Source organism: Electrophorus electricus, chromosome 24 (genome assembly GCF_041902795.1).
Source record: "Electrophorus electricus isolate QZ-2024a chromosome 24, ASM4190279v1, whole genome shotgun sequence".
Classification (NCBI taxonomy): domain Eukaryota; kingdom Metazoa; phylum Chordata; class Actinopteri; order Gymnotiformes; family Gymnotidae; genus Electrophorus; species Electrophorus electricus.
Genome location: NC_137520.1, coordinates 5,843,426 through 5,915,514, shown reverse-complemented (window position 1 = coordinate 5,915,514; position 72,089 = coordinate 5,843,426). Strand labels below are relative to the sequence as shown.

At 36.4% G+C, this 72,089-nt stretch overlaps 1 protein-coding gene across 2 annotated transcripts in view; it reads right to left on the bottom strand.

Annotated features, from left to right (window-relative positions):
• bmp7b (bone morphogenetic protein 7b) overlaps positions 1-593 on the bottom strand; it is a 26,454-nt gene extending 25,861 nt beyond the window's left edge. Inside the window, exon 1 of one of the 2 annotated variants that reach the window (XM_081707082.1) lies at positions 1-593. This exon is cut by the window's left edge and continues 350 nt beyond it. In XM_081707082.1, coding sequence (XP_081563208.1) covers positions 1-50 — 50 coding nt within the window. In that variant the 5' untranslated portion in view covers positions 51-593. The other variant, XM_027031967.3, reaches the window with a different exon arrangement.
• Between the last annotated feature and the right edge of the window lie 71,496 nt (positions 594-72,089).

Sequence of the window (72,089 nt, the reverse complement as noted above, 5' to 3'; positions counted from 1 at the left end):
CCCCACACTAGTAGTAGTGAAACAGCACTTAAATCCAGGAACGAGACCATATCTGGTCAGCTTCGCGCAATGGTCTATAATGGCTGAAATAAAAAAATGACAACGTCCATCAATTCCACAACTTAAATATCAGCCGTGAAAGCTTTTCGCTTCTAATCAGTTTTGTTCCCTCATTTCGGCAATGAGGGAACTGCTTCCCAAAGAGCACAAAGTCTGTCTTATCGAAGGATACTTGCTTCTCTGTCTCAAGACGTGATCCGATTCTCTGGAAGCTCCGTCCAAGCTTGTTGCACGGAACCTGGGGAGCTGTCAAGACGAGCCGAGCGCTGTGCCTGCTCCTGAGTTCAGACGATCAAGTTTTAGGAGGCGCTATCCGCAGGGAGGGGCAACAGGAGACGCGCACACCGTTAACAAAGCGCCTGCCGTTTCCAGGAGAAAAAAAGCAAAACCGGTGACTACAACGGCTCATCTTTCTACAGGTTGTCGGTTGTGTTTTTTTTAAGTAGTAATGGTCGAGGGATCTCAAGACGCAAACGTGCGCGTCCGCTAAGAATGCTTGTTACGCGACGTGTTCAGTTTACGATCGGTCTACCGTGACGTGCATTTATCAGATAAAACCTACTAAAAGCTATGTTAGCAACCATACGATGGCAGAGCAAAGTTTGTTTCTTATCAGCTCTGGTCTCAGTAAGCTCTGATGCAGCTAGTAAAACTCACTTTCTTCCAGCTTTTAATACACGTCAGGTGCACTAGTGCACTGTAGCAAAGAATTTCTGAGGGACAGTATCTTCACTCACTGCGCGCGCGCGCGCGCACACACACACACACACACACACACACACACACACACACACACACACACACACACACACACACACACAGAGCGAGAGAGAGAGAGAGAGACAGACAGACAGACAGACAGAGAGAGAGAGAGAGAGAGAGAGAGAGAGAGAGACAGAGAGAGAGAGGGTGTGGGGACTGTAAACAGCACATTCTGACTAAAAAGTACTTGGGCTCATTTGTCAGAAAGCTGTTGGGTGCAGCCATCTCCACCCACCGCTATGGCCTCAGCACCTCTTAAACACTTTAGTTAATTTCATACTACTTTTTTTTGGTTTTCACACTTGTCTCAACACCATGTCAACTTATTCAAAACTCTTCACACAGTATGCGTTTGAAACACCCCCATCTCAGCACATCAGTTAATCTTTAGTGCAAAATGCACTTCCATTTGTTTTCACAGTGCAATATACTGTAGGTCAGAAAAGATAAATATATAGAATCAATAACAAATACAGTAATACCAAATCAATATTTTCACTATATACAGTAATTCACACATTTGTCTGCCTATCATCAGTAGTCTTGAGTAAGCTTGGTCCATACATCCTGTCCATTGCATTTGGCTATAGATTTTCATCAACATCACACTGAATATATGGTAACAAGGCACAAACAAAAACACTTAGGTAGGTTGATGGCTGAAGTGACAGCCAGGAATTTAAGCAGGACATGTACTGCAGTAATAGAAAAAGTTCTTCAGTGACAACTATGTCTACATTTGTCTATATGCATGCACATTTCAATGCAAGTTTGACCTCTTTTATATTGATGGTACCATGGCTGCAAAAAAACCCAAAAACCCAACTGAGTAAATGGAATAAACTTTCTGCTAAAATCTGAATAATCTGTTTTATGTACTTCAAATGTATATTCTCACTTGTCTGTCAAAATGCAACATACTTCCATCCACAGTGATCAGAATTTTGTTGGGTTATGAACTGAAAGTTAACAGTTTTGAACAGTGTATCTAAATGTCTACAAAATGTGCTGTAGCTGTACAGTGACTGAGGTATTTATTAATTCTGGAAGAAATGATGATGGAATACCTTTTAAATTAAACCAATACAAACATATATACAGTTTAGTTCACAAAGTCTATTGATATGGTGAATGTGTTAAGTGTTTTTAAAAAAGCGGACATAGTATTGAGACTATGTGACGACGAATGTAAAAAACTATAATTCACTCTGAAGTTTCTGTTACCTAAAAAAGAAAAAGTAAAAAAAAAATGCATGCAAACCATTTATTTTTAATCTTTACTATTCTAATTTTTTACAGCATTTTCCATAAGGGTTTATGAGGGCAAAAGTTTGGCTTAAAGGTTTAGATGCTTTGGCAAATTTTTAAAAAAAAATCTAGTCACTTACCCCAAATGTAATTGATCCACCATACATGTTTGGGGTTTGATGTATGCTTTATTAATTTTGCACTCAGTCCTCAAAGGTAACCTAGCTAGTAAGCTATTTTGCTCCAAATCCTTCTCATAAATACATGCTTACATCCTCATACACCTGCCTTATATTGCATTCAATGTAACTTTTAAAAATGCATGCTTCATTGAGTCAGATAACCTAACTTTTTTAATGTAAAAATGAATAAACCTACACCATATGGAAGCTGACCACTGTAACATTGAAGACACTGTAACAAGAATCCATTTCTTGCTTTAAAGTGTAAGGGACGCTGTACTACAAACATGGAAGTTGACTATACAGTTCCACTATAAAAAAGTTTGTTAGTTCAAAATATTAATTGTAGTTTACAAAAGTATCAATATACATTATTTAAAATTTATTTTAAAATGATATTACATATGTTAACTGCATACTCTGATTTGTTAGATTGGGGTATGGCCTAGAAATCAAATTTAGAAATCTGATAAAGAAAGCTGGATTTTAGCTCAGTAATCTGATTTTGTCAGCATATGTATATCCTTACTCTGATTTCTTTCAGCTTTCTCAGTCTGCACACGCATGCAAACATAACCGGCACTGTACCAGAAGCAGCTAGCAGAATTAAATGCAGCACCCTCAAAATGCCTATAAAACACATTTGCGAAGACTCTGAAATGCAGTATATGTTCGAGGAGTTTAAGAATTTGAATTGTGCATTTTTAGTAACCAATAATAACCATAAAAAATCCATATTTGCCAGTAAAGTGGATTTGTGTTTACAAAAACCTGCGGCAGAAAGTTTGAAGTTTATGTCACATTATTCTGTGAGATTATTGGCTGTTTGCAAAGTAGAAGTCAGATTACTGACTCATGTAAACCCGGTGCTTTCTCATTATCTGAATACCCAAGTGCATGTAAACAAGTTGTTCATATTACTGGCAAAATCTGATTTTCTGCAGTTATCATATTATTGAGTACATGTAAGCACACTCAATGTTGTTTCCGTCACCACTGGTACAGAGGGGGGCCTGAGACGATGTTGGAGCCACTCTGTACACTACACCTTTTAATGTGGCCTTTTAAACAGACACATTGTGCAACAGTTTATTCTTCCAGTTACTCATTCTGTAATCCATTTGGTGCTGTAATGCTGTTAAATGCCTTTCATAGCCTGTAACATATAAACAGAGCTTTCCGGCTCCCCCCCGATAGAATCAGTGAATCGCCACAGGTGTTTATACTGAGGCGGCCTTTCTGATTGAGGACTTGAAAAGAAGGAACATGGTTTCAGTTAAAACTGTCCTCTATCCCTAGATGAGGGAGCCAGGGGCCCCACAGTCCTGCTCTCAGCCCAGCAGAGGGCTGCTATTCTGGGAAGGACAATAGGAACAGACCCCCCTTTGTTCCAGCTTTGGTGGCCCTTGTGAACTAGTGCAGTAAACACTGGGCACTGGCTGACAGGACTGGCCTGGATAGGCACACTGAGAAGCTTTTGACCAGGGGAACTTAAGCATAACAGGAGTCTGAGGTCCGACACTGATTTTTTTCCCTCCCTCCCAAAGACACACACAGGCACATTTGTAGACTTCAGTTAGGTTGCTGTACATACAGGCACACATAGACATATGCATGTAAGAACAGCAGGAGTGTGATTGCATTGGTTATTTGGTAGTAACTGAGTTTGGTGTGTTTAACAGGGCTGAGGCCACAATCATGGCCTCTCCTCATTTAGATCCACAGCTGTGAGAGGCCCTTTTACTGAATGGCCTTAACTGCTAAGGTTTCTGCTAGAACCAATTCTATGACTGCTCTTTAAAGAGAAACCAAGAGATTGCAGTTGTTTAGTGAAAATACTTTGATCAGTTTTGGTGCCAAATGCTTTCAGAAAACACAGCCAACAGTGTAATCAGTGTTTGAAATGGGGATAATCAAAGACCATTATCATTAACACTCTGGAAGACTTGAGTCACAATATAGCCAGATAGTTACAAAACAACAGTTTAAAGAAGTCCCAACTTCACTCTGACCACTTAATCTCAACCCACCCTTTTTCAAGTTGTCTGATAATGTGTGAGACAAAGCAGCCATCTTTTTCTTCTCCACAGAGTGAGGTTTTGTGCCTTCAGTTGTTACTCTTTTTTTTTCTCAAATCTACCTCCTACATGCATACACTGTTCTCTGATATCTGTCTCTTGATCCCTTCTACTCAGACACACATCACAGCAGCTGCAGGTTAGAGCATGACAGCAACTCAAAGGAGACGCAAGTTTCAGCACAAAACAGCCATTACCGACTTTCCCTGAACTATAGTGGACAGTCACATGCTCTGCCTCAGTCTACAGTTTTGCATAGCACACAAGAAGCCTCTTCCTTTCAAGGATTTTTTCAAAATTAAATTCCATCCCTTCCCCGATCTAGTCTTTCATCTCCTATTGTCATGATTTTGCGTTGCTCCACTTCACTTAAGCACAGCATTTGCTAGCTGGAGGCAGAGGTTAGGGTAATATTTATTTCGCATGTTGCCTGCTCTGTGCCAAGCAGGTGGCCCCTTTTGAAGCCACCGAGGTGGGAAACAGCAGGGCAGCTCCACTGAAGGATCCAGTAAAAACTGTCTTCTAAGGAGAAGAGACCCTCAGTCAAAACAGTAAAGGTTTGGAGTAGAAGTGGGGGGAGTGTTTCGGTGGAGAAACTGGGGGGGGGGGGGTCATTCTCCTCCACTCATCTCATCATGTCTAGATTGTTCAAGATGCTTTAAATGTGTATGCCCCTGCACCCCACTGGTTTCTTAAAGCACTGGCAGACCAGGTGGAGCTGAGCAAAAGCACATGTCCTCTCTGCGCTGAGCTGATACAGAAAGCAGCCGAACATTTGAGCACAAAATGAAATAGTCTTAGAACCATTTGATGTAGTAATGAGTACTACCACTGTTATGATACATATTTGTGAAAGCTGGACTGAAAAATACAATTGGGAATGCCTTATTTCTTCTAGTGTGCATACGTAGCATTCCCTTAGACGTTTGATTTGTTAACTTTCCAACTTTCTCATAGGTCACCATATGCCTGTTTTATACATGTGGCCTTAATCAGCCGTCTGACAAACAAGGTGAAGAACCAGCACCTTCCTGCTAAATAAATATAGGAAATTGACATCAAGGCTTGTCAGCAAGCAAGTTTAAATGCTTGTGTTTAAAACGCTTGTCACAAATAAAAATTCCCTCCCAAACTAATTTATCTTATCACTCTGAAAGGCTGAGTTGAGCAGTTGCTGTGTTGATTCATCAGTCATCACCTCTGCAGGAGAGAGAGAGAGAGAGAGAGAGAGAGAGAGAGAGAGAGAGAGAGAGAGAGAGAGAGAGAGAGAGAGAGAGAGAGAGAGAGAGAGAGAGAGAGAGAGAGAGAGAGAGAGAGAGAGAGAGAGAGAGAGAGAGTTCTGTTTTCTATTTGTGGGGATTATACTGACAGATCTGTATTTGGTTTCACAGTGGCCTCTGGCTTTAGCTAATCCTCTTCACCGGCAGAATGGTGGCCACTCTCATTCTCATTCCCTCCCAAATCACCTCCTTCCAACCCTTGCAATCCTGCCTCATGGCCCTACAGTCCAAACACTCACTGTGAGACACAAGCGTATGACTAGCCGAGACCCGTCAGCCTATCTTAAAGCCTTACACAAACAACATATTCTGAGCCCTTCAGCACATGACTGGAGAGACAGTGGAAGAGAGAAGGGTGATGATTGGGATAGTGAGAGTGGTAGACCTTCATTGTGATTTTTCAGTCTGGTGGAATTGAGTGTGGGGTGGGATTTGCATTGCTTCTGGAGAGATAGCAATTATCTAGAGATTAACTGAAGTGTTACGGAAGCTGCTTGTCAGTGTCACTCAAGATACAAGGGAAAGACGCCCAAATGCTCAGTAAAGAAAAGCATTAGATGAACTTTTAGGTCAGGTCTTATTTTAAGTTTCAGTGCTGTTTGACAGTTAGGACAATCTTAGCATAAAAAGCAGCACTGTAAGAGGCAAGTACATTTCTGATAACCTAAAATCATCCAGACTTCTTCAGATTCTTAAATCGAAAAGAACTTTAAATAAGAACAAAGGAACATGAAATATTAATCTAATTAAATAGATATTCAAACCATAATTATTCTACCGATGACCTGAAAGAGAAAATGATTTATACTTTCCTTTCTTCATCTTGAGGCTTCTGGGCAAAAAACATTTTTGAGGGTGAGAGTGTGAGGCTTTCTGAAGATGAAAGCCTTTCCAGCTGCTGCCCTGTGGTGTTGTCAGGCAAGCTGGAATTTCTGGGGCTTGAGAGTGGTTTACCTGCAGGGGTTCAGGGGAAGTGAACAGGGAAAAGATAAGTTGGAGGGATAAGAGGTGTCAGTAAAGGCCCCAAAAAGGGACTTTGCATATGCAGTTATCTTCATTGTTTTTGAATGACTTTCTGAACTATTTTGAACTTTGCTCTATTGTTTTCTATTTCGAGTACTAAATGCTCTGGCAATAAGGCCAGATTGGGAGACTTGTACAAGAATTTCAGCCTGGTATACAGTGCCTTGGCCAACACACCTCTAAAGTTTTCTGTTTCTTTTTTCTTCTTCTTCTTCTTTTTTGTTTTACTTTTCTACAGGCTATCAATATGTGTAACGTCTTACCAGCATACTTAACGTGTTTCTATGTCACTAAATTGTGCTACAGAATGTTTTTTTATAAGTTTAAATTATTTTCATGATATGATTTTATATTTTCTACATGTATGTTGTAGCCTATGTGCCACATGGTAAAGTTTAGTAATAGTCATATCTCAGAAATCAGCATGGAAAACAATTATTCTACCATTACTCTGATGCTGGCATGCTGATTGCGACTACTGCTAATTTTATTTGCTTTTCAGAATATCCCTAAACACATATCCATAATCCAAGTTTGCTTTTAAAAACTATAATATAAAAATTATTAGCTATAACAAATGTACTCATAAACACAAGGCACTGTCCAATGAATAAAACACATCTACTCAACTCATGTTTCAAATCCAACCCGGTCTTGCAGATTTCTCCTTTGTAGCACATGAAGGATTTGACCCTTTCTCTCAGAGGACCCTGCCCAGGAGCTTATGCAGTCTCTTGTAATCTCAAAACTAGACTACTGGAACTCACTACTTGCTGGTCTTCCTCTAAGAGCCATCAGACCTCTACAACTTATCCAAAATGCAGCAGCACGACTGGTCTTCAATCTTCTAAAGTTCACACATCACTCTACTGCTGCATTCCCTTCATTCTCTTCACTGGCTTCCAGTAGCTGCCCAGATCAGATTTAAAACCTTTATACTTGCCTACAAAGCCAAAAATTGACCAGGCCCTCCATACATGATGTCAGTGGTCAAAGCGCAATTCATACCTCGAATACTTTGAACCTCAAGTACGGCTCGGCTTGAAATACCATGCTTCAATCTCATGGAATATAAGCCTCAAGACTGTTCTCTGTCCTGGCTCCCAGATGGTAGAACAAACGTCCTCAGCAGAGTCTCTTGCAGTCTTCAAACGTAGACTGAAAACCCATCTATTTGTGGAATAATTAAATAACCGTTGATCCTGTATTATCCTGCATGTTGAGTAATTGAAACGCTAGTAAGATATTGCTTGTTACTGCACTTATTGTTGTCTGAGAGAGCTTATATGTGTTTTACATTTCTAGGCATCAGCATTGGTCACTGTGTTTAAACAGTATTCTAGTCCAATGGTATCCTGAACTGTTACCTACTCTAGGGGCTAGGATATATTCTATGAGTAAATTACAGAACTTTTGTAAATCGCTCTGGATAATAGCGTCTGCCAAATGCTGTAAATGTAAATCTGCATTAAAATGAATTGTGAACTCAAGATCATGAAGAACAATACTTGCATATACAAGGACAAATGCAGCAATGGCCAAAAAATGACAATAAATTTAGCAATATCACAAACAGTATGCAATGCTGGAGCAATTGGTAATGTAAGATTGTAAATTGAAAAATTGCCTTCTGGACGAAAAATGCTGCTCTCTTCACAGAGGGTCATCTCCGAGGGAGTCAACCAGCAGAATTGGCTAATTAGCATCTACAGGCCACCAGGACCCTACTCAGAATTTATTAATGAATTTGCATATTTCACTCTAGTAGAAAGAGCCATTATTGTTGGTAATTTCAATATTCACTTTGATAGTACACAAGACCCTCTGACATTGGCCTTTAGTTCTATATTAGAATCAACTGGTTTCACCCAATGTATAAGAGAACCCACACACTCTGGTGGACATACGCTTGACTTAGTCCTGACATACAGTGTAGACATAGAGAACATAGTTATATTACCCCAATCAGATGTCATCTCAGACCATTCCCTAATTTAATTTAAACTATGTATGAGCCACAATATAGTAACCTTGCCTTGCTACCATACCAGATGCACCATACCATACCAGATGCACAATCACGTCAGCTACTGTACGTAGATTTATTGAGAATCTACCAGACATTTTTGACTAGGATACCCTCAAACTCCACAGAACTTGATCAAATAACTGAATGCTTAGAATCAGTATTCCGCTGCTCACTCAATGATGTTGCTCCGCTTAAAAATGAAAAAGAGGGACAAAAAATTAGTACCTTGGTATCATGATCACATTCACAATTTAAAACAAAACAGTCGATAAATAGAACGTAAAAGGCGCCACACTAAGATTGTAATCTTCCAGCTTGCATGGAAGGAAAGCCTTCCCAATTATAGAAAAGCACTTATTACCACTCGAACAGCTTCTCTTGACCCTAATAGAAAATAACAAAAATAATCCTAGATTTATTTTTAGTCCAATTGCACATCTAACTAGCAATAAGACTGACACCAATTCTCAGATTACAATATCACATAGTAGTAATGAGTTCATGAATTTCTTCAATCAGAAAATTAAACACATTAAAAATAACAATAAGAGCATTAACATGACATCAGGCAGCTACTTAGGGATCAGAACAACGAAGCCAAAAATGACTGTAGAATTCTTTACACCAATCCAAGAACTTACATCTCTGATGTCACACTCAAAATCCTCCGTTTGCTTACTAGATTCACTGCCCACACACTTTCCTCAGAAAATCCTACCTGAAGAAATGTAACCTTTACTAAATTTAATAAACTCCTCCTTAAACCTTGGCTATGTTCATAAATCAACCCATGTCAGCTGTCAAACTACAGGTCGATCACAAACCTTCCATTTATTTCCAAGATCCTAGAAAAAGCTGTAGCTCAGCAGCTAAGCTCTTACCTGATTCGGAACCAGATACATGAAGACTTTCAGTCAGGGTTTATGCCCAATCACAATATGGAAACAACACTAATTAAAGTAGTTAATGACTTGTTGTTGGCTTCTGACCAGGGTTATGTCTCTTTGCTTATATTGCTTGATCTGAGTGCAGCATTTGACACTGTAGATCACAATATTTTACTAGACAGACTCAAAAATGTTGTTGGGATTAGGGGAACAGCCTTTTCAGTTTGTTTGATGTAAATGGAGACTTCTCAGCATACAACAAGGTTAGCTATGGTGTCCCACAAGGATCATTCTAGGGCCTTTGCTTTTTTTCTTTATATATGCTATCTCTAGGTGACATTATACGGAAACACTGCTAGTTTCCACTGCTATGCTGATGACACTCAGCTATATGTCTCAGCAAAACCCAAGGACATGTTTCAGTTTAGTATCATTGATGAATGCATAAAGGACATCAGACACTGGATGTTGAGGAACTTTCTCTCACATAATAGTGACAAAACAGAGGTGCTTCTATTAAACCCAGAGATAGCTAGGTCCTCACAGTGAACCTCAGTGGTCTCACAATCACGTCTTCCCTAACAGTTAAAGATCTTGGAGTTATTATGGCTCTCAGTCTCTCATTTGAAGCTCATGTAAATAATATTTCTAGGACCGCCTTTCCCCACCTTAGGAACATTTCAAAGATTAAGAACATGCTCTCCTCAAATGATGCAAGTACATGCCTTTATTACTTCAAGATTGGACCACTGTAATGCCCTACTATAAGGCTGTACTACTAAGTGCCTAAACAAGCTTCAGCTAGTTCAAAATGCAGCAGCCAGAGCGCTTACTAGAACTAGAAAACCTGATCACATCACTCCTATCTTAGCTACTTTACATTGGCTCCCAGTAAAATTTCATATTGATTATAAAATACTTTTAATTACCTACAAAGCACTGAATGGTCCTACCCCACAGTACCTTAGAGAACTCTTAGTGCATTATGGTCTGCTTTGATCAAAAGGTACAGGCTCTTTACTAGTACCAAGAATAAGAAAACCTACTGCAGGGGGCAGAGCCTTTTCCTATCAATCTCCCACACTATAGATAACCTTCCTGTAAATGTTCAAGATTCAGACACAGTCTCAATGTTTAAGGCTAGGCTGAAAACCTATCCATACAGTCAGGCATTTTATTAACTACTTCCCATCTTAGGTAAAGGTGTAGATCTGGGGGTCCATGAGCAATGAAAGTTATAGTAAACTGGGATGTTATGATGCTGACACATCACTTCTTTTGTCACTCAGGTTTGTTGACTGAGAGCGGCAGACTGTCGATGTTCCAGTGTGCCCTCGTGCCTGTGTTTCCTTCTGGCTTTTTTCCTTTTAGCTGTGCTGCCATAGCTAGATCTGCAGGAGTCCAACTTTGCACATCTTTGCTCCCCAATTTACACATCTTCATACCTGGACATTCCTAATAATCTACTCTCTCTTTCTGCCGATGTACCTGTGATGTCATGTTGTTACTGAGTCTCAACCCATCTCAGCTGCCATGGCTGCTCCCACCACCCCATGATGCCCTCCTGCTGTGGCCCACCACGCCTCCACCCCAGCCAACCACTTCTTCGCTGCTTCTTCGGACTCATGCATGCCGTAAAGACCAGACTAGGACTTCTAGAAAATGGAATTGACCTTGATTGCTTGTTTCGTTGTTCTTATTATTTTAATTTTTCTCTCTCACTACTTATTCTGCTACTTATTGTTTATATTGTTGCGATTGTAGTGTCATTTCTTAGCCATGAGATGACTGATGAAACAACAATAACAACAAAAAAGAGGTCAGATGCAACTCACATCTGTTGGAACATGGAAAAAAACATTATCTTTTCTTTGAAAGGAGGTGGAAGATTTTGAACCACTAGTCAAAGAGATTAGGGAGAGATGACTTGTGCTTTTTTATGAGGTTAGGTAAATGTCTAAATTTGAGGGGTTAAGTTCTCGTTGCATTAATGATACACTCAGTAATAAAACAATTGTCTTTTTACATGTGAAAATATAATCTCTATAAAGGATTTGTGGTGGTCATATGGGGTGGCCATATTTGTCCTCAAGAATTAACAGTAAAAAAAAACAGTAACAATGAAGACGTTTCTGATTTACCTTTTACTCTGAATCACACAGCGATTCTGGCTAGTTCACTAGTGTTTTTAAGAAATGGTGACCATCAGACATAACTGACAGCATGTTCAGATGGAAAATCCAGCCTGTTTACTGAAGACATGGTAAGTAACTACCATTTTATGTATCTCTGACCAGAATCTGATTAGTAGCTTTCCATGCTTCATTTCTTGGAATCATAATATAAATACTTAAATAAATAAATGCTCAATGGCTTACTTGTTCTTTTCTTTTTACTCTTTCTGTCTGGGCATAGACATTATGGAGTACTACTGTGTCCTTACTGTGGTAATCCTTACTTTACTAAATGATAACGTCGTCACTGTTGTTGCATCTCTGCAAAATATGACAAACACTGCAATAATCCTAGAAGAAGCCATTATTTAGGAAATTGCAGATTACCATTTACATTTGCACATTTGTCCTGCTGTAAGACATTAATATGGAATATCCACAAGAGCTCAAATGCACCTTTGAAGTGATACAGAAGATTTTAATGAATGCTGGCTGTTCTTGTTCTGCAAGGGTGCAGTATCTGAAAACTAAACTCTAGATGGACAAACACTCTATGTGTAACCCCTCACCTTCAAGTTATCTTACTCTTCTGTTTTACCCAATGGACTGTTCAATGGACTTCTTAGACTTGTGAAGCAATACTAGAGACTGGGATGGGCAATTATGGCAGAAATGTAACACCACATTAATGGGGAACATTTTCATTTTATGCATTGCATCATTATACTTTTTGTTCTTGGCTTTGTTTTTTTTTACAGGTTAGATGTACTAGTTGTCATGTGTGCCACAAGAGCACTGTCTTCCAAGGACTACATTACCCACAAATCCCCTGCTCTTTCACAGTCTGTGGATTATTGTATTGTACACTATGTATCTCATTACCCTTATGTATCTCTGTATATAAACCCTCTGTGTTCATTCAGTGCTTGTGAAGTCTTGTTTGTCTGTCTAACATTGCTGTATATTTTGGATTGTTACATGTTTTCTCTGATCCTTGCCTGTATTGTTGGATTAACCTTTTGGCCTGTTCCCCTTCAGATTAGTTTGCTTTGGTGGATGGGCATTGGTTATATACTGCTACCTGTTATTGACTACGACTTGGATTGCCCTTATCAGATTAAAGTACTCTGTTTTACTGCATTTGACTCCGTCTCTGTTCATATAACATTACACTAGCAAAAAACATCTTATAGACTATCAAACAAGATTTTTCAATTTGGGCAAATTTTTTTTCTCAAAGTTTACATAATATTGTTTTATGATAAATGCAATTGTTCAGTTTTCCATAAGTAAAATACTCAGAGCACTGTGATGTAATTCGTAAGAATATATTACATTGCCTATCCTTAGTATAATTTCTTTGGGTACATGCCAAAATGGTTCCTTCCACATTCTTCTTTTTCAGAGCTTTGGACTTCTTTCAGGAGTACATGTATATGTGTTTTGAGATTTTATTATAGTTGTAATTGTTGAGATTTGAGTTGCTAAAGATAATCTAAAAGCAATTGGAGATTTTTCTTTTCCATAAACATACAATACATTTTTTAAAATTAGTGCTTTTTATTACTGTCTAAAGGCACTCTGGCCAAGGTTTCTGTTTTGTGCAAGTTCAAAACACACCTCTCATCGAAGTAATAGAGAACTCAGGAGGTTTGCGAAAATGTGTTGTGTAATGCTTTGTCAGGGCTAAAGGTTTTATGTGCCATTGATGTGCACATAAATTGATGTCCGTTATGTGCATGATTGATGTTTTTCAGCAAACTGTAGTTCCCGTTGCTAATATCCATGCATAACTCCCAGCAAATGGTTAAAAGTTAGAGCATATATATTTCTGTTGTAACCCATTCTGTTTAATAAATATTCTATTATCACATTATTCATATTCTGATAAAGCTATCTGAAAGTTCAATTAACTATCAACTATTTGTTTCTACTAAGTTGATATTTTTAAAGTTGTCTGTTTTTTTTTTTGTGTGTGTGTGTGTGTAATTACATTTTCATGGGAATACAGAATGAACCAAAAGGAAACAAAACACATGATGACAGAAAAAGGGAAAAGCACACTACAAAAAGGAAACAACTTACACGAACAGAGGAAAAGACTCAGCAATAGAGGTTTGCACTGACAAATGACACCAATGACTACAGCACCATGGATTCACACACAGAGGCTGAGATTTATAATAATCAGCTAACACACAGCCAGAAGGACAGGGTTTACATACACAGGGTAACGAGGACTTAACAAGACACAGGTGCTAAAACGAAGGTTGGGGAAAAGGAAACCAAGACAACAAGGATGCTAGGAGGGGCCAAATGTGACAATCAGTGCATGTCATTAGTAGTCTTATGCAAGGTAATCTCAGTGTTAAACAAATTTTCAAACAGTAATTTAAAATTGACATGTGATCATTTACTTTTCACGAGACAAAAGTTTTGAATAAAGATAGGTTTACAGACATTTTTAATTCATCACTGTGCTTTGTCACATTTGCCACTGTGCTTTTGTCAGTCAAATATTTTTGGACTTGACAATTCAACCAAAAACATTTTAAATATTTTTAGTTCTCTCATTACCACTCCCCTATCCTGTTCGTTAATCATCCATTTCACCTGTCCCTTGTCACAGTCCTTGTTAATGTGATTTGTCTGTATTTGACCCTGTGTATGTGTACATGCAGTGCTTGTTGCTGGAGTGCTACATGCTTCACCTTTTTTAGTGTCCTTTAGTCTATTTTCATTTATTACTTTTACATTTACATTTACGGCATTTAGCAGACGCTCTTATCCAGAGCGATTTACAAAAGTGCTTTGTCATTTACTCATAGAATATATCCAAGTACAGTACAGTAGGTTAGAATTAAACATACCAATGAACTAGAATACTGTAGAATACAGGGATGAATGCTGATACCTAGAAGTGCAAAATACATAAGGTCTATCTTAAACAAAGATAGGTGCTATAAACAATAAATGCTAGAGTTTGTTAAACAACATAAACAATGCCCTACAATAAGTACTAAATTAGTCAGTCAATATGTGAGCAGTGTCAGTTGTCCTTTATATATTCTGCAAATAGATGGGTCTTCAGTCTGCGTTTGAAGACTGCAAGAGACTCTGCTGTCTGGACAGCAAGTGGGAGTTCATTCCACCATCTTGGAGCCAGGACAGAAAATAGTCTCGATGCTTGTCGTCCATGAGACCTGAAGCAAGGTATTTCAAGCTGAGCTGTACTTGAGGTTCGAAGTACTCGAGGTACAGATCGGGCTTTGACCACTGACCTCATGCATGAAGGGGCGGGTCCATTTTTGGCTTTGTAGGCTAGCATGCAGCTACAGGGAGCCAATGAAGGGAGTACAGCAGTAGGGTAACATGTGTGAACTTGACTGAACACCAGTCATGCTGCTGCATTCTGGACAAGTTGTAGAGGTTTGATGGCTCTTAGAGGAAGACCAGGAAGTAGCGAGTTGCAATAGTCTAGCTTTGAGATCACAAGAGACTGCACAAGCACCTGGGTAGCTTCCTGCGAAAGAAAAGGTTGAATCCTTCGTATGTTACAAAGGAGGAATCTGCAAGACCGGGTTAGATTAGAAACATGAGTTGAGAACGACAACTGGTTATCCAAAGTTACGCCCAGGCTACGGGCAGCTTCGGATGGTGATACCAAGGAGCTCTCAAAGGAAACAGTGAGGTCATGGTAAGGGTTGGGAGTACCTGGGATGAACAGAAGCTCAGTTTTACTGGGGTTGGGTAGTGGGCTGTCATCCATGACGCAATGTCAGTCAAGCATACCGAGATACATCTGAAGACCTGCATGTCAGAGGGTGGAAAAGAAAGAAATAATTGAGTATCATTGGCATAGCAGTGGTAGGAGAAACCATGAGAAGATATTACATCACCAAGAGAACGAATATACAAAGTGAAGAGAAGGGAGCCTAATACTGAGCCTTGTGGAACACCAGTGCAGAGTCTACATGGTTTGGATGTGGATCCTCTCCATGTCACCTGATAAGACCGTTCATCCAAATAGGACTGAAACCATCTCTAAGAAGAGCCAGTCACACCAAGCCTGGAAAGAACAGAGAGAATGTTGTGGTTCATTGTGTCAAAGGCTGCTGAAAGGTCTAGAAGAATCAAAACAGATGACTGTTTGGCAGCTTTAGCAGCATGAAGTTTCTCAGTCACTGCTATGAGGGCCGTCTCTGTAGAATGTGCCAGTTTGTAGCCAGACTGATTGGGATCATGCAGCTGGTTCTGGGTGAGAAAAAGAGACAATTGATTATAAACTGCTCATTCAAGGGTTTTTGAGAGGAAAGAGAGAAGTGATACCGGTCTGTAGTTGGTAATGCTGGAGCAAGTGTGGCCTTCTTGAGGATTGGTACCACCCTGGCGGTTTTGAATGCAGTAGACACGTGTCCAGAAGATAAGGAGTTGTTGATGACAGAGATGAAAGGAAGCAGATCTCTTGCGATTGGCTGGAACAGAGCAGAAGGAATTGGATCCAGTGGACATGTAGTTGGATTGCTGGAAGTCAGGAGCTGAAAAATTTCATTCGAGGAGAGAGGAGAAAAAGAAGTCAGAGAGATGGATGTTGGGGAATGCACACTGGTTTGAGGAGTGGGAACAGAGGAAAAGGACTGGCGGATTGCTGCAACAATCTCCTCAAAGAAGGTGATAAAATCCTCTGGAGTAAGAGATGCGGAAGGAGGGGGAGGGGGAGGATTAAGGAGAGAAGAAAAAAATAGTGAAGAGCTTGCATGGATCAGATGATGATTCGAATTTCTCTCTGTAGTAGGATGACTGCAGATGTTACTTCCAGTGAGAACTTGGAAAGGAGAGACTTGTATGAGCTGAGGTCTGAATCTATGTGAGATTTCCTCCACTGCCTCTCTGCAGTCCTTAGTTCTCTCCTGTGGCAGCAAATTGTTTCTGTTAGCCAGGGTGCAGGTGGGGAGGACTTAGCAGGTCTAGAGGAGAGAGGGCACAGAAGATTCATTGTTGAGGAGAGTGTAGAAATGAAAGTATTTGTAACTGTATCCAAAGAGAGAGAGGATAGAGAGTCAGGGTGAGGAAGGGTGGACAAAATAGTATAAGTAAGGGAAGAGGGAGTTATGGAGTGCAGATTGCGACAGAGGGAGCAGGAACACATTGGGGAGGACTGGATGGAAAGACAAGGAAGGGAGAGAGAGAAGGATAAAAAGTGATGGTCCTGAGAGGTGGAGGGCGGTGACTGCGATGTCCAATGTGGTGGTGGTACGGGTGAAGATCAGGTCCAGAACTTTGCCCGCTTTGTGAGTTGGAGGAGAGTGGTTGAGGGTGAGGTCAAATGCTGTCAACAGCAGAAGGAGGCAGGAGGAATGCAACTTGCCTGATGGAAGGTTGAGGTCACCAAGGAGAATGAGTGGATTTCCTTCAATGGGGAATTGACTCCAAAGGATGTCAAGCTCATCAATGAAGTGATCTAGGGAACCTGGAGGGCGGTAGATGACAGTGATAAGAAGTTTGGTGGGGAAAGACACTGTAATGGCATGAAATTCAAAAGAGGAGATGGAAAGTGTAGAGAAGGAAAGTGGAGTGAAACACCACTCTCGAGACATTAGTAAACCTGTGCCACCACCCCTGCCAAGACACCTTAGTGAATGGGTAAATGAAAAGGCAGAGGACAAGACAGCTAGAATCGCCGAGTTCTCAGGGGTGATCCATGTTTTTGTCAGAGCCAGGAAGTGTAGGAAGTGGAGGGATGCTAATGCTGAGATGAAGTCAGCCTTCTGGACAACAGATTGGCAGTTCCAGAGCCCTTCTGCCACCACGATATGTGATGGTGTGAAGCGTTGCAAGTCAGTGAGGTTGCTGAGATTGCGACGTCTATGATTGTGTCGAGGAGATCTGTGGGATATGTGGACAGGAATTGTGAAGCACATTTCAGATGCTTGATTTGTGGACGTATGAGATAAAAGACAGATAATATGAGAAGATATTTTATAGTTGTTCATGTTTTGATTTCGGTTTTGTGTTGGTGTTAATAAATGTCTGCAGTGTCTTGCTGCTTCGTCGTGTCATACCTCCATACTGGAAAGTGTCTGGTAATTCAAATTGGGGTCTTTAATGCTGACAGAAAGAAAAACAACAACACAACCATATTTAGATATTGGAAACAAAGTCTTCCCTGACTGACTTATTTGCAGTAATTCTTTTAAGATATACCTTTCCAACTTGCATTTAATATATTTTTTATTTACACTTTTATCTTTTTTATATGAGTACAGGGGGAATTTCCTAACCAGGTTGAATGTATGTAACACAAACAAGTTAACGTAGAAAGTCAATAATTTGTTTTAGTATAGAAAAAAAACTATTTAGTGTGCCTAAATCAACTGACCTCATTCAGAGTCTGGAGGTGTCAAATCCTGACAACTACCTTATTGAGTAACCAGGAAATGATTGAGTCTGTCCAGTGTGACATTACTGTAAATTAATTAGTGATTCTATGAAAATCAGAAATTCAACACTCCCATATAGCTGGAATGGAATGATCCTTGTTTCATAATTATATTTTCTGATTTACATTTATGGTATTTAGCAGACACTCTTATCCAGAGTGACTTACAAAAGTGCTTTGTCATTTACTCATATAATATCCTAGTACAGCACAGTAGGTGAGAGTCCAATATACTGTTGGAATACAGGGATTAATGCTGATGCCTAGAAGTGCAAAATAACATAAGTGCTCTCTCAGACAACAATAAGTGCAATAAACAGTAAGTACTAGAGTTTGTAGTCAACAAGGGAGCAGTCAACATCAGTGCAATAAACAATGCCATACAATAAGTAGTAGTTTCAGTTAGTCAACATAGGAGTAGGGTCAGTGGTCATTTCAATGACCACTTTCAGTGATGATTTAAGGAGACTATTCATGAGTCAGTCACCCCTACTGTATACATATCATGTCAAGATAGAGCCTAAGCAAGTGATTATTTCTACACTTGTTTGAGGATGGAGCTAAATAGTGTAATAGAACACAATAAAATGTTTGAACCTTTCTGCTCTCATCTGATTCAGTTTAGAAACTCAGGTTTCAGATATCCTAACTTCACACAAGCTAACGATGTTGGGGATGTATATGAATCATGCCATTAGCTATTTTGCAAAATGTTGATATAAAGAAAACACATCATTTTTGTGTTTTTTTTTAATTTTGTTATTTAATAGACATATTATTGTTACAACATCGATTTTTCCACCACAGAAATTAAAGCTTTTAAAAAATATATTTCTGATTTTCACAGATAACCTTTTACCTCAAGATGGATCACTAACTTTTCTTCATCATCCCTAATGCCCACTCTACCACAGACCTGGCCTTGGACAGGTGCCAGATGTGGCTAGCTTGCATTGGGTTCTGCAATGGCTCACTAAATGAGGCCATTAAGCAGACAGGTGAAGACAGGCAGGGACATCCTGTGTCCCTGATGCACCAGCATGGTGGGGGATACAACTGATGCACATAGAATGAGCTGCACTTCAGGACTTGTGCATCATGCATTCAACCAGGTAGACCTGTTCATACGTTCAGTAAGCACACTCAACTGGATAGACCTGTTCATATGTTCAGAAAACACACTTTTTTCTGAACTCTTCACAGATGACCTGCAGGTGTACAGAACGAAAGAGTTTGCTCTCCCCTGGTGGTTTAATTTGAATATGGCCACTGTGAAGGCTGCCAGCCACACGAGAGAAAGCAGAAAGCATGATAGAACGCAAACGCTGAGAAGAGCAAGATTTATTAGGAGCAAATCCATAATCAGACTTGTTAGAACAGTCATGTCAATGAGCCAACATGGACAGTCCAGGAATACATAGTAAAGAAAAGAGTCAAAAGACATACAATACCATAATAGGGAAACAGGCTACAATAAGGAACACAAACTACATGAACAGAGGACTAGGGTTAGGGTTAGTGTTAGGGTTAGAGGACTAACAGGCTTGTTCTAACATTAATAAACAGCGACACAAACAAGGCATGTATTCACAATGACCAGCAACAAGCCTGAACCAACTGGATATATATGCAAGTACAAATGAGAATGGAGAAGGAGAAACGAACAAAATGAAACAATGACACAAGACAGGGAAACCATGGAGACAGAGATGCTAGGGGGGGCTAATTGTTCCTTATAATTTGAGTCTCATTCTTGAATCCCTTAACGTTCATGCACATATAGAAATGTCTGAAGATGACTGAATAATTAATTTTATAGTAATTTTTACTATCATAAAATATATTATGTATTCGTCCCAGGCATCCTTCGTCGGTCGGTGTTTCTGCGACGAGGAGGTTAAGCAGGATGCAAGGACGAGTCACATAAACAAGAATACACATTTTATTTGTACATATAACACACATGACGTAGCACGCAGGCTATTGGGTTCAAACACGGACAACACAGACACGTAAACGATAGACATTTATACACGTATACTAATGACACAATGAGGAGCAGATATGACACACCGAGAGGGCCACATTGATGAGCACACCCACACATATATATATATATATATATATGGGAAACATGGAAGCATTTGTAAATAACACATTTTAACAAGTAAGATTAAAGCATTAAGGTAAACAAAAGATGAATACGAACAAAAAAAGTCTAGTATTTGTACAATATCCTTAACCATTTACAGACAATGCTTTCAATGACAAACAAAGGAATTGCAGGAGAATGACCTTCACATATAAAAGTGTGGCTGCTGGAGCATTGAACTAACTTCCTGCTTTTGCAAAAGAAAGACAAAGCTGTCAAAATAAAAGTGCTCAGCAGGGGGTTCTATTTTTCACAAAACAAAGCCCTAACAATACGGCTGGAAACTGTGAACAAGAACAGGAGAAAGCAGAGAATGAGACAGACCAAAAGGGAGATGAAAAAGGACAACCACTTACAGGTGAAATGGTAGGATTGTTAGACATAGAGAGAAGTGGAGACTGGCTTACAGTTCTACCCAAATAAGAAGCACCACAAAATGTTGACAGCATTGTTGAACAAGTTTCTGCAAATCATTCAGCATGAAGACAATACATACATGGACTTAGTCTTGGAATGCCTGACAAAACCAACAAAGAAGAATGCAGAAGCTACAAACCCAGCAGAGGATGAAGTTGATTCAAAAACTGGACAAGACAAAGAAACCAATAAAGAAGTGAAAGAAGAAGACGATGGGGAAGAAAGGTTAGCTGTTGTAAGGCATGCATCTGTGAATGGCGAAAATGAACTGAGCCTACTATTGCAGAACAAAGAATCCCAGGAAACTGTGAGATGCCTTGCCAGCCAGCTGTACAATGTTTTAAATGCCCTGAGGTGGCCCAGCACAGAGTCAGAACACCAACTTTGCCAAGATGGTTGCTAAGGCGTACCTTGCATTTGTTGACTTCACTGGAATGCGACTGGATGTGGCACTTCGATTATTCCTCAAAGCGTTTATGCTAGAGGGTTCCAATGAGAAGCAGGCACACATTTTGGCTCATTTCTATGAGCGGTACCACCATTGCAATCCAACAGCTGTAGCCTCTGTGGATGTGGTGCACTGCCTGACCTGTGTCATGATGGTGCTGAACACTGAGCTCCATGGTGAAAATGTGATCTTGAAAATGTCCTGTAAGGACTTTTTGAGAATTCTGAGGAGGGTGGATGGTGGTCATGTGTTTCCTGAGAAGCTGTCCAAACGAATGTATCATTCAGTCTAAAAAATGAACTGGAATGTGGCAAAGATGACGATGATGATCGTGAGACTCTGGTCAAAGCCTACACTTCTAGGCCCACATATTTCTACAGCAGCTCTAAACAGCACTTAGTCAATGTGAAAGCCATTTTAGGTCATCCTGAAAGGCATGGTCCTGTTTCTGCTGAAGAAACCCTACAACCCCAAGAAAGGCTTGTCCGAGAGGTATGGCAAGAATGTCCTGGGTCACGGCCGTTAACAGCATTATAACCCGTAACCCTGGCCAGACGCCCCCTGCTTCTGTGGCTAAGAAAAAAAACCCACTCACGAAATTGAGTGACAGAATTTTCTTTCTGCTCATTTGAAATTCCAAAGGTATGTGAGTCGTCTGAGGTATTTGGATAAGAAGTCCAAGGAGAAGATAATGATCTGCCATACCAACTATTTGGAGCTAATACAAGAGCTTGCTCTTCATGACCACAATGGACAAGGGTCAACAAACAAGAAGAGTAATACAACAATAGTTAACAAACAGAAGCTACATGACTTGAACAGAAGTAAAACATTTACAGGTATTATTAAAATTATAGTATAGTATAGTCAAAAATATTGCAAAAAACATCCGGAGTTAATGACATTTGTATTATTTCAATCTAGACAAACTAAACAAAGAAGAATGACTCCAACCAAACCAGTCTCTATGGAGCAAGCTGATGGAGTTTATTGAAGCAGCCTGTTTAATGTAGTGTTTTTGTTCAAAAATTAAGAAATGGTGACATCACATGTGTACTAAGCAACTGCGGAATGTTTGGTTTTGAATGTTTGGAGCTCAGTTTGAGTCTTGAAAAGCACAGATCTGGTCAAACCTTGATTTTGCTCTGCAATTTACTTTCAAGAAGCTGTCAATTTTTCATATTAACTATGAACACAGGACACGTTTATGCTTCCTCTGGGCACCCGTTTTGCGGTTTGCATTCAGGCCATGACCTGGAGAGGCAGAGGCACTTTGCCCGGGCCCATGCTAATTGGCAACTTCCAAGGCAGATGAATCCAGTCTACCTCCAGCCTGCGGGTGGGTTCTTCATCCATAACTGTCTATTTTCATAGATTGCAGAATGTATTTGAAACAATGTACATCAATTTCTGTAATTTTAGTTCAACTTTAATATTTTGTCTTCCTTATAATGTAAATTTGCTCTTTTAATTCATTTTTAACATTTCATTGTTTCATTTGTTTACTGTTTAAATCAAGCATATTTGACTTGAATTAATTGTTTTGTGTCGTCTCCCCCGCCCCCCCACGAGACAGTGATGTGTGTGGACTCCTATGGGCCGGCACCCTTCCCTTGCAGAATCGCTGTGGCACCCTCGCCTGTGGTCGGCCATATTAGTGGTGCTGTAGAGACACCGCCCATAAAGATCTTCCAGCATCCCACAGGTGTGCTCCTTACCAATTTGCTATGTATGATAAAGAGGGGAAAAAAGAAAAAGCTAATTAAATTTATGTTTTTAAGGTCTGATGGAGGTACACAGCCATCAGCCTTCTGCACATGTGCTGACTGCCAATCCATCCATACGTAAGATACTCTCCAGATTTTTAGTACTCTTTGTAGCTGGGGAAATCATAAACAAATCATTATCATCCCTGGTGTACAGTAATGGAAGCATCCAGTCTTCAGTTTCATGCCATATGTGTCCACAGCAGGTGCAAGCCACTGGCACTCTACGCCGATTCTCTTCTGTATGCGAAATGCCGGTCATTGTTCATTAAATATACTTTGTTTATTACCTTATTTAAAATATACATGCAACCCAATGACCTTGTTTGCAAAGTCTACATATATATTGTAGTCCCCTAGTTTTACATCAGGTTTTACTCTTTCTGTTTTTTATCTTCTTAAAAAAACGAACCACATGTCCTGTATTATGCAATTTTTGAATGTATTCCTTGCATAATTTGTACATTAAGAACTAATTCTTATTTGCACGTAAATGGCATAAATGTAAATGTAAGTACCAGAAGACCCTTGTAGAAAATGGGGAAAGGAAGAAAAAAAATCTTACAGTAATGGGCCATCGAATCCAAAATGTTTGACACCATTTTCAACAAATAGCATTCAGTCAGGCAAAAATCTCGACACCTCATTTGCCATGCATGGTCACTACAGAGAGGGGGAGGGCCACGCGGAACACATTAATGAGCCCTATTGCGCGCTTGCTGAGTTTGTGCTAGTTATTTGGTTTTTGGTCAGTTTACTTCATGATTTTATTTTTGCTTTGGTAAAACATTTTAGTGGATATCTTTATCACAACCATGGAAAGGAAATGAATTACACTGGCTGATGTTGATGAGAACTTGTTTAGATTTGAGGAAAGTGAGAGTGATGATGATTCCATGGTTGCAAGCATGGTATCAGAGGAAGAAGACACTTTTATCAGATTATACATTGTTTCAGTGTTAGAACATACTGTTTTTAACCAAAATATAATGCATGATAAGAACACACTTTGCAACTCATATTTCAAGAGAAAATAATTTATAAAAGTGAAAACATTACCAGTTTTAACACATTTACAATGTGCACATTGCAAGTAATTACAGCTTTACTCTTTCACTTCTACACGCTATGAAACAGCATTTCCAAGTATTATAATCGACGTTCGTGTTTTTTGTATTGGTTGCTTTTCCCTATTACAGGTAAACCAATAAGAAGCCTTGTGGGCTGAGATGGAGATGGGACAACTGCTTTAAAAGCAGATCTCCTGCAAAAGTGTGCAGTGCTTATTCGCGACATGCTTGAGTTATTACTTAGGGCATTTTGTGAAAGCATGCAGTGCTGATTTGGGCCATGCTTGAGAGTTATTACTTAAGCCATCTTGTGACAGTGTATGAACAATACTGTTTAGTTTACTTAAGAGACTGCTGTTATGTTTCCCCTATCTGTCAGTTTGGACAAGTCATGGTTACAGGTGATTTCAGTGTATAGGTGGTAGATTAGGGGCGGGTGCCACTTCGTTGCAGTGTTGATCAGGAAAGGCATGCTGTAGGCAGGGAAGCTGGTTTATTATTTTCATTTCTTTGTCACTGTCCACAATGTCCACCAGTACTCAACAGAATTGTTCTTATGCTTTGAACTACTATGTGCTCTCGCCATTGATTTTATTGGTACTGGTGTTGGTCTCATCCTTGGTGATTTTACACATGCCTCACACACACACACACACACACACACACACACACACACACACACACACACACACACACACACACACTCACTCCTCTTAGGACTATTACAGCCCTGTTGATTTTGCCACCAACTGGGTGTATGTAACATGATAAGTAAAAACAAGATGTTTTAACATGTTTGCAATGTGCACATTGCATGTTATTGCAACTCTGTTCCTTCACTTCTTCCCATTACGAAACATTGTTTCCAAGTTTTCTAATCAACTTATACATTGTATCAGTGCAAGATATACTGTTTTTAACCAACATGTAAAACATGATAAGAAAACACTTTAATCCCTTAACGCACCAGCAGTTTTAAGATCATTTTTGAACGATTTGTACTTGTTCACTTGTTCACACTGAAAGCTTACTGGGATTGAACACCTCCCTCTGCAACTGGATCATGGATTTCTTGACTGGTAGACCTCAGTCAGTCCGGATTGGGAGCAGCACTTCCAACACCACCACACTGAGTACTGGTGCTCCCCAAGGCAGCGTACTCAGCCCTTTGCTGTTCACACTGCTGACCCATGACTGTGCAGCGATGCACAGTTCGAATCACATCATCAAGTTTGCTGATGACACGACCATGGTGGGTCTCATCAACAAAGACAACAAGTCAGCATACAGAGGTGCGAGAACTGGTGAGCTGGTGTAAGGTCAATGACCTATATCTGAATGTTGACAAGACAAAAGAAATGGTTGTTGACTTCAGGAGAGCAAGGCGAGATCACTCCCCGCTTGCCATCAAACGCTCCTCAGTGGAGATCGTCAAGAACATCAAGTTCCTTGGTGTTCACACAGCGGAGAACCTCACCTGGACCCTAAACACCAGTTCCATCACCAAGAGGGCCCCGCAACGTCTTTACTTCCTTCGGAAGCTGAGGGAAGCCCATCTCCCATCATCCATCCTCACTACCTTCTACAGAGGTACTGTAGAGAGCATCCTGAGCAGCTGCATCATTACCTGGTTTGGGAACTGCACCGCCTTTGACCACAAGACCCTCCAGAGAATAGTGAGAACAGCTGAGAAGATCATTGGGGTCTCTCTTCCCTCCATCACGAACATCTACATAATGTGCTGCATCCGGAAAGCCACCAACATTGTGAAAGACCCCACACACCCCTCACATGAACTGTTCACCCTTTTGCCATCTGGAAGAAGGTACCGCAGCATCCAGTCCCGCACCTCCAGACTGTGCAACAGGAAGAAGCCATTAGACTCCTGAACTCTGGCTAACTCCAATTCCAATTCAGATTTCAAAATGGGCACTTTTATACATGCTATATACAGTCACACACACACACACACGCACACACATACGTACATACATACATATCTATACACACACTCACACATTGTTTTGCATCGGACTAGTGTTGAAGTCAAACCTCACACAAATAAACTTGCAGTCCTGTTGCAGTCTTGCACATTATCCTACTTGCTGCTAGAGTACTATAATAAACCAGCACTGTACTCTGAACTGTTCTGGCTTCTACTGGTGACTGCTATGTTCAGGGTAGCATTTCACTGATTCCTATGCACAACTCGCTTTACATATGCCCAGCACTGTGTACTGGACTAAATAATTGCACTGTCTACTCATTTTGTATTTTTCCTGTATTTATTATTGTTTATTTAATGTTTATTTAATGACATTTTTGCACTATATTGGACTGTTTGTACTTATGTAGCATGTTGTCTGTTGCACTGTTGTTTTGTGTTGCACCATGGTCCTGGAGGAACATTGTCTCGTTTTTGTTGTGTACTTGTATATAGCTGAAATGACAATAAAACTATCTTTGAACTTTGAACTTGAACTTTGAAATTGTACAGATAGCACAATGATCATTCAGGATTCAAACTGAAGTAGACACTTGGGACTAGACATCCATTCACATCCAGGCTTATTTGTCCATCATTTAGGTTCCATTTGAGCTCATCTAATACAGAAGAAAAAAACCCCATAAAACGCCTTTGATTTTTTTGGTGTGTAATGTGTCTATTGATGCTGGAGATTCATTTTCACCCATACTCTGCATTTTCTGATTCACCAGGGTCTTGTGTAATATATTGAACAGTTTTGAGCATATACATGAAGTGAGTAAATAGCTAGACAGTGTTTTCCACTAAGTGTCCTAGAGTTCTCCGAAGTGTCCAAAAATCTCTCCAAATGCACACAAAGTCATTAATCACTATACATCAAGTTTACATGTTTCTTTTTGCTAAAACATCACAGTAAGTTACTTTAGTAAGTTCCACAACAATATTAGCTTCATAGCATCATTGTTAACATCCTTAGGAGAAAATACTGTAGCTAATACTGTAAATGGTAGAGAAAATACTGTAAATGCTGTAATACTGTAAAGAAATAGTATACTTTCTCATTTATACTTATGATTTGTAGCAGGATTATGAATTCTTCCAGCAGTGCATGGAAACACCAGTGATTTGCTATGCAAACATCGAAGCTAGTCTATGCTAGCAGCCAAGCTAGTCCATGCTAGCAGCCAAGCTAGTCCATGCTAGCAGCACCCAAACAACTCCATATAAACTTCAGCTAAAATAAGCCTCTTCTTTTCCATGATGCCCAAAAGTATTGGCAATCAAATAATTCTTATGAGTTGCCAAACAGCATCAAATCCATGCGCTAGGCTACCTGCTAACAACACTGAAGCACTGACAGTACAAAATACACAGACCTATAACATTAAAGGGATGACTAAATAAGGCATGTGAGAGGTCTACGTTTATGTCTAAGCCTCCTCTATTTAATGAAACTGCTATCAATCATGCTGCTTGCCCGTTATCTGGGAAAACATTGACTATGGTAGATGCCACTGGACACACTACCCTAGAACATTATTCACACCCACTCCCTTGCCAAAGTGAACGGGGTCAAAATTTCACCCATGCATTCTTAATGTCCACAGTGTGTCCAGTAAATCTGTTGGGATAAGATTTGATGCGCAAGCTATGCATCATAATCGAGTCCAAACCAGAGGGCATAAAGGTAATTGAGCCAACAGCGCAACAGATATACTCTGATAAAATTGAACCAGTGTACCCATACCAGTGACTGATTGCACAGGAACCCACCAGAACTGACTATGTGTAGATGTCAGATATCCTCAAACAAAGTGAAAAAAAAGGGGTAGAAGTAATGAAACTAGAAAACCTGCACTGTACTTCATATGTGTCCGTAGGGCCTGATCATGAGTATGAAAAGGAATGGTTCGGAGCTCCCAGGAAAGGTAATTTGCCTTGATTATGTGTATTGGGGAAAGGGGAAGTGCACAACCTCAGTGATACTAGCTGAAGGCCTGCCTACTCACCAAAAGGAGCGTTTTGCCGTGGCACTCTCACATCCTCATGTGTCAATCACAAAACCGAGAGGCCTCGAATGGGAAAATTTAGGGCCTTGGGTAAGAGCAGAAAAGGAAGGTACATGGGAAATTAATGAGCAGGGAGAGGAGGTAAATAGTTGCACAGGAACAAGAAGACAAAAGGTGCAATTTACCCTCAAGGTTACAAGACATGTAGAGGTGGTAGGAGAACACAGGGGATGGCAGGAACAGGCTTCCATTCCTCTTCCTGAGTCACCCCTCCTAAAAAAGGTTCCCAATGTGTTGTGGGCATGAGGGAAGAATGATGTAGGGTTGATTTAAAGGGGTAACACCAGTAAAAAATCACTAAGTCAGATTACAGGCCCAAGCAACATCAGTTTGCCCTGAAACCAGAAGCCATATAAGGCATTAAACCAGTGTTCAAAGACCTCCTGGACGCAGGAGTGATAGTGCCATGCCCGGATTCACCTGTATGAACACCAATTTTCCCTGTTAAACAACCAGGTCGTAACGAATGGAGGTTTGTAGAGGACCTCCAAGCAGTCAATGCAGCAGTTAGATAAAGAGCCCCAAATGTCCCAAACCCACAAACAATCCTCTTATCTATACCAGACGATAGTAAATGGTTCACCGTCGTGGACCTAGCTAACACCTTCTTCAGTGTTCTGGTGCATAACTATAGCCAGTATTGGTTTACCTTTCAATTTGAGGGAAAACCTTATACAGTCACACGCATGTGTCAGGGGTATTGTGAATCTCCCCCTATTTATAATGATGCTTTCAGAGACAGCCTAGCGCCACTCCAGTTATCGGAGGGCAGTGTGCTATTGCAGTATGTTGATGATTTACATCTGGCCGCTGCCACGCAGGAACAGTATGAAAGAGATTCCTTGTGCTTACTCATGCACTTGGCCGAGACTAGCCACTGAGCCAGTAGGTCGAAGTTACAATTTGTACAGCCAGTAGTAAAATTCTTGGGTCACATGGTTTCTTGAGAAGGGAAGGCGTTGGCCACTGACTGTTCATCAGCCATTGCTTGCATTCCAAGGCCCACCACCAAACACCAGTTGCTTTCATTCCTAGGAACGTGCTCATACTACCGCACCTTCGTTCCTAATTACGCACAGTTGGAAGCCCCATTGAGAGTTATGGTCCCAACAGGGGGATCTCAACCCAAAGTGGAATGGACCCCAGAGGCAGTTTGTGGGGTTAAAACAGTCCCTCCAAACCACACCCACCTTAGGTATACCAAATCCAGACAAGCCGTTCACCCAAACAGTTGACGTACAAAATGGGTGTATGATGTCAGTTGTCCTGCAAAAGCATGGAGACAGAAATAGGCCAGTTGCTTACTATTCCTGTAAACTAGACCCGGTGGCTGCAGGCCTGCCACCAAGCCTGTGGCAGGACCAGGACAGGTCCTGCGCGATGTGAACTCCAAGGTGCCTGAAACTGTCTACTCTCTCCACTGTGGTTCCATTGATCCTCAAAGGTTGGTAGTGCCACTCCTGCTTCTTGCTGCAGTCCACAATCAGCTCCTTTTCTTGCTGACGTTTAGGAGGAGATTATTTCCCTGGCACCAGTTTTCCAGGTGTTTAATCTCCTCCAGGTAGGCCCTCTCATTGTTGTCTGAGATCAGGCCCATGACGACGGTATTGTCAGCAAACTTGACAATGATGGTGGAGCTGGAAGTGGCTGTGAAGTTGTAGGTGTACAGTGAGTAGAGCAGGGGGCTTAGGACACAACACTGAGTGCTGAGGGTGAGGGTGGATGAGACACAGTTGCCCACCCATACTGATTGTGGCCTGTCTGTTAGGAAGTTGGAGATCCAGCCGCACAGGGATGTATGCAGTCATAGATCTTCCAAATTAGTAGTGAGTAGGGAAGGAATGATAGTGTTAAATGCTGAACAATAGTCTACAAACAGCATTTTAACATAATTACCCCTCCCTTTGTCCAGGTGGGTCAGTGTGGTGTGGAGCAGAGGTGCAGTTGCATCGTCAGTGGAGCGGTTGTGGCAGTATGCAAACTGCAGTGGGTCCATGGAGGCTGGCAGTGAAGAGGTGGTGAAGTCTCTGACTAGCTTTTCAAAGCACTTCATCACGACTGATGTGAGGGCAACAGGGCGGTAATCATTGAGGCTGGAGGGTCGAGGTTTCTTTTGGACAGGGATGATGGTGGATCGCTTGAAGTTGGATGGGATGATACCAAAGTGTCAGGAAGAGATTGAAGATGTCGGTGAATACCGGGGCTAGCTGGTCTGCGCAGGCTTTGAGGACTCTCCCGCAGATACCATCTGGTCCCGCTGCCTTCCCGGTACTCACTCTTTTTAAGACTCTCCTTACGTCACTCTTCGTGATGATGAGAGGTAGCTGTTCTATGGTGGGCTCTGCGCATGTGCCATTGGCTGCACTGATAGCACCGTTCAGCCATGACTTGGTGAAGCAGAGGAGGTTGCAGTCCCGAATGTCCCTCTAGAACTTTATCCTGGTCCAGAGGTCATTGAGCTTGTTGTCCAGAGACTGGACATTAGCTAGCAGGATGCTGGGTAAGGGAGCTCAGTGTGCCCGAGCCCTCAGACGGTTCCTGATGCTGGCACGCTTTCCTCAAGGCCTTTTCCTTGCATCGCATCAATTGTTCTCCCTCGGGATCTCCGTCGGCCATCTTGGGTTCGGGGTTAGAGACGGCATGAGGTGAGTGCTATGTAGATTAAGAGAAATAAGAGCATCTCTGCTGTATGAGATGTGCATCATGGTGTAGAGAGAAGGGCTGTGGAGATAGCGGGAAGAGTGAAAAGAGTGAAGAAGATAGCGGGAAGAGTGAAAAGAGTGAAGAAGATAGCGAAAAGAGTAAAAAAAGTGCCAGGTGTGAATGGAGCACTGATGACGGCAGCCGACCTCCCCGGTGCCATCTTGGGGATGTGTAATATGTGATTAGAAAACACCCACTTCAAGGGAAAATAGTTTATGCAAATGAAAACAAGATGTTTTAAAACATGTGAATTGTGCACATTGCAAGTATGGCAACTCTATCTTTTCAGTTCTGCCCAGTAAGAAACAGTTTCCAATCGTTGAAATCGACCTATTCACTGTTTCATTTCAAGATATACTGTTTTTATCAACATGGAATTCATTATATGAAAGGACACACTTCAATTGAAAATAGTTCATGTTGTGAAAACAAGATGCAAACATTTGCAATGAGCACATTTCAAGTCTGTTCTTTCACTTCTACCAACTACGAAACACAGTTTCCAAGCATTGTAATCGACCTATTCACTGTTTCATTTCAAGACATGATGTTTTTATCAACATGTAATGCATTATAAGAAAGCACACACTTCAAATGAAAATAGTTACTGCTTGTGAAAATAAGATGTAAATCGTTTGCAATGAGCACATTGCAAGTCTGTTTTTTCACTTCTACCAACTATGAAACACAGTTTTCAAGCATTGTAATCAAATTATAGACCTATGATGTCTCCCAGAGAAGCTGTCAGACTTATCACCCTCAGCTAGGGATGACCTCCTTGCTCTGATTGAGAGATACCCATCATTATTCTCTGATACCCCTTCGTATAGTCCTGTTCAGCATGATATAGATGTAGGCTCACACCCTCCATTTAAACAACATCCCTATTGATTAAACCCTCATAAACATGCTTTGTTGGAACAGGAAACAACATATCTGCTTAATAATGGTTCAGCTATCCATAGTAACAGCCCTTGGTGTTCCCCCTGTTCTCTGGTCCCGAAACCTGATGGAGCCTTTTGCTTTTGTATAATCTGTGCAAATGATTAAGCGAATGATATTACAGTGCAGGGTTCATTCCCCATGCCTCGTATGGAGCACTGTGTTGACAGAATAGGATCTGCTAATTCCGTGAGTAAGCGCAACCTCCTAAAGGGTTATTGGCAAGTGCCACTTACTCCTCACGCCTCAAACATTTCAGCTTTTGCTACCCCTGATGAATTCCTGCTGTACGCGGTTATGCCTTTTGCTTTCAAAAATGCACCTTCAACCTTTCAGCGACTTATGAATATTGTGTTAGGTGATGTCCCGAATTGTGAAGCCTACCTGGATAATGTAGTTGTTTATACTCATACGTGGGAGCAATACCTACAAACATTAGAAATGGTTTTTGGAAAGTTCCAAGACGCTTCTCTTGTTTTGAATCTAGAGAAATGTGAATTTGGTAAGGGTGAAGTAGCATACTTGGGCAAACTAGTTGGCCATGGGATGGTTCATCCTCTGGATGCCAAAGTCCAGGCAATTCTGTCCTTTCCTGTCCCGGACAACAAACCGAGTCTCAGACATTTTCTGGGTATGGCTGGTTTTTACAGATTTTTTGTAGAACTTTTTCTGTAATTGTGACACCCTTAACAAACTTACTCCATGAGAAAGTTCCCTTTGAGTGGTCCCCTATGTGCCAGGATGCTTTTGATGCTATTAAAGCATTATGCCGCCATAAAACTCTTATGGCTGTGCCTGACTTCTCGCATCCCTTTATATTGGAGGTTGATGCTAGTGGTGTAGTTGCTGGTGCTGTCCTCATACAGGAGGATACCCAAGGCTTAGAACACCCTGTTTGTAATTTCTCAAATAATTTTGTAAAACATCAATTAGCATACAGCACTATAGAAAAAGAGGCACTTGCTCTTTTGTTAGTGCTGCAGCATTTTGAAGTTTATATTGGAGGCAGTTCTCAGCTAGTTACAGTATGTACTGATTATAATCCCTTGGTCTTTCTTAGCCGGATGGCAAACACCAACCAGCGTCTCATACGCTGGTCCCGCATTTTACAGGGTTCAACTTGAATATCCTACACAAAAAGGGAAGTGAGAATGTGGTAGCAGATGCCCTGTCCCGGGCTTAGATTCATTTGATGGTTGATGGTATTGATTTATTTCCTAACATAGAACTTCTGGGGCGAAGTTCACACTTAAGGGGGAGGGTGTTATGTCTGCCTGTATGTCTGCTTTTTGTGTTCCAGGTTTTGCCTCTTCTTCTCTGGTGTCTCCCATCCTGATCCCCACCAGGTTTTCCAGTGAGCAGAGCACAAAATAAAAGGACGAGGAAGAGACAAAGGGCTTAGTCTTGGAAAAGAGTTTGGTGGTGTTGGTTTGGACTTATTGCTATATTTTGAGCTTGCGTTTTCTAGAATTTATGTGTATGACTTTGGATTTGCCCCTTATTTGAATGCTGGATAATATGTTTCTTGTATGTATACTGTCCTGTATATAGTTACACACTGGTGGTAGGGAGTTGCTGCCATTTTGTTTGGGTGTGGGTTTATCTTTGTTTCTAACAGTGTAGTCAGTGTAGTCATTGTAAGTTTCTTTTGTTAGCTTAGTTTGTCATTGTTTTGGTTCTAGTGTGGTTTTGTTTGTTGTGTTTGCCTTGGTCGCTCCTGAAACGAGTGCACCAGTTTATTGTGTTTTAAACACCAGAAACTTTTAAATACACTAGATCTTTGCTGTCAACTTTGTTTGGTTATTCATTTAATTACTCATTTCTAATGTTGTAATACTCAAAACCCTATGTTGTGGCCTCCCAGCCTAGACAGGGTAGTAAAATAATTGGGGGCACGTCTTTAGTTTTTTTTCCTTTGCCCCTTTTGTGTGTTTTGGTGGTGGTGTCTTCTTCTTTTTTTTTTCTTTTCTTTTCTTTTTTTTTTTTTTTTTTTCCCCCTGTGCTGGTTGGTGGATTTCTCTTGTGGGTGGGGTGGCTGTGTGTTGTGTGCAGTTTGGTTTTTGCCATAGCATTTTTGCTAGGATGTGAAGTTTTGATTTGGCTGGTTTTACTCTTTGTCCTACCCTGGCAAGACCCTACCCTAGTGTTTTTGAACAAAATGTAATGCATAATTAGAAAACACCCACTTCAAGTGAAAATAGTATATGCAAGTGAAATCAAGATGCTTTAAAATAGTTGCAATGTGCACATTAGAATTGATTGCAACTCTGTTCTTTGAATTCTACCAACTACGAAACACTTGCCAAGTATTGTAATCAAATTATAGACTGTGTCAGTACAAGACATACTGTTTTAAACAAAATGCAATATGATTAGAAAACACCCATTTCAAGTGGAAATACTTTATGCATGTGAAAACAAGTTGTTTTAAAAGGTGTGCATTGTGCACATTGGAAGTATTGCAACTCCATTCTTTCACTTCTACCCACTATGAAAGACCGTTTCCAAGCATTGTATTCGACTTATAAGCTGTTTCAATGCAAGACGTACTGTTTTAAAGAAAATGTAATGCGTGATGAGAACTCAGTTCAAGTGGAAATAGATTATGCATGTGAAAACAAGTTGTTTTAAAACATGTGCATTTGGCACATTGCAATCATTGCAATGCTGTTGATTCAGTTCTGCCCAGCAAGCAATCGTTGTAATCCAACTATTCTGTTTCATTTCAAGATATGCTGTTTTCACCATGTAAAGTATTATAAGAAAACAAACAATTTAATTGAAAATAGTTAATGCTTGAGAAAACAAGTTGTTTTAAAATGTGTGCATTGTGCACATTGCAAGTATTGCAACATTGTTCTTTCAGTTCTACCTACTATGAAACAGTTTCAAAGCATTGTAATCGATTTATAGACTGTTTTAGTACAAAACATATATTTTGTTTAATACAGTGTGATTAGAAGACACTGTCTTCAAGTGGAAATAGTAGATTTATGTGAAGTTGTTTTAAAACATTTGAAATATGCACATGAGAAGTAATTGCAACTCTGTTCTTTTACTTATGCCAACTATGAAACACCATTTGCAAGCAGTGTATTCCACTTATAGACTGTTTCAGTGCAAGACATACTGTTTTAAAATAAATCTAATGTGATTAGAAAACACCCACTTCAAGTGGAACTAGTTTATGCATGTGAAAAGTTGTTTTAAAAACTCATATTTCAAGTGAAAATATTTTATCCATCTGCAAACAATCTGTTTACAATGTGCACATTGCAGATATTTGAAACTATGCTCTTTCACCTCTGCCCACTATGAATAAGCGTTTCAAAGCATTCTAACTGACTTGTACACTGTTTCAGAGCAAGGCAAACCGTTTTTGACCAAAATGTAATACACTTTGTAACATGTATTTCAAGAGAAAAGAGTTTATTCAGGGGAGAACAAGTTTATCTTGTTTGTAATGTGACCATTGAAAGTAATTGTAACTCTGTTTTCATACCTTTACCCACAACGAAACAGCATTTCCATTAATTGTAATCGGCTTTTACATTGTTTCAGAGCAAGACATATTGTCTTTTTAACCAAACTGTATAAGTTACAATATGCTAAGAAAACACAGTTCCACTGAAAAGAGTTTATACAGGGGAGAACAAGTTGTTTTAACATGTTTGTAATTTGACCTTCAAAAGTAATTGCAACTCTGGTTTTACACATTTAAACACAACGAAACAGCGTTTCCATGCATTGTAATCGACTTTTACACCGTTTCAGAGCAAGACCTATTGTTTTTATGCTGTTTCATAGTATGTAAAATGCAAAGAAAAGAGTTGCAATGTAGAGATTCCTCTTCATGCATTAAATATTAGTCTAAAATACAATCTCTTGCCCTGAAACAGTGTTTAAGGTCAATTCAATGCTTTGAAACGCTGTTTCAATGTGTTTAAAAGGCAAAAAACAGAGTTGCAATGTAAAGATTCTTATTATAATGCATGACATTTTCGTCTAACACAAAATCTCTTGCCCTGAAACATTGTTTAAGGTCAATACAATGCTTTGAAATGCTGTTTCAATGTGTTTAAAAGGTAAAGAACAGAGTTGCAATGGTAAGATTCTTCTTATAATGCATTACATTTTAGTCTAACACACAATATCTTGCCCTGAAAGTATTTAAGGTCAATACAATGCTTTGAAACGCTGTTTCAATGTGTTTAAAAGGTAAAGAACAGAGTTGCAATGGTAAGATTCTTCTTATAATGCATTACATTTTAGTCTAACATAAAATCTCTTGCCCTGAAACAGTGTTTAAGGTCAATACAATGCTTTGAAAAGCTGTTAAAAAAGTAAAGAACAGAGTTGCAATGTAAAGATTCTTCTTATAATGCATTACATATTAGTCTAACATACAATCTCTTGCCCTAAAACAGTGTTTAAGGTCAATACAATGCTTTGAAAAGCTGTTTAAAAAGTAAAGAACAGAGTTGCAATGTAAAGATTCTTCTTCATGCATTACATATTAGTCTAACATACAATCTCTTGGCCTGAAACAGTGTTTAAGGTCAATACAATGCTTTGAAACGCTGTTTCAATGTGTTTAAAAGGTAAAGAACAGAGTTGCAATGTTAAGATTCTTCTTATCATGCATTACATATTAGTCTAACATACAATCTCTTGGCCTGAAACAGTGTTTAAGGTCAATACAATGCTTTGAAACGCTGTTTCAATGTGTTTAAAAGGTAAAGAACAGAGTTGCAATATAAAGATTCTTCTTCATGCATTACATATTAGTCTAACATACAATCTCTTGCCCTGAAACAGTGTTTAAGGTCAACACAATGCTTTCAAAAGCTGTTTAAAAAGTAAAGAACAGAGTTGCAATGTAAAGATTCTTCTTCATGCATTACATATTAGTCTAACATACAATATCTTGCCCTGAAACAGTGTTTAAGGTCAATACAATGCTTTGAAACGCTGTTTCAATGTGTTTAAAAGGTAAAGAACAGGGTTCGAATGGTAAGATTCTTCTTATAATGCGTTACATTTTAGTCTAACACACAATCTCTTGCCTTGAAACAGTGTTTAAGGTCAATACAATGCTTTGAAACGCTGTTTCAATGTGTTTAAAAGGCAAAGAACAGAGTTGCAATGTAAAGATTCTTCTTCATGCATTACATATTAGTCTAAAATACAATCTCTTGCCCTGAAACAGTGTTTAAGGTCAATACAATGCTTTGAAACGCTGTTTCAATGTGTTTAAAAGGTAAAGAACAGAGTTTCAAAGTAAGGATTCTTCTTATAATGCATTCCCTTTTAGTCTAAAACACAATCACTTGCCCTGAATGTGTTTAAGGTGAATACAAAACTTTCATAGTGTGAAAAAGGTAAAGAACAGAGTTTCAAAGTAAAGATTCTTCTCATAATGCATTCCATTTTAGTCTAAAACACAATCTCTTGCCCTGCAACAGTATTTAAGGTGAATACCAAGCTGTTTCATAGTGTGAAAAAGGTAAAGAACAGAGTTTCAAAGTAAAGATTCTTCTTATAATGCATTCCCTTTTAGTCTAAAACACAATCTCTTGCCCTGAAACAGTGTTTAAGGTGAATACAAAGCTGTTTCATAGTGTGAAAAAGGTAAAGAACAGAGTTTCTAAGTAAAGATTCTTCTTATAATGCATTCCCTTTTAGTCTAAAACACAATCTCTTGCCCTGAAACAGTGTTTAAGGTGAATACAAAGCTGTTTCATAGTGTGAAAAAGGTAAAGAACAGAGTTTCAAAGTAAAGATTCTTCTTATAATGCTTTCCATTTTAGTCTAAAACACAATCTCTTGCCCTGCAACAGTGTTTAAGGTGAATAGAAAGCTGTTTCATAGTGTGAAAAAGGTAAAGAACAGAGTTTCAAAGTAAAGATTCTTCTTATAATGCATTCCCTTTTAGTCTAAAACACAATCTCTTGCCCTGAAACAGTGTTTAAGGTGAATACAAAGCTGTTTCATAGTGTGAAAAAGGTAAAGAACAAAGTTTCTAAGTAAAGATTCTTCTGATAATGCATTCCCTTTTAGTCTAAAACACAATCTCTTGCCCTGAAACAGTGTTTAAGGTGAATACAAAGCTGTTTCATAGTGTGAAAAAGGTAAAGAACAGAGTTTCAAAGTAAAGATTCTTCTTATAATGCAATCCCTTTTAGTCTAAAACACAATCTCTTGCCCTGAAACAGTGTTTAAGGTGAATACAAAGCTGTTTCATAGTGTGAAAAAGGTAAAGAACAGAGTTTCAAAGTAAAGATTCGTCTTATAATGCATTCCATTTTAGTCTAAAACACAATCTCTTGCCCTGCAACAGTATTTAAGGTGAATACCAAGCTGTTTCATAGTGTGAAAAATGTAAAGAACAGAGTTTCAAAGTAAAGATTCTTCTTATAATGCATTCCCTTTTAGTCTAAAACACAATCTCTTGCCCTGAAGCAGTGTTTAAGGTGAAAATAAAGCTGTTTCATAGTGTGAAAAAGGTAAAGAACAGAGTTTCAAAGTAAAGATTCTTCTTATAATGCATTCCCTCTTTGTCTAAAACACAATCTCTTGCCCTGAAACAGAGTTAAAGTTGAATACAAAGCTGTTTCATAGTGTGAAAAAGGTAAAGAACAGCGTTTCAAAGTAAAGATTCTTATAATGCATTCCCTTTTAGTCTAAAACACAATCTCTTGCCCTGAAACAGTGTTTAAGGTGAATACAAAGCTGTTTCATAGTGTGAAAAAGGTAAAGAACAAAGTTTCAAAGTAAAGATTCTTATAATGCATTCCCTTTTAGTCTAAAACACAATCTCTTGCCCTGAAACAGTGTTTAAGGTCAATACAATGCTTTGAAAAGCTGTTTAAAAAGTAAAGAACAGAGTTGCAATGTAAAGATTCTTCTTCATGCATTACATATTAGTCTAATATACAATCTCTTGCCCTGAAACAGTGTTTAAGGTCAATACAATGCTTTGAAACGCTGTTTCAATATGTTTAAAAGGTAAAGAACAGAGTTCCAATGTTAAGATTCTTCTTCATGCATTACATTTTAGTCTAACACACAATCTCTTGCCCTGAAACAGAGTTTAAGGTCAATACAATGCTTTGAAAAGCTGTTTAAAAAGTAAAGAACAGAGTTGCAATGTAAAGATTCTTCTTCATGCATTACATATTAGTCTAACATACAATATCTTGCCCTGAAACAGTGTTTAAGGTGAATACAAAGCTGTTTCATAGTGTGAAAAAGGTAAAGAACAGAGTTTCAAAGTAAAGATTCTTCTTATAATGCATTCCCTCTTAGTCTAAAACACAATCTCTTGCCCTGAAACAGAGTTAAAGTTGAATACAAAGCTGTTTCATAGTGTGAAAAAGGTAAAGAAACGAGATTCTAAGTAAAGATTCTTCTTATAATGCATTCCCATTTAGTCTAAAACACAATCTCTTGCCCTGAAAGTGTTTAAGGTGAATACAAAGCTGTTTCATAGTGTGAAAAAGGTAAAGAACAGAGTTTCAAAGTAAAGATTCTTCTTATATTGCATTCCCTTTTAGTCTAAAACACAATCTCTTGCCTTGAAACAGTGTTTAAGGTGAATACAAAGCTGTTTCATAGTGTGAAAAAGGTAAAGAACAGAGTTTCAAAGTAAAGATTCTTCATATAATGCTTTCCCTTTTAATCTAAAACACAATCTCTTGCCCTGAAACAGTGTTTAAGGTGAATACAAAGCTGTTTCATAGTGTGAAAAAGGTAAAGAACAGAGTTTCAAAGTAAAGATTCTTCTTATAATGCATTCCCTCTTAGTCTAAAACACAATCTCTTGCCCTGAAACAGAGTTAAAGTTGAATACAAAGCTGTTTCATAGTGTGAAAAAGGTAAAGAACAGAGTTTAAAGTAAAGATTCTTCTTATAATGCATTCCCTTTTAGTCTAAAACACAATATCTTGCCCTGAAACAGTGTTTAAGGTGAATACAAAGCTGTTTCATAGTGTGAAAAAGGTAAAGAACAGTTTCAAAGTAAAGATTCTTCTTATAATGCATTCCCTCTTAGTCTAAAACACAATCTCTTGCCCTGAAACAGAGTTAAAGTTGAATACAAAGCTGTTTCATAGTGTGAAAAAGGTAAAGAAACGAGATTCTAAGTAAAGATTCTTCTTATAATGCATTCCCTTTTAGTCTAAAACACAATATCTTACCCTGAAACAGTGTTTAAGGTGAATACAAAGCTGTTTCATAGTGTGAAAAAGGTAAAGAACAGAGTTTAAAGTAAAGATTCTTCTTATAATGCATTCCCTTTTAGTCTAAAACACAATATCTTGCCCTGAAACAGTGTTAAAGGTGAATACAAAGCTGTTTCATAGTGTGAAAAAGGTAAAGAACAGAGTTTCAAAGTAAAGATTCTTCTTATAATGCATTCCCTTTTAGTCTAAAACACAATCTCTTGCCCTGAAACAGTGTTTAAGGTGAATACAAAGCTGTTTCATAGTGTGAAAAAGGTAAAGAACAGAGTTTCAAAGTAAAGATTCTTCTTATAATGCATTCCCTTTTAGTCTAAAACACAATCTCTTGCCCTGAAACAGTGTTTAAGGTGAATACAAAGCTGTTTCATAGTGTGAAAAAGGTAATGAACAGAGTTTAAAGTAAAGATTCTTCTTATAATGCATTCCCTTTTAGTCTAAAACACAATCTCTTGCCCTGAAACAGAGTTAAAGTTGAATACAAAGCTGTTTCATAGTGTGAAAAAGGTAAAGAACAGAGTTTCAAAGTAAAGATTCTTCTTATAATGCATTCCCTTTTAGTCTAAAACACAATCTCTTGCCCTGAAACAGTGTTTAAGGTGAATACAAAGCTGTTTCATAGTGTGAAAAAGGTAAAGAACAGAGTTTAAAGTAAAGATTCTTCTTATAATGCATTCCCTTTTAGTCTAAAACACAATATCTTACCCTGAAACAGTGTTTAAGGTGAATACAAAGCTGTTTCATAGTGTGAAAAAGGTAAAGAACAGAGTTTCAAAGTAAAGATTCTTCTTATAATGCTTTCCCTTTTAGTCTAAGACACAATCTCTTGCCCTGAAACAGTGTTTAAGGTGAATACAAAGCTGTTTCATAGTGTGAAAAAGGTAAAAAACAGAGTTTCAAAGTAAAGATTCTTCTTATAATGCATTCCCTCTTAGTCTAAAACACAATCTCTTGCCCTGAAACAGAGTTAAAGTTGAATACAAAGCTGTTTCATAGTGTGAAAAAGGTAAAGAACAGAGTTTAAAGTAAAGATTCTTCTTATAATGCATTCCCTTTTAGTCTAAAACACAATATCTTGCCCTGAAACAGTGTTTAAGGTGAATACAAAGCTGTTTCATAGTGTGAAAAAGGTAAAGAACAGTTTCAAAGTAAAGATTCTTCTTATAATGCATTCCCTCTTAGTCTAAAACACAATCTCTTGCCCTGAAACATAGTTAAAGTTGAATACAAAGCTGTTTCATAGTGTGAAAAAGGTAAAGAAACGAGATTCTAAGTAAAGATTCTTCTTATAATGCATTCCCTTTTAGTCTAAAACACAATATCTTACCCTGAAACAGTGTTTAAGGTGAATACAAAGCTGTTTCATAGTGTGAAAAAGGTAAAGAACAGAGTTTAAAGTAAAGATTCTTCTTATAATGCATTCCCTTTTAGTCTAAAACACAATATCTTGCCCTGAAACAGTGTTTAAGGTGAATACAAAGCTGTTTCATAGTGTGAAAAAGGTAAAGAACAGAGTTTCAAAGTAAAGATTCTTCTTATAATGCATTCCCTTTTAGTCTAAAACACAATCTCTTGCCCTGAAACAGTGTTTAAGGTGAATACAAAGCTGTTTCATAGTGTGAAAAAGGTAAAGAACAGAGTTTCAAAGTAAAGATTCTTCTTATAATGCATTCCCTTTTAGTCTAAAACACAATCTCTTGCCCTGAAACAGTGTTTAAGGTGAATACAAAGCTGTTTCATAGTGTGAAAAAGGTAATGAACAGAGTTTAAAGTAAAGATTCTTCTTATAATGCATTCCCTTTTAGTCTAAAACACAATCTCTTGCCCTGAAACAGAGTTAAAGTTGAATACAAAGCTGTTTCATAGTGTGAAAAAGGTAAAGAACAGAGTTTCAAAGTAAAGATTCTTCTTATAATGCATTCCCTTTTAGTCTAAAACACAATCTCTTGCCCTGAAACAGTGTTTAAGGTGAATACAAAGCTGTTTCATAGTGTGAAAAAGGTAAAGAACAGAGTTTAAAGTAAAGATTCTTCTTATAATGCATTCCCTTTTAGTCTAAAACACAATATCTTACCCTGAAACAGTGTTTAAGGTGAATACAAAGCTGTTTCATAGTGTGAAAAAGGTAAAGAACAGAGTTTCAAAGTAAAGATTCTTCTTATAATGCTTTCCCTTTTAGTCTAAAACACAATCTCTTGCCCTGAAACAGTGTTTAAGGTGAATACAAAGCTGTTTCATAGTGTGAAAAAGGTAAAAAACAGAGTTTCAAAGTAAAGATTCTTCTTATAATGCATTCCCTCTTAGTCTAAAACACAATCTCTTGCCCTGAAACAGAGTTAAAGTTGAATACAAAGCTGTTTCATAGTGTGAAAAAGGTAAAGAACAGAGTTTAAAGTAAAGATTCTTCTTATAATGCATTCCCTTTTAGTCTAAAACACAATATCTTGCCCTGAAACAGTGTTTAAGGTGAATACAAAGCTGTTTCATAGTGTGAAAAAGGTAAAGAACAGTTTCAAAGTAAAGATTCTTCTTATAATGCATTCCCTCTTAGTCTAAAACACAATCTCTTGCCCTGAAACAGAGTTAAAGTTGAATACAAAGCTGTTTCATAGTGTGAAAAAGGTAAAGAAACGAGATTCTAAGTAAAGATTCTTCTTATAATGCATTCCCTTTTAGTCTAAAACACAATATCTTACCCTGAAACAGTGTTTAAGGTGAATACAAAGCTGTTTCATAGTGTGAAAAAGGTAAAGAACAGAGTTTCAAAGTAAAGATTCTTCTCATAATGCATTCCATTTTAGTCTAAAACACAATCTCTTGCCCTGCAACAGTATTTAACGTGAATACCAAGCTGTTTCATAGTGTGAAAAAGGTAAAGAACAGAGTTTCAAAGTAAAGATTCTTATAATGCATTCCCTTTTAGTCTAAAACACAATCTCTTGCCTTGAAGCAGTGTTTAAGGTGAAAATTAAGCTGTTTCATAGTGCGAAAAAGGTAAAGAACAGAGTTTCAAAGTAAAGATTCTTCTTATAATGCATTCCCTTTTAGTCTAAAACACAATCTCTTGCCCTGAAAGTGTTTAAGGTGAATACAAAGCTGTTTCATAGTGTGAAAAAGGTAAAGAACAGAGTTTCAAAGTAAAGATTCTTCTTATAATGCATTCCCTTTTAGTCTAAAACACAATCTCTTGCCCTGAAACAGTGTTTAAGGTGAATACAAAGCTGTTTCATAGTGTGAAAAAAGTAAAGAACAGTTTCAAAGTAAAGATTCTTCTTATAATGCTTTCCCTTTTAATCTAAAACACAATCTCTTGCGCTGAAACAGTGTTTAAGGTGAATACAAAGCTGTTTCATAGTGTGAAAAAGGTAAAGAACAGAGTTTCAAAGTAAAGATTCTTCTTATAATGCTTTCCCTTTTACTCTAAAACACAATCTCTTGCCCTGAAACAGTGTTTAAGGTGAATACAAAGCTGTTTCATAGTGTGAAAAAGGTAAAGAACAGAGTTTCAAAGTAAAGATTCTTCTTATAATGCATTCCCTTTTAGTCTAAAACACAATCTCTTGCCTTGAAGCAGTGTTTAAGGGGAAAATTAAGCTGTTTCATAGCGCGAAAAAGGTAAAGAACAGAGTTTCAAAGTAAAGATTCTTATAATGCATTCCCTTTTAGTCTAAAACACAATCTCTTGCCCTGAAACAGTGTTTAAGGTCAATACAATGCTTTGAAAAGCTGTTTAAAAAGTAAAGAACAGAGTTGCAATGTAAAGATTCTTCTTCATGCATTACATATTAGTCTAACATACAATCTCTTGCCCTGAAACAGTGTTTAAGGTCAATACAATGCTTTGAAACGCTGTTTCAATGTGTTTAAAAGGTAAAGAACAGAGTTCCAATGTTAAGATTCTTCTTCATGCATTACATATTAGTCTAACATACAATCTCTTGCCCTGAAACAGTGTTTAAGGTCAATACAATGCTTTGAAACGCTGTTTCAATGTGTTTAAAAGGTAAAGAACAGAGTTGCAATGGTAAGATTCTTCTTATAATGCATTACATTTTAGTCTAACACACAATCTCTAGCCCTGAAACAGAGTTTAAGGTCAATACAATGCTTTGAAAAGCTGTTTAAAAAGTAAAGAACAGAGTTTCAAAGTAAAGATTCTTCTTATAATGTATTCCCTTTTAGTCTAAAACACAATCTCTTGCCCTGAAACAGTGTTTAAGGTGAATACAAAGCTGTTTCATAGTGTGAAAAAGGTAAAGAACAGAGTTTCTAAGTAAAGATTCTTCTTATAATGCATTCCCTTTTAGTCTAAAACACAATCTCATGCCCTGAAACAGTGTTTTAGTTGAATACAAAGCTATTTCATAGTGTGAAAAAGGTAAAGAACAGAGTTTCAAAGTAAAGATTCTTCTTATAATGCATTCCCTTTTAGTCTAAAACACAATCTTTTGCCTTGAAGCAGTGTTTAAGGTGAAAATTAAGCTGTTTCATAGTGTGAAAAAGGTAAAGAACAGAGTTTCAAAGTAAAGATTCTTATAATGCATTCCCTTTTAGTCTAAAACACAATCTCTTGCCCTGAAGCAGTGTTTAAGGTCAATACAATGCTTTGAAAAGCTGTTTAAAAAGTAAAGAACAGAGTTGCAATGTAAAGATTCTTCTTCATGCATTACATATTAGTCTAACATACAATATCTTGCCCTGAAACAGTGTTTAAGGTCAATACAATGCTTTGAAACGCTGTTTCAATGTGTTTAAAAGGTAAAGAACAGGGTTCCAATGGTAAGATTCTTCTTATAATGCTTTACATTTTAGTCTAACACACAATCTCTTGCCTTGAAACAGTGTTTAAGGTCAATACAATGCTTTGAAACGCTGTTTCAATGTGTTTAAAAGGCAAAGAACAGAGTTGCAATGTAAAGATTCTTCTTCATGCATTACATATTAGTCTAACATACAATCTCTTGCCCTGAAACAGTGTTTAAGGTCAATACAATGCTTTGAAACGCTTTTTCAATGTGTTTAAAAGGCAAAGAACAGAGTTGCAATGTAAAGATTCTTCTTCATGCATTACATATTAGTCTAACATACAATCTCTTGCCCTGAAACAGTGTTTAAGGTCAATACAATGCTTTGCAATGCTGTTTCAATGTGTTTAAAAGGTAAAGAACAGAGTTTCAAAGTAAAGATTCTTATAATGCATTCCCTTTTAGTCTAAAACACAATCTCTTGCCCTGAAACAGTGTTTAAGGTGAATACAAAGCTGTTTCATAGTGTGAAAAAGGTAAAGAACAGAGTTTCAAAGTAAAGATTCTTATAATGCATTCCCTTTTAGTCTAAAACACAATCTCTTGCCTTGAAACAGTGTTTAAGGTCAATACAATGCTGTGAAAAGCTGTTTAAAAAGTAAAGAACAGAGTTGCAATGTAAAGATTCTTCTTCATGCATTACATATTAGTCTAACATACAATATCTTGCCCTGAAACAGTGTTTAAGGTCAATACAATGCTTTGAAACGCTGTTTCAATGTGTTTAAAAGGTAAAGAACAGGGTTCCAATGGTAAGATTCTTCTTATAATGCTTTACATTTTAGTCTAACACACAATCTCTTGCCTTGAAACAGTGTTTAAGGTCAATACAATGCTTTGAAACGCTGTTTCAATGTGTTTAAACGGCAAAGAACAGAGTTGCAATGTAAAGATTCTTCTTCATGCATTACATATTAGTCTAACATACAATCTCTTGCCCTGAAACAGTGTTTAAGGTCAATACAATGCTTTGAAACGCTGTTTCAATGTGTTTAAAAGGCAAAGAACAGAGTTGCAATGTAAAGATTCTTCTTCATGCATTACATATTAGTCTAACATACAATCTCTTGCCCTGAAACAGTGTTTAAGGTCAATACAATGCTTTGCAATGCTGTTTCAATGTGTTTAAAAGGTAAAGAACAGAGTTTCAAAGTAAAGATTCTTCTTATAATGCATTCCCTTTTAGTCTAAAACACAATCTCTTGCCCTGAATGTGTTTAAGGTGAATACAAAACTTTCATAGTGTGAAAAAGGTAAAGAACAGAGTTTCAAAGTAAAGATTCTTCTCATAATGCATTCCCTTTTAGTCTAAAACACAATCTCTTGCCCTGAAACAGTGTTTATGGTGAATACAAAGCTGTTTCATAGTGTGAAAAAGGTAAAGAACAGAGTTTAAAGTAAAGATTCTTCTTATAATGCATTCCCATTTAGTCTAAAACACAATCTCTTGCCCTGAAAGTGTTTAAGGTGAATACAAAGCTGTTTCATAGTGTGAAAAAGGTAAAGAACAGAGTTCCAATGTTAAGATTCTTCTTCATGCATTACATATTAGTCTAACATACAATCTCTTGCCCTGAAACAGTGTTTAAGGTCAATACAATGCTTTGAAACGCTGTTTCAATGTGTTTAAAAGGTAAAGAACAAAGTTGCAATGGTAAGATTCTTCTTATAATGCATTACATTTTAGTCTAACACACAATCTCTTGCCCTTAAACAGAGTTTAAGGTCAATACAATGCTTTGAAAAGCTGTTTAAAAAGTAAAGAACAGAGTTGCAAAGTAAAGATTCTTCTTCATGCGTTACATATTAGTCTAACATACAATCTCTTGCCCTGAAACAGTGTTTAAGGTGAATACAAAGCTGTTTCATAGTGTGAAAAAGGTAAAGAACAGAGTTTCTAAGTAAAGATTCTTCTTATAATGCATTCCCTTTTAGTCTAAAACACAATCTCTTGCCCTGAAACAGTGTTTAAGGTCAATACAATGCTTTGAAAAGCTGTTTAAAAAGTAAAGAACAGAGTTGCAATGTAAAGATTCTTCTTCATGCATTACATATTAGTCTAACATACAATCTCTTGCCCTGAAACAGTGTTTAAGGTCAATACAATGCTTTGAAACGCTGTTTCAATGTGTTTAAAAGGTAAAGAACAGAGTTGCAATGGTAAGATTCTTCTTATAATGCATTACATTTTAGTCTAACACACAATCTCTAGCCCTGAAACAGAGTTTAAGGTCAATACAATGCTTTGAAAAGCTGTTTAAAAAGTAAAGAACAGAGTTTCAAAGTAAAGATTCTTCTTATAATGTATTCCCTTTTAGTCTAAAACACAATCTCTTGCCCTGAAACAGTGTTTAAGCTGAATACAAAGCTGTTTCATAGTGTGAAAAAGGTAAAGAACAGAGTTTCTAAGTAAAGATTCTTCTTATAATGCATTCCCTTTTAGTCTAAAACACAATCTCATGCCCTGAAACAGTGTTTTAGTTGAATACAAAGCTATTTCATAGTGTGAAAAAGGTAAAGAACAGAGTTTCAAAGTAAAGATTCTTCTTATAATGCATTCCCTTTTAGTCTAAAACACAATCTTTTGCCTTGAAGCAGTGTTTAAGGTGAAAATTAAGCTGTTTCATAGTGTGAAAAAGGTAAAGAACAGAGTTTCAAAGTAAAGATTCTTATAATGCATTCCCTTTTAGTCTAAAACACAATCTCTTGCCCTGAAACAGTGTTTAAGGTGAATACAAAGCTGTTTCATAGTGTGAAAAAGGTAAAGAACAGAGTTTCAAAGTAAAGATTCTTATAATGCATTCCCTTTTAGTCTAAAACACAATCTCTTGCCCTGAAGCAGTGTTTAAGGTCAATACAATGCTTTGAAAAGCTGTTTAAAAAGTAAAGAACAGAGTTGCAATGTAAAGATTCTTCTTCATGCATTACATATTAGTCTAACATACAATATCTTGCCCTGAAACAGTGTTTAAGGTCAATACAATGCTTTGAAACGCTGTTTCAATGTGTTTAAAAGGTAAAGAACAGGGTTCCAATGGTAAGATTCTTCTTATAATGCTTTACATTTTAGTCTAACACACAATCTCTTGCCTTGAAACAGTGTTTAAGGTCAATACAATGCTTTGAAACGCTGTTTCAATGTGTTTAAACGGCAAAGAACAGAGTTGCAATGTAAAGATTCTTCTTCATGCATTACATATTAGTCTAACATACAATCTCTTGCCCTGAAACAGTGTTTAAGGTCAATACAATGCTTTGAAACGCTGTTTCAATGTGTTTAAAAGGCAAAGAACAGAGTTGCAATGTAAAGATTCTTCTTCATGCATTACATATTAGTCTAACATACAATCTCTTGCCCTGAAACAGTGTTTAAGGTCAATACAATGCTTTGCAATGCTGTTTCAATGTGTTTAAAAGGTAAAGAACAGAGTTTCAAAGTAAAGATTCTTCTTATAATGCATTCCCTTTTAGTCTAAAACACAATCTCTTGCCCTGAATGTGTTTAAGGTGAATACAAAACTTTCATAGTGTGAAAAAGGTAAAGAACAGAGTTTCAAAGTAAAGATTCTTCTCATAATGCATTCCCTTTTAGTCTAAAACACAATCTCTTGCCCTGAAACAGTGTTTATGGTGAATACAAAGCTGTTTCATAGTGTGAAAAAGGTAAAGAACAGAGTTTAAAGTAAAGATTCTTCTTATAATGCATTCCCATTTAGTCTAAAACACAATCTCTTGCCCTGAAAGTGTTTAAGGTGAATACAAAGCTGTTTCATAGTGTGAAAAAGGTAAAGAACAGAGTTCCAATGTTAAGATTCTTCTTCATGCATTACATATTAGTCTAACATACAATCTCTTGCCCTGAAACAGTGTTTAAGGTCAATACAATGCTTTGAAACGCTGTTTCAATGTGTTTAAAAGGTAAAGAACAGAGTTGCAATGGTAAGATTCTTCTTATAATGCATTACATTTTAGTCTAACACACAATCTCTTGCCCTGAAACAGAGTTTAAGGTCAATACAATGCTTTGAAAAGCTGTTTAAAAAGTAAAGAACAGAGTTGCAAAGTAAAGATTCTTCTTCATGCGTTACATATTAGTCTAACATACAATCTCTTGCCCTGAAACAGTGTTTAAGGTGAATACAAAGCTGTTTCATAGTGTGAAAAAGGTAAAGAACAGAGTTTCTAAGTAAAGATTCTTCTTATAATGCATTCCCTTTTAGTCTAAAACACAATCTCTTGCCCTGAAACAGTGTTTAAGGTCAATACAATGCTTTGAAAAGCTGTTTAAAAAGTAAAGAACAGAGTTGCAATGTAAAGATTCTTCTTCATGCATTACATATTAGTCTAACATACAATCTCTTGCCCTGAAACAGTGTTTAAGGTCAATACAATGCTTTGAAACGCTGTTTCAATGTGTTTAAAAGGTAAAGAACAGAGTTGCAATGGTAAGATTCTTCTTATAATGCATTACATTTTAGTCTAACACACAATCTCTAGCCCTGAAACAGAGTTTAAGGTCAATACAATGCTTTGAAAAGCTGTTTAAAAAGTAAAGAACAGAGTTTCAAAGTAAAGATTCTTCTTATAATGTATTCCCTTTTAGTCTAAAACACAATCTCTTGCCCTGAAACAGTGTTTAAGCTGAATACAAAGCTGTTTCATAGTGTGAAAAAGGTAAAGAACAGAGTTTCTAAGTAAAGATTCTTCTTATAATGCATTCCCTTTTAGTCTAAAACACAATCTCATGCCCTGAAACAGTGTTTTAGTTGAATACAAAGCTATTTCATAGTGTGAAAAAGGTAAAGAACAGAGTTTCAAAGTAAAGATTCTTCTTATAATGCATTCCCTTTTAGTCTAAAACACAATCTTTTGCCTTGAAGCAGTGTTTAAGGTGAAAATTAAGCTGTTTCATAGTGTGAAAAAGGTAAAGAACAGAGTTTCAAAGTAAAGATTCTTCTCATAATGCATTCCCTTTTAGTCTAAAACACAATCTCTTGCCCTGAAACAGTGTTTATGGTGAATACAAAGCTGTTTCATAGTGTGAAAAAGGTAAAGAACAGAGTTTAAAGTAAAGATTCTTCTTATAATGCATTCCCATTTAGTCTAAAACACAATCTCTTGCCCTGAAAGTGTTTAAGGTGAATACAAAGCTGTTTCATAGTGTGAAAAAGGTAAAGAACAGAGTTCCAATGTTAAGATTCTTCTTCATGCATTACATATTAGTCTAACATACAATCTCTTGCCCTGAAACAGTGTTTAAGGTCAATACAATGCTTTGAAACGCTGTTTCAATGTGTTTAAAAGGTAAAGAACAGAGTTGCAATGGTAAGATTCTTCTTATAATGCATTACATTTTAGTCTAACACACAATCTCTTGCCCTGAAACAGAGTTTAAGGTCAATACAATGCTTTGAAAAGCTGTTTAAAAAGTAAAGAACAGAGTTGCAAAGTAAAGATTCTTCTTCATGCGTTACATATTAGTCTAACATACAATCTCTTGCCCTGAAACAGTGTTTAAGGTGAATACAAAGCTGTTTCATAGTGTGAAAAAGGTAAAGAACAGAGTTTCTAAGTAAAGATTCTTCTTATAATGCATTCCCTTTTAGTCTAAAACACAATCTCTTGCCCTGAAACAGTGTTTAAGGTCAATACAATGCTTTGAAAAGCTGTTTAAAAAGTAAAGAACAGAGTTGCAATGTAAAGATTCTTCTTCATGCATTACATATTAGTCTAACATACAATCTCTTGCCCTGAAACAGTGTTTAAGGTCAATACAATGCTTTGAAACGCTGTTTCAATGTGTTTAAAAGGTAAAGAACAGAGTTCCAATGTTAAGATTCTTCTTCATGCATTACATATTAGTCTAACATACAATCTCTTGCCCTGAAACAGTGTTTAAGGTCAATACAATGCTTTGAAACGCTGTTTCTATGTGTTTAAAAGGCAAAGAACAGAGTTGCAATGTAAAGATTCTTCTTCATGCATTACATATTAGTCTAACATACAATCTCTTGCCCTGAAACAGTGTTTAAGGTCAATACAATGCTTTGAAACGCTGTTTCAATGTGTTTAAAAGGCAAAGAACAGAGTTGCAATGTAAAGATTCTTCTTCATGCATTACATATTAGTCTAACATACAATCTCTTGCCCTGAAACAGTGTTTAAGGTCAATACAATGCTTTGCAATGCTGTTTCAATGTGTTTAAAAGGTAAAGAACAGAGTTTCAAAGTAAAGATTCTTATAATGCATTCCCTTTTAGTCTAAAACACAATCTCTTGCCCTGAAACAGTGTTTAAGGTGAATACAAAGCTGTTTCATAGTGTGAAAAAGGTAAAGAACAGAGTTTCAAAGTAAAGATTCTTATAATGCATTCCCTTTTAGTCTAAAACACAATCTCTTGCCCTGAAACAGTGTTTAAGGTCAATACAATGCTTTGAAAAGCTGTTTAAAAAGTAAAGAACAGAGTTGCAATGTAAAGATTCTTCTTCATGCATTACATATTAGTCTAACATACAATATCTTGCCCTGAAACAGTGTTTAAGGTCAATACAATGCTTTGAAACGCTGTTTCAATGTGTTTAAAAGGTAAAGAACAGGGTTCCAATGGTAAGATTCTTCTTATAATGCTTTACATTTTAGTCTAACACACAATCTCTTGCCTTGAAACAGTGTTTAAGGTCAATACAATGCTTTGAAACGCTGTTTCAATGTGTTTAAAAGGCAAAGAACAGAGTTGCAATGTAAAGATTCTTCTTCATGCATTACATATTAGTCTAACATACAATCTCTTGCCCTGAAACAGTGTTTAAGGTCAATACAATGCTTTGAAACGCTTTTTCAATGTGTTTAAAAGGCAAAGAACAGAGTTGCAATGTAAAGATTCTTCTTCATGCATTACATATTAGTCTAACATACAATCTCTTGCCCTGAAACAGTGTTTAAGGTCAATACAATGCTTTGCAATGCTGTTTCAATGTGTTTAAAAGGTAAAGAACAGAGTTTCAAAGTAAAGATTCTTATAATGCATTCCCTTTTAGTCTAAAACACAATCTCTTGCCCTGAAACAGTGTTTAAGGTGAATACAAAGCTGTTTCATAGTGTGAAAAAGGTAAAGAACAGAGTTTCAAAGTAAAGATTCTTATAATGCATTCCCTTTTAGTCTAAAACACAATCTCTTGCCTTGAAACAGTGTTTAAGGTCAATACAATGCTGTGAAAAGCTGTTTAAAAAGTAAAGAACAGAGTTGCAATGTAAAGATTCTTCTTCATGCATTACATATTAGTCTAACATACAATATCTTGCCCTGAAACAGTGTTTAAGGTCAATACAATGCTTTGAAACGCTGTTTCAATGTGTTTAAAAGGTAAAGAACAGGGTTCCAATGGTAAGATTCTTCTTATAATGCTTTACATTTTAGTCTAACACACAATCTCTTGCCTTGAAACAGTGTTTAAGGTCAATACAATGCTTTGAAACGCTGTTTCAATGTGTTTAAACGGCAAAGAACAGAGTTGCAATGTAAAGATTCTTCTTCATGCATTACATATTAGTCTAACATACAATCTCTTGCCCTGAAACAGTGTTTAAGGTCAATACAATGCTTTGAAACGCTGTTTCAATGTGTTTAAAAGGCAAAGAACAGAGTTGCAATGTAAAGATTCTTCTTCATGCATTACATATTAGTCTAACATACAATCTCTTGCCCTGAAACAGTGTTTAAGGTCAATACAATGCTTTGCAATGCTGTTTCAATGTGTTTAAAAGGTAAAGAACAGAGTTTCAAAGTAAAGATTCTTCTTATAATGCATTCCCTTTTAGTCTAAAACACAATCTCTTGCCCTGAATGTGTTTAAGGTGAATACAAAACTTTCATAGTGTGAAAAAGGTAAAGAACAGAGTTTCAAAGTAAAGATTCTTCTCATAATGCATTCCCTTTTAGTCTAAAACACAATCTCTTGCCCTGAAACAGTGTTTATGGTGAATACAAAGCTGTTTCATAGTGTGAAAAAGGTAAAGAACAGAGTTTAAAGTAAAGATTCTTCTTATAATGCATTCCCATTTAGTCTAAAACACAATCTCTTGCCCTGAAAGTGTTTAAGGTGAATACAAAGCTGTTTCATAGTGTGAAAAAGGTAAAGAACAGAGTTCCAATGTTAAGATTCTTCTTCATGCATTACATATTAGTCTAACATACAATCTCTTGCCCTGAAACAGTGTTTAAGGTCAATACAATGCTTTGAAACGCTGTTTCAATGTGTTTAAAAGGTAAAGAACAGAGTTGCAATGGTAAGATTCTTCTTATAATGCATTACATTTTAGTCTAACACACAATCTCTTGCCCTGAAACAGAGTTTAAGGTCAATACAATGCTTTGAAAAGCTGTTTAAAAAGTAAAGAACAGAGTTGCAAAGTAAAGATTCTTCTTCATGCGTTACATATTAGTCTAACATACAATCTCTTGCCCTGAAACAGTGTTTAAGGTGAATACAAAGCTGTTTCATAGTGTGAAAAAGGTAAAGAACAGAGTTTCTAAGTAAAGATTCTTCTTATAATGCATTCCCTTTTAGTCTAAAACACAATCTCTTGCCCTGAAACAGTGTTTAAGGTCAATACAATGCTTTGAAAAGCTGTTTAAAAAGTAAAGAACAGAGTTGCAATGTAAAGATTCTTCTTCATGCATTACATATTAGTCTAACATACAATCTCTTGCCCTGAAACAGTGTTTAAGGTCAATACAATGCTTTGAAACGCTGTTTCAATGTGTTTAAAAGGTAAAGAACAGAGTTGCAATGGTAAGATTCTTCTTATAATGCATTACATTTTAGTCTAACACACAATCTCTAGCCCTGAAACAGAGTTTAAGGTCAATACAATGCTTTGAAAAGCTGTTTAAAAAGTAAAGAACAGAGTTTCAAAGTAAAGATTCTTCTTATAATGTATTCCCTTTTAGTCTAAAACACAATCTCTTGCCCTGAAACAGTGTTTAAGCTGAATACAAAGCTGTTTCATAGTGTGAAAAAGGTAAAGAACAGAGTTTCTAAGTAAAGATTCTTCTTATAATGCATTCCCTTTTAGTCTAAAACACAATCTCATGCCCTGAAACAGTGTTTTAGTTGAATACAAAGCTATTTCATAGTGTGAAAAAGGTAAAGAACAGAGTTTCAAAGTAAAGATTCTTCTTATAATGCATTCCCTTTTAGTCTAAAACACAATCTTTTGCCTTGAAGCAGTGTTTAAGGTGAAAATTAAGCTGTTTCATAGTGTGAAAAAGGTAAAGAACAGAGTTTCAAAGTAAAGATTCTTATAATGCATTCCCTTTTAGTCTAAAACACAATCTCTTGCCCTGAAACAGTGTTTAAGGTGAATACAAAGCTGTTTCATAGTGTGAAAAAGGTAAAGAACAGAGTTTCAAAGTAAAGATTCTTATAATGCATTCCCTTTTAGTCTAAAACACAATCTCTTGCCCTGAAGCAGTGTTTAAGGTCAATACAATGCTTTGAAAAGCTGTTTAAAAAGTAAAGAACAGAGTTGCAATGTAAAGATTCTTCTTCATGCATTACATATTAGTCTAACATACAATATCTTGCCCTGAAACAGTGTTTAAGGTCAATACAATGCTTTGAAACGCTGTTTCAATGTGTTTAAAAGGTAAAGAACAGGGTTCCAATGGTAAGATTCTTCTTATAATGCTTTACATTTTAGTCTAACACACAATCTCTTGCCTTGAAACAGTGTTTAAGGTCAATACAATGCTTTGAAACGCTGTTTCAATGTGTTTAAAAGGCAAAGAACAGAGTTGCAATGTAAAGATTCTTCTTCATGCATTACATATTAGTCTAACATACAATCTCTTGCCCTGAAACAGTGTTTAAGGTCAATACAATGCTTTGAAACGCTGTTTCAATGTGTTTAAAAGGCAAAGAACAGAGTTGCAATGTAAAGATTCTTCTTCATGCATTACATATTAGTCTAACATACAATCTCTTGCCCTGAAACAGTGTTTAAGGTCAATACAATGCTTTGCAATGCTGTTTCAATGTGTTTAAAAGGTAAAGAACAGAGTTTCAAAGTAAAGATTCTTATAATGCATTCCCTTTTAGTCTAAAACACAATCTCTTGCCCTGAAACAGTGTTTAAGGTGAATACAAAGCTGTTTCATAGTGTGAAAAAGGTAAAGAACAGAGTTTCAAAGTAAAGATTCTTATAATGCATTCCCTTTTAGTCTAAAACACAATCTCTTGCCCTGAAACAGTGTTTAAGGTCAATACAATGCTTTGAAAAGCTGTTTAAAAAGTAAAGAACAGAGTTGCAATGTAAAGATTCTTCTTCATGCATTACATATTAGTCTAACATACAATATCTTGCCCTGAAACAGTGTTTAAGGTCAATACAATGCTTTGAAACGCTGTTTCAATGTATTTAAAAGGTAAAGAACAGGGTTCCAATGGTAAGATTCTTCTTATAATGCTTTACATTTTAGTCTAACACACAATCTCTTGCCTTGAAACAGTGTTTAAGGTCAATACAATGCTTTGAAACGCTGTTTCAATGTGTTTAAACGGCAAAGAACAGAGTTGCAATGTAAAGATTCTTCTTCATGCATTACATATTAGTCTAACATACAATCTCTTGCCCTGAAACAGTGTTTAAGGTCAATACAATGCTTTGAAACGCTGTTTCAATGTGTTTAAAAGGCAAAGAACAGAGTTGCAATGTAAAGATTCTTCTTCATGCATTACATATTAGTCTAACATACAATCTCTTGCCCTGAAACAGTGTTTAAGGTCAATACAATGCTTTGCAATGCTGTTTCAATGTGTTTAAAAGGTAAAGAACAGAGTTTCAAAGTAAAGATTCTTCTTATAATGCATTCCCTTTTAGTCTAAAACACAATCTCTTGCCCTGAATGTGTTTAAGGTGAATACAAAACTTTCATAGTGTGAAAAAGGTAAAGAACAGAGTTTCAAAGTAAAGATTCTTCTCATAATGCATTCCCTTTTAGTCTAAAACACAATCTCTTGCCCTGAAACAGTGTTTATGGTGAATACAAAGCTGTTTCATAGTGTGAAAAAGGTAAAGAACAGAGTTTAAAGTAAAGATTCTTCTTATAATGCATTCCCATTTAGTCTAAAACACAATCTCTTCCCCTGAAAGTGTTTAAGGTGAATACAAAGCTGTTTCATAGTGTGAAAAAGGTAAAGAACAGAGTTCCAATGTTAAGATTCTTCTTCATGCATTACATATTAGTCTAACATACAATCTCTTGCCCTGAAACAGTGTTTAAGGTCAATACAATGCTTTGAAACGCTGTTTCAATGTGTTTAAAAGGTAAAGAACAGAGTTGCAATGGTAAGATTCTTCTTATAATGCATTACATTTTAGTCTAACACACAATCTCTTGCCCTGAAACAGAGTTTAAGGTCAATACAATGCTTTGAAAAGCTGTTTAAAAAGTAAAGAACAGAGTTGCAAAGTAAAGATTCTTCTTCATGCGTTACATATTAGTCTAACATACAATCTCTTGCCCTGAAACAGTGTTTAAGGTGAATACAAAGCTGTTTCATAGTGTGAAAAAGGTAAAGAACAGAGTTTCTAAGTAAAGATTCTTCTTATAATGCATTCCCTTTTAGTCTAAAACACAATCTCTTGCCCTGAAACAGTGTTTAAGGTCAATACAATGCTTTGAAAAGCTGTTTAAAAAGTAAAGAACAGAGTTGCAATGTAAAGATTCTTCTTCATGCATTACATATTAGTCTAACATACAATCTCTTGCCCTGAAACAGTGTTTAAGGTCAATACAATGCTTTGAAACGCTGTTTCAATGTGTTTAAAAGGTAAAGAACAGAGTTCCAATGTTAAGATTCTTCTTCATGCATTACATATTAGTCTAACATACAATCTCTTGCCCTGAAACAGTGTTTAAGGTCAATACAATGCTTTGAAACGCTGTTTCTATGTGTTTAAAAGGCAAAGAACAGAGTTGCAATGTAAAGATTCTTCTTCATGCATTACATATTAGTCTAACATACAATCTCTTGCCCTGAAACAGTGTTTAAGGTCAATACAATGCTTTGAAACGCTGTTTCAATGTGTTTAAAAGGCAAAGAACAGAGTTGCAATGTAAAGATTCTTCTTCATGCATTACATATTAGTCTAACATACAATCTCTTGCCCTGAAACAGTGTTTAAGGTCAATACAATGCTTTGCAATGCTGTTTCAATGTGTTTAAAAGGTAAAGAACAGAGTTTCAAAGTAAAGATTCTTATAATGCATTCCCTTTTAGTCTAAAACACAATCTCTTGCCCTGAAACAGTGTTTAAGGTGAATACAAAGCTGTTTCATAGTGTGAAAAAGGTAAAGAACAGAGTTTCAAAGTAAAGATTCTTATAATGCATTCCCTTTTAGTCTAAAACACAATCTCTTGCCCTGAAACAGTGTTTAAGGTCAATACAATGCTTTGAAAAGCTGTTTAAAAAGTAAAGAACAGAGTTGCAATGTAAAGATTCTTCTTCATGCATTACATATTAGTCTAACATACAATCTCTTGCCCTGAAACAGTGTTTAAGGTCAACACAATGCATTCAAAAGCTGTTTAAAGAGTAAAGAACAGAGATGCAATGTAAAGATTCTTCTTCATGCATTACATATTAGTCTAACATTCAATATCTTGCCCTGAAACAGTGTTTAAGGTCAATACAATGCTTTGAAACGCTGTTTCAATGTGTTTAAAAGGTAAAGAACAGGGTTCCAATGGTAGGATTCTTCTTATAATGCTTTACATTTTATTGTAACACACAATCTCTTGCCTTGAAACAGTGTTTAAGGTCAATACAATGCTTTGAAACGCTGTTTCAATGTGTTTAAAAGGTAAAGAACAGAGTTGCAATGGTAAGATTCTTCTTATAATGCATTACATTTTAGTCTAAAACACAATCTCTTGCCCTGAAACAGAGTTTAAGGTCAATTCAATGCTTTGAAAAGCTATTTAAAAAGTAAAGAACAGAGTTGCAATGTAAAGATTCTTCTTCATGCATTACATATTAGTCTAACATACAATCTCTTGCCCTGAAACAGTGTTTAAGGTCAATACAATGCTTTGAAAATTTGTTTAAAAAGTAAAGAACAGAGTTGCAATGTAAAGATTCTTCTTCATGCATTACATATTAGTCTAACATACAATATCTTGCCCTGAAACAGTGTTTAAGGTCAATACAATGCTTTGAAACGCTGTTTCAATGTGTTTAAAAGGTAAAGAACAGGGTTCCAATGGTAAGATTCTTCTTATAATGCTTTACATTTTAGTCTAACACACAATCTCTTGCCTTGAAACAGTGTTTAAGGTCAATACAATGCTTTGAAACGCTGTTTCAATGTGTTTAAACGGCAAAGAACAGAGTTGCAATGTAAAGATTCTTCTTCATGCATTACATATTAGTCTAACATACAATCTCTTGCCCTGAAACAGTGTTTAAGGTCAATACAATGCTTTGAAACGCTGTTTCAATGTGTTTAAAAGGCAAAGAACAGAGTTGCAATGTAAAGATTCTTCTTCATGCATTACATATTAGTCTAACATACAATCTCTTGCCCTGAAACAGTGTTTAAGGTCAATACAATGCTTTGCAATGCTGTTTCAATGTGTTTAAAAGGTAAAGAACAGAATTTCAAAGTAAAGATTCTTATAATGCATTCCCTTTTAGTCTAAAACACAATCTCTTGCCCTGAAACAGTGTTTAAGGCGAAAACAAAGCTGTTTCATAGCGTGAAAAAGGTAAAGAACAGAGTTTCAAAGTAAAGATTCTTCTTCATGCATTACATATTAGTCTAACATACAATCTCTTGCCCTGAAACAGTGTTTAAGGTCAATACAATGCTTTGAAACGCTGTTTCAATGTGTTTAAAAGGTAAAGAACAGAGTTGCAATGGTAAGATTCTTCTTATAATGCATTACATTTTAGTCTAACACACAATCTCTTGCCCTGAAACAGAGTTTAAGGTCAATACAATGCTTTGAAAAGCTGTTTAAAAAGTAAAGAACAGAGTTGCAAAGTAAAGATTCTTCTTCATGCGTTACATATTAGTCTAACATACAATCTCTTGCCCTGAAACAGTGTTTAAGGTGAATACAAAGCTGTTTCATAGTGTGAAAAAGGTAAAGAACAGAGTTTCTAAGTAAAGATTCTTCTTATAATGCATTCCCTTTTAGTCTAAAACACAATCTCTTGCCCTGAAACAGTGTTTAAGTTGAATACAAAGCTGTTTCATAGTGTGAAAAAGGTAAAGAACAGAGTTTCAAAGTAAAGATTCTTCTTATAATGCATTCCCTTTTAGTCTAAAACACAATCTCTTGCCCTGAAACAGTGTTTAAGGTGAATACAAAGCTTTTTCATAGTGTGAAAAAGGTAAAGAACAGAGTTTCAAAGTAAAGATTCTTCTTATAATGCATTCCCTTTTAGTCTAAAACACAATCTCTTGCCCTGAAACAGAGTTTAAGGTCAATTCAATGCTTTGAAAAGCTATTTAAAAAGTAAAGAACAGAGTTGCAATGTAAAGATTCTTCTTCATGCATTACATATTAGTCTAACATACAATCTCTTGCCCTGAAACAGTGTTTAAGGTCAACACAATGCATTCAAAAGCTGTTTAAAGAGTAAAGAACAGAGATGCAATGTAAAGATTCTTCTTCATGCATTACATATTAGTCTAACATTCAATATCTTGCCCTGAAACAGTGTTTAAGGTCAATACAATGCTTTGAAACGCTGTTTCAATGTGTTTAAAAGGTAAAGAACAGGGTTCCAATGGTAGGATTCTTCTTATAATGCTTTACATTTTATTGTAACACACAATCTCTTGCCTTGAAACAGTGTTTAAGGTCAATACAATGCTTTGAAACGCTGTTTCAATGTGTTTAAAAGGTAAAGAACAGAGTTGCAATGGTAAGATTCTTCTTATAATGCATTACATTTTAGTCTAAAACACAATCTCTTGCCCTGAAACAGAGTTTAAGGTCAATTCAATGCTTTGAAAAGCTATTTAAAAAGTAAAGAACAGAGTTGCAATGTAAAGATTCTTCTTCATGCATTACATATTAGTCTAACATACAATCTCTTGCCCTGAAACAGTGTTTAAGGTCAATACAATGCTTTGAAAAGCTGTTTAAAAAGTAAAGAACAGAGTTGCAATGTAAAGATTCTTCTTCATGCATTACATATTAGTCTAACATACAATATCTTGCCCTGAAACAGTGTTTAAGCTGAATACAAAGCTGTTTCATAGTGTGAAAAAGGTAAAGAACAGAGTTTCTAAGTAAAGATTCTTCTTATAATGCATTCCCTTTTAGTCTAAAACACAATCTCATGCCCTGAAACAGTGTTTTAGTTGAATACAAAGCTATTTCATAGTGTGAAAAAGGTAAAGAACAGAGTTTCAAAGTAAAGATTCTTCTTATAATGCATTCCCTTTTAGTCTAAAACACAATCTTTTGCCTTGAAGCAGTGTTTAAGGTGAAAATTAAGCTGTTTCATAGTGTGAAAAAGGTAAAGAACAGAGTTTCAAAGTAAAGATTCTTATAATGCATTCCCTTTTAGTCTAAAACACAATCTCTTGCCCTGAAACAGTGTTTAAGGTGAATACAAAGCTGTTTCATAGTGTGAAAAAGGTAAAGAACAGAGTTTCAAAGTAAAGATTCTTATAATGCATTCCCTTTTAGTCTAAAACACAATCTCTTGCCCTGAAGCAGTGTTTAAGGTCAATACAATGCTTTGAAAAGCTGTTTAAAAAGTAAAGAACAGAGTTGCAATGTAAAGATTCTTCTTCATGCATTACATATTAGTCTAACATACAATATCTTGCCCTGAAACAGTGTTTAAGGTCAATACAATGCTTTGAAACGCTGTTTCAATGTGTTTAAAAGGTAAAGAACAGGGTTCCAATGGTAAGATTCTTCTTATAATGCTTTACATTTTAGTCTAACACACAATCTCTTGCCTTGAAACAGTGTTTAAGGTCAATACAATGCTTTGAAACGCTGTTTCAATGTGTTTAAAAGGCAAAGAACAGAGTTGCAATGTAAAGATTCTTCTTCATGCATTACATATTAGTCTAACATACAATCTCTTGCCCTGAAACAGTGTTTAAGGTCAATACAATGCTTTGAAACGCTGTTTCAATGTGTTTAAAAGGCAAAGAACAGAGTTGCAATGTAAAGATTCTTCTTCATGCATTACATATTAGTCTAACATACAATCTCTTGCCCTGAAACAGTGTTTAAGGTCAATACAATGCTTTGCAATGCTGTTTCAATGTGTTTAAAAGGTAAAGAACAGAGTTTCAAAGTAAAGATTCTTATAATGCATTCCCTTTTAGTCTAAAACACAATCTCTTGCCCTGAAACAGTGTTTAAGGTGAATACAAAGCTGTTTCATAGTGTGAAAAAGGTAAAGAACAGAGTTTCAAAGTAAAGATTCTTATAATGCATTCCCTTTTAGTCTAAAACACAATCTCTTGCCCTGAAACAGTGTTTAAGGTCAATACAATGCTTTGAAAAGCTGTTTAAAAAGTAAAGAACAGAGTTGCAATGTAAAGATTCTTCTTCATGCATTACATATTAGTCTAACATACAATATCTTGCCCTGAAACAGTGTTTAAGGTCAATACAATGCTTTGAAACGCTGTTTCAATGTGTTTAAAAGGTAAAGAACAGGGTTCCAATGGTAAGATTCTTCTTATAATGCTTTACATTTTAGTCTAACACACAATCTCTTGCCTTGAAACAGTGTTTAAGGTCAATACAATGCTTTGAAACGCTGTTTCAATGTGTTTAAACGGCAAAGAACAGAGTTGCAATGTAAAGATTCTTCTTCATGCATTACATATTAGTCTAACATACAATCTCTTGCCCTGAAACAGTGTTTAAGGTCAATACAATGCTTTGAAACGCTGTTTCAATGTGTTTAAAAGGCAAAGAACAGAGTTACAATGTAAAGATTCTTCTTCATGCATTACATATTAGTCTAACATACAATCTCTTGCCCTGAAACAGTGTTTAAGGTCAATACAATGCTTTGCAATGCTGTTTCAATGTGTTTAAAAGGTAAAGAACAGAGTTTCAAAGTAAAGATTCTTCTTATAATGCATTCCCTTTTAGTCTAAAACACAATCTCTTGCCCTGAATGTGTTTAAGGTGAATACAAAACTTTCATAGTGTGAAAAAGGTAAAGAACAGAGTTTCAAAGTAAAGATTCTTCTCATAATGCATTCCCTTTTAGTCTAAAACACAATCTCTTGCCCTGAAACAGTGTTTAAGGTCAATACAATGCTTTGAAACGCTGTTTCAATGTGTTTAAAAGGTAAAGAACAGAGTTGCAATGGTAAGATTCTTCTTATAATGCATTACATTTTAGTCTAACACACAATCTCTTGCCCTGAAACAGAGTTTAAGGTCAATACAATGCTTTGAAAAGCTGTTTAAAAAGTAAAGAACAGAGTTGCAAAGTAAAGATTCTTCTTCATGCGTTACATATTAGTCTAACATACAATCTCTTGCCCTGAAACAGTGTTTAAGGTGAATACAAAGCTGTTTCATAGTGTGAAAAAGGTAAAGAACAGAGTTTCTAAGTAAAGATTCTTCTTATAATGCATTCCCTTTTAGTCTAAAACACAATCTCTTGCCCTGAAACAGTGTTTAAGTTGAATACAAAGCTGTTTCATAGTGTGAAAAAGGTAAAGAACAGAGTTTCAAAGTAAAGATTCTTCTTATAATGCATTCCCTTTTAGTCTAAAACACAATCTCTTGCCCTGAAACAGTGTTTAAGGTGAATACAAAGCTTTTTCATAGTGTGAAAAAGGTAAAGAACAGAGTTTCAAAGTAAAGATTCTTCTTATAATGCATTCCCTTTTAGTCTAAAACACAATCTCTTGCCCTGAAACAGAGTTTAAGGTCAATTCAATGCTTTGAAAAGCTATTTAAAAAGTAAAGAACAGAGTTGCAATGTAAAGATTCTTCTTCATGCATTACATATTAGTCTAACATACAATCTCTTGCCCTGAAACAGTGTTTAAGGTCAACACAATGCATTCAAAAGCTGTTTAAAGAGTAAAGAACAGAGATGCAATGTAAAGATTCTTCTTCATGCATTACATATTAGTCTAACATTCAATATCTTGCCCTGAAACAGTGTTTAAGGTCAATACAATGCTTTGAAACGCTGTTTCAATGTGTTTAAAAGGTAAAGAACAGGGTTCCAATGGTAGGATTCTTCTTATAATGCTTTACATTTTATTGTAACACACAATCTCTTGCCTTGAAACAGTGTTTAAGGTCAATACAATGCTTTGAAACGCTGTTTCAATGTGTTTAAAAGGTAAAGAACAGAGTTGCAATGGTAAGATTCTTCTTATAATGCATTACATTTTAGTCTAAAACACAATCTCTTGCCCTGAAACAGAGTTTAAGGTCAATTCAATGCTTTGAAAAGCTATTTAAAAAGTAAAGAACAGAGTTGCAATGTAAAGATTCTTCTTCATGCATTACATATTAGTCTAACATACAATCTCTTGCCCTGAAACAGTGTTTAAGGTCAATACAATGCTTTGAAAAGCTGTTTAAAAAGTAAAGAACAGAGTTGCAATGTAAAGATTCTTCTTCATGCATTACATATTAGTCTAACATACAATATCTTGCCCTGAAACAGTGTTTAAGGTCAATACAATGCTTTGAAACGCTGTTTCAATGTGTTTAAAAGGTAAAGAACAGGGTTCCAATGGTAAGATTCTTCTTATAATGCTTTACATTTTAGTCTAACACACAATCTCTTGCCTTGAAACAGTGTTTAAGGTCAATACAATGCTTTGAAACGCTGTTTCAATGTGTTTAAACGGCAAAGAACAGAGTTGCAATGTAAAGATTCTTCTTCATGCATTACATATTAGTCTAACATACAATCTCTTGCCCTGAAACAGTGTTTAAGGTCAATACAATGCTTTGAAACGCTGTTTCAATGTGTTTAAAAGGCAAAGAACAGAGTTGCAATGTAAAGATTCTTCTTCATGCATTACATATTAGTCTAACATACAATCTCTTGCCCTGAAACAGTGTTTAAGGTCAATACAATGCTTTGCAATGCTGTTTCAATGTGTTTAAAAGGTAAAGAACAGAATTTCAAAGTAAAGATTCTTATAATGCATTCCCTTTTAGTCTAAAACACAATCTCTTGCCCTGAAACAGTGTTTAAGGCGAAAACAAAGCTGTTTCATAGCGTGAAAAAGGTAAAGAACAGAGTTTCAAAGTAAAGATTCTTCTTCATGCATTACATATTAGTCTAACATACAATCTCTTGCCCTGAAACAGTGTTTAAGGTCAATACAATGCTTTGAAACGCTGTTTCAATGTGTTTAAAAGGTAAAGAACAGAGTTGCAATGGTAAGATTCTTCTTATAATGCATTACATTTTAGTCTAACACACAATCTCTTGCCCTGAAACAGAGTTTAAGGTCAATACAATGCTTTGAAAAGCTGTTTAAAAAGTAAAGAACAGAGTTGCAAAGTAAAGATTCTTCTTCATGCGTTACATATTAGTCTAACATACAATCTCTTGCCCTGAAACAGTGTTTAAGGTGAATACAAAGCTGTTTCATAGTGTGAAAAAGGTAAAGAACAGAGTTTCTAAGTAAAGATTCTTCTTATAATGCATTCCCTTTTAGTCTAAAACACAATCTCTTGCCCTGAAACAGTGTTTAAGTTGAATACAAAGCTGTTTCATAGTGTGAAAAAGGTAAAGAACAGAGTTTCAAAGTAAAGATTCTTCTTATAATGCATTCCCTTTTAGTCTAAAACACAATCTCTTGCCCTGAAACAGTGTTTAAGGTGAATACAAAGCTTTTTCATAGTGTGAAAAAGGTAAAGAACAGAGTTTCAAAGTAAAGATTCTTCTTATAATGCATTCCCTTTTAGTCTAAAACACAATCTCTTGCCCTGAAACAGTGTTTAAGTTGAATACAAAGCTGTTTCATAGTGTGAAAAAGGTAAAGAACACAGTTTCAAAGTAAAGATTCTTCTTATAATGCATTCCCTTTTAGTCTAAAACACAATCTCTTGCCCTGAAACAGTGTTTAAGGTGAATACAAAGCTGTTTCATAGTGTGAAAAAGGTAAAGAACAGAGTTTCAAAGTAAAGATTCTTCTTATAATGCATTCCCTTTTAGTCTAAAACACAATCTCTTGCCCTGAAACAGTGTTTAAGGTGAATACAAAGCTGTTTCATAGTCTGAAAAAGGTAAAGAACAGAGTTTCAAAGTAAAGATTCTTCTTATAATGCATTCCCTTTTAGTCTAAAACACAATCTCTTGCCCTGAAACAGTGTTTAAGTTGAATACAAAGCTGCTTCATAGTGTGAAAAAGGTAAAGAACAGTTTCAAAGTAAAGATTCTTCTTATAATGCATTCCCTTTTAGTCTAAAACACAATCTCTTGCCCTGAAACAGTGTATAAGTTGAATACAAAGCTGTTTCATAGTGTGAAAAAGGTAAAGAACAGAGTTTCAAAGTAAAGATTCTTCTTATAATGCATTCCCTTTTAGTCTAAAACACAATCTCTTGCCCTGAAACAGTGTTTAAGGTCAATACAATGCTTTGAAACGCTGTTTCAATGTGTTTAAAAGGTAAAGAACAGAGTTGCAATGGTAAGATTCTTCTTATAATGCATTACATTTTAGTCTAACACACAATCTCTTGCCCTGAAACAGTGTTTAAGGTGAATACAAAGCTGTTTCATAGTGTGAAAAAGGTAAAGAACAGAGTTTCAAAGTAAAGATTCTTATAATGCATTCCCTTTTAGTCTAAAACACAATCTCTTGCCCTGAAGCAGTGTTTAAGGTCAATACAATGCTTTGAAAAGCTGTTTAAAAAGTAAAGAACAGAGTTGCAATGTAAAGATTCTTCTTCATGCATTACATATTAGTCTAACATACAATCTCTTGCCCTGAAACAGTGTTTGAGGTCAATACAATGCTTTGAAACGCTGTTTCAATGTGTTTAAAAGGTAAAGAACAGAGTTCCAATGTTAAGATTCTTCTTCATGCATTACATATTAGTCTAACATACAATCTCTTGCTCTGAAACAGTGTTTAAGGTCAATACAATGCTTTGAAACGCTGTTTCAATGTGTTTAAAAGGTAAAGAACAGAGTTGCAACGGTAAGATTCTTCTTATAATGCATTACATTTTAGTCTAAAACACAATCTCTTGCCCTGAAACAGAGTTTAAGGTCAATTCAATGCTTTGAAAAGCTATTTAAAAAGTAAAGAACAGAGTTGCAATGTAAAGATTCTTCTTCATGCATTACATATTAGTCTAACATACAATCTCTTGCCCTGAAACAGTGTTTAAGGTCAACACAATGCATTCAAAAGCTGTTTAAAGAGTAAAGAACAGAGATGCAATGTAAAGATTCTTCTTCATGCATTACATATTAGTCTAACATTCAATATCTTGCCCTGAAACAGTGTTTAAGGTCAATACAATGCTTTGAAACGCTGTTTCAATGTGTTTAAAAGGTAAAGAACAGGGTTCCAATGGTAGGATTCTTCTTATAATGCTTTACATTTTATTGTAACACACAATCTCTTGCCTTGAAACAGTGTTTAAGGTCAATACAATGCTTTGAAACGCTGTTTCAATGTGTTTAAAAGGTAAAGAACAGAGTTGCAATGGTAAGATTCTTCTTATAATGCATTACATTTTAGTCTAAAACACAATCTCTTGCCCTGAAACAGAGTTTAAGGTCAATTCAATGCTTTGAAAAGCTATTTAAAAAGTAAAGAACAGAGTTGCAATGTAAAGATTCTTCTTCATGCATTACATATTAGTCTAACATACAATCTCTTGCCCTGAAACAGTGTTTAAGGTCAACACAATGCATTCAAAAGCTGTTTAAAGAGTAAAGAACAGAGATGCAATGTAAAGATTCTTCTTCATGCATTACATATTAGTCTAACATACAATATCTTGCCCTGAAACAGTGTTTAAGGTCAATACAATGCTTTGAAACGCTGTTTCAATGTGTTTAAAAGGTAAAGAACAGGGTTCCAATGGTAGGATTCTTCTTATAATGCTTTACATTTTATTGTAACACACAATCTCTTGCCTTGAAACAGTGTTTAAGGTCAATACAATGCTTTGAAACGCTGTTTCAATGTGTTTAAAAGGCAAAGAACAGAGTTGCAATGTAAAGATTCTTCTTCATGCATTACATATTAGTCTAACATACAATCTCTTGCCCTGAAACAGTGTTTAAGGTCAATACAATGCTTTGAAATGCTGTTTCAATGTGTTTAAAAGGTAAAGAACAGAGTTTCAAAGTAAAGATTCTTATAATGCATTCCCTTTTAGTCTAAAACACAATCTCTTGCCCTGAAACAGTGTTTAAGGTGAAAACAAAGCTGTCTCATAGCGTGAAAAAGGTAAAGAACAGAGTTTCAAAGTAAAGATTCTTCTTATAATGCATTCCCTTTTAGTCTAAAACACAATCTCTTGCCCTGAATGTGTTTAAGGTGAATACAAAACTTTCATAGTGTGAAAAAGGTAAAGAACAGAGTTTGAAAGTAAAAATTCTTCTCATAATGCATTCCATTTTAGTCTAAAACACAATCTCTTGCCCTGAAACAGTGTTTAAGGTGAATTACAAAGTTGTTTCATAGTGTGAAAAAGGTAAAGAACAGAGTTTCAAAGTAAATATTCTTCTTATAATGCTTTCCATTTTAGTCTAAAACACAATCTCTTGCCCTGCAACAGTGTTTAAGGTGAATACAAAGCTGTTTCGTAGTGTGAAAAAGGTAAAGAACAGAGTTTCAAAGTAAAGATTCTTCATATAATGCATTCCATTTTAGTCTAAAACACAATCTCTTGCCCTGAAACAGTGTTTAAGGTGAATACAAAGCTGTTTCATAGTGTGAAAAAGGTAAAGAACAGAGTTTCTAAGTAAAGATTCTTCTTATAATGCATTCCCTTTTAGTCTAAAACACAATCTCTTGCCCTGAAAGTGTTTAAGGTGAATACAAAGCTGTTTCATAGTGTGAAAAAGGTAAAGAACAGAGTTTCTAAGTAAAGATTCTTCTTATAATGCATTCCCTTTTAGTCTAAAACACAATCTCTTGCCCTGAAACAGTGTTTAAGGTGAATACAAAGCTGTTTCATAGTGTGAAAAAGGTAAAGAACACTTTCAAAGTAAAGATTCTTCTTATAATGCTTTCCCTTTTAGTCTAAAACATAATCTCTTGCCCTGAAACAGTGTTTAAGGTGAATACAAAGCTGTTTCATAGTGTGAAAAAGGTAAAGAACAGAGTTTCAAAGTAAAGATTCTTCTCATAATGCATTCCCTTTTAGTCTAAAACACAATCTCTTGCCCTGAAACAGTGTTTAAGGTGAATACAAAGCTGTTTCATAGTGTGAAAAAGGTAAAGAACAGAGTTTCTAAGTAAAGATTCTTCTTATAATGCATTCCCTTTTAGTCTAAAACACAATCTCTTGACCTGAAACAGTGTTTAAGGTGAATACAAAGCTGTTTCATAGTGTGAAAAAAGTAAAGAACAGAGTTTCAAAGTAAAGATTCTTCTTATAATGCTTTCCCTTTTAATCTAAAACACAATCTCTTGCGCTGAAACAGTGTTTAAGGTGAATACAAAGCTGTTTCATAGTGTGAAAAAGGTAAAGAACAGAGTTTCAAAGTAAAGATTCTTCTCATAATGCATTCCATTTTAGTCTAAAACACAATCTCTTGCCCTGCAACAGTATTTAACGTGAATACCAAGCTGTTTCATAGTGTGAAAAAGGTAAAGAACAGAGTTTCAAAGTAAAGATTCTTCTTATAATGCATTCCCTTTTAGTCTAAAACACAATCTTTTGCCTTGAAGCAGTGTTTAAGGTGAAAATTAAGCTGTTTGATAGTGTGAAAAAGGTAAAGAACAGTTTCAAAGTAAAGATTCTTCTTATAATGCATTCCCTCTTAGTCTAAAACACAATCTCTTGCCCTGAAACAGAGTTAAAGTTGAATACAATGCTGTTTCATAGTGTGAAAAAGGTAAAGAAATGAGATTCTAAGTAAAGATTCTACTTATAATGCATTCCCTTTTAGTCTAAAACACAATCTCTTGCCTTGAATGTGTTTAAGGTGAATACAAAACTTTCATAGTGTGAAAAAGGTAAAGAACAGAGTTTCAAAGTAAAGATTCTTCTCATAATGCATTCCATTTTAGTCTAAAACATAATCTCTTGCCCTGCAACAGTATTTAACATGAATACCAAGCTGTTTCATAGTGTGAAAAAGGTAAAGAACAGAGTTTCAAAGTAAAGATTCTTCTTATAATGCATTCCCTTTTAGTCTAAAACACAATCTCTTGCCTTGAAGCAGTGTTTAAGGGGAAAATTAAGCTGTTTCATAGCGCGAAAAAGGTAAAGAACAGAGTTTCAAAGTAAAGATTCTTATAATGCATTCCCTTTTAGTCTAAAACACAATCTCTTGCCCTGAAACAGTGTTTAAGGTCAATACAATGCTTTGAAAAGCTGTTTAAAAAGTAAAGAACAGAGTTGCAATGTAAAGATTCTTCTTCATGCCTTACATATTAGTCTAACATACAATCTCTTGCCCTGAAACAGTGTTTAAGGTCAATACAATGCTTTGAAACGCTGTTTCAATGTGTTTAAAAGGTAAAGAACAGAGTTCCAATGTTAAGATTCTTCTTCATGCATTACATATTAGTCTAACATACAATCTCTTGCCCTGAAACAGTGTTTAAGGTCAATACAATGCTTTGAAACGCTGTTTCTATGTGTTTTTGAAAGGTAAAGAACAGAGTTGCAATGGTAAGATTCTTCTTATAATGCATTACATTTTAGTCTAACACACAATCTCTTGCCCTGAAACAGAGTTTAAGGTCAATACAATGCTTTGAAACGCTCTTTCTATGTGTTTAAAAAGTAAAGAACAGAGTTGCAATGTAAAGATTCTTCTTCATGCGTTACATATTAGTCTAACATACAATCTCATGCCCTGAAACAGTGTTTAAGGTCAACACAATGCTTTCAAAAGCTGTTTAAAGAGTAAAGAACAGAGATGCAATGTAAAGATTCTTCTTCATGCATTACATATTAGTCTAACATACAATATCTTGCCCTGAAACAGTGTTTAAGGTCAATACAATGCTTTGAAACGCTGTTTCAATGTGTTTAAAAGGTAAAGAAGAGGGTTCCAATGGTAAGATTCTTCTTATAATGCTTTACATTTTAGTGTAACACACAATCTCTTGCCTTGAAACATTGTTTAAGGTCAATACAATGCTTTGAAACGCTGTTTCAATGTGTTTAAAAGGCAAAGAACAGAGTTGCAATGTAAAGATTCTTCTTCATGCATTACATATTAGTCTAACATACAATCTCTTGCCCTGAAACAGTGTTTAAGGTCAATACAATGCTTTGAAATGCTGTTTCAATGTGTTTAAAAGGTAAAGAACAGAATTTCAAAGTAAAGATTCTTATAATGCATTCCCTTTTAGTCTAAAACACAATCTCTTGCCCTGAAACAGTGTTTAAGGTGAAAACAAAGCTGTTTCATAGCGTGAAAAAGGTAAAGAACAGAGTTTCAAAGTAAAGATTCTTCTTATAATGCATTCCCTTTTAGTCTAAAACACAATCTCTTGCCCTGAATGTGTTTAAGGTGAATACAAAACTTTCATAGTGTGAAAAAGGTAAAGAACAGAGTTTCAAAGTAAAGATTCTTCTTATAATGCATTCCCTTTTAGTCTAAAACACAATCTTTTGCCTTGAAGCAGTGTTTAAGGTGAAAATTAAGCTGTTTGATAGTGTGAAAAAGGTAAAGAACAGTTTCAAAGTAAAGATTCTTCTTATAATGCATTCCCTCTTAGTCTAAAACACAATCTCTTGCCCTGAAACAGAGTTAAAGTTGAATACAATGCTGTTTCATAGTGTGAAAAAGGTAAAGAAATGAGATTCTAAGTAAAGATTCTACTTATAATGCATTCCCTTTTAGTCTAAAACACAATCTCTTGCCTTGAATGTGTTTAAGGTGAATACAAAACTTTCATAGTGTGAAAAAGGTAAAGAACAGAGTTTCAAAGTAAAGATTCTTCTCATAATGCATTCCATTTTAGTCTAAAACATAATCTCTTGCCCTGCAACAGTATTTAACATGAATACCAAGCTGTTTCATAGTGTGAAAAAGGTAAAGAACAGAGTTTCAAAGTAAAGATTCTTCTTATAATGCATTCCCTTTTAGTCTAAAACACAATCTCTTGCCTTGAAGCAGTGTTTAAGGGGAAAATTAAGCTGTTTCATAGCGCGAAAAAGGTAAAGAACAGAGTTTCAAAGTAAAGATTCTTATAATGCATTCCCTTTTAGTCTAAAACACAATCTCTTGCCCTGAAACAGTGTTTAAGGTCAATACAATGCTTTGAAAAGCTGTTTAAAAAGTAAAGAACAGAGTTGCAATGTAAAGATTCTTCTTCATGCCTTACATATTAGTCTAACATACAATCTCTTGCCCTGAAACAGTGTTTAAGGTCAATACAATGCTTTGAAACGCTGTTTCAATGTGTTTAAAAGGTAAAGAACAGAGTTCCAATGTTAAGATTCTTCTTCATGCATTACATATTAGTCTAACATACAATCTCTTGCCCTGAAACAGTGTTTAAGGTCAATACAATGCTTTGAAACGCTGTTTCTATGTGTTTAAAAGGTAAAGAACAGAGTTGCAATGGTAAGATTCTTCTTATAATGCATTACATTTTAGTCTAACACACAATCTCTTGCCCTGAAACAGAGTTTAAGGTCAATACAATGCTTTGAAACGCTGTTTCTATGTGTTTAAAAAGTAAAGAACAGAGTTGCAATGTAAAGATTCTTCTTCATGCGTTACATATTAGTCTAACATACAATCTCATGCCCTGAAACAGTGTTTAAGGTCAACACAATGCTTTCAAAAGCTGTTTAAAGAGTAAAGAACAGAGATGCAATGTAAAGATTCTTCTTCATGCATTACATATTAGTCTAACATACAATATCTTGCCCTGAAACAGTGTTTAAGGTCAATACAATGCTTTGAAACGCTGTTTCAATGTGTTTAAAAGGTAAAGAAGAGGGTTCCAATGGTAAGATTCTTCTTATAATGCTTTACATTTTAGTCTAACACACAATCTCTTGCCTTGAAACATTGTTTAAGGTCAATACAATGCTTTGAAACGCTGTTTCAATGTGTTTAAAAGGCAAAGAACAGAGTTGCAATGTAAAGATTCTTCTTCATGCATTACATATTAGTCTA